We start from the raw sequence: 72,089 nt of genomic DNA on the forward strand, positions 1-72,089 counted from the left end.
CATAGGCAAAATCCTGCACCAATGTCCACGGAGCCCAAGAACTGACTTCACGCAGTTTTCGGCCATGCACAGAAGTGTCTACATACAGGGACTGGCCTGTTGTGACCATATCCTGTCACCTCAATGCCCACTGTGCTATAAATGTAGCCTTGTGTAGCAGGCTCTAGGCTCAAGGCATGGTCTTTGGATATACCCAACACCCTTCCCTACAACCCAGGGCTCACGGTGCATGCCTTTCAATCTGTACTAAATGCAAGATAAGGCTGTTAGACATGCCCAGTCCGCCTCTTTCCAGACCCCATCATGATGTTTTGGAATGCACAGGAGGTTTTTGCCATACGACAAGTCTTGCTGATGGGCCCTGTGGCCACTCCATACGGCAAAATAGCCCATTTTACATGCTCTCAGTGATGTCATTAATAAAGATGTGAATTTTGATACTATCTGTGACATGATCAATGAGGTTACAAGTGTATTTTGAAACGTTTTTGTGTGCGGTTTTCTGTAACTGGAGAAATTCAGTGGGTTTTCGTTTTAATTTTTAACCATAGTGTCCCATAAGAGATGATTTTGTCTAATAAACTATAGATTTTGCCTTTTTATCTGTGATTTTTGAACTTTCTTAATGTTGTATTGCTTCCTTTGTGATTGGTATTTCTCCTCTTTCCAAATCGAGAAGTCACTATGCTCGGACAAATGTAAGAAGCTACCCACCCAAAGCATGCTGTATATGGTAAAGGCTCTGAATAACTGGTCCTGTAGGTACAGGAGCTAGGAGTAGGCCACAAAGTCGACTGTACTGACTTTAAGGCCACCCACATAGAGCCTCGGGGAAACAAATGTAATTTCGACTTGGAATTGTATTCAACTAGATTCAAAAGTCATTGTTTAGTGTTACAGGATAAAACTTTGTGTTGTTTTACGTAGACCTTCTCCCATATTACGCATGCTAATCACTCCTCTCTCGCCGGATCGCAGGCTTCAGAGCCCGACCTGAGCACACTGTCTCCCAGATAAGCTACTTTAATTGCCTAAAGCAGCCTTCCTTTGCCCGAGCTGCACCACGCTTTCATATCAGCTCTTTACCACTTTGTGCCAAACACATTGGCTCAGAAAAGCCTCCGGGCGGCCTAAAGGCTGAAAGTAAATAACTGAAGTGACTCGTGCAGCAGCAGGGATTATTTAAGGCAGCCCGCACTGCCTGATCTCAGGAGGAGCCTTACTAGCATCGCCGCAGACCCCCCATATTTACCCCAACTATGCTTGAATGTATCAGCACGAGCTGCGGTTTATGAAAATGGCACTCCGACTACAATTAAAGGGTACAAAGTGTTAGTAATTGAGTTTATGTCTTATATGGCGCTTGTGAGGCCTAAAGTGCTTAAAACTTGAGAATTCTGAAATCATTCTTGCATGCTATGTATATTTTACGATGACCTCATAAGAAAGCTTGCTTTCAGGGGCACCCAAATGCTAATGAAGGTGTGTAGCACAGTCACACAGTTGAAAAAACTTTTACTAAAGACTACAATGGAAAAGTATTAATTAGGAAGTATGCTGTACTCCATATGTTAGCAAGTTTACTCTCCTGTAAAGCTGTAGAGGTTTTTACAGAACATACTCCAAGTATAGCGCTCTGATACACTTGTTTAGGCCTTCAATGTGCTGCATAATGTGCCTAAATAAAATTAGAATGAATAAAGATACACTCATTAGGGTGGTCCTTTAGACGCGAACCCGGGTCTCCCAGACCAAAGTCAACCGCTCTAACAACTGAGTCACGCCCCTTTTCGTGTAAGGTGAGAAATTGTACACCGAGTTTCACTCGGATTTACCGGCATGTACACAAACCCATTTAAGGATATTCTCTTTGAAAACAATAATGTTCTTAACAGGATCTGGTCACGGTTCATCACTCACGGAACTAACAGCTATTGCGTTATATTCAAAGGTGGTGACAGTCATCCAGGACACGGGGTGGGGGGCGCGTCCTGTAACCCAAAGTGCTGACCAGGGCGCTATGGTGCAGGCCCCTGTGGAAAAAGGGTATGGCAATGACCTTTTTCAAGATTGCCCGGCGCTAACCGCCTTTGTACCATTCAAATTACCAAGCAATGAGGCAGGCGCCGGAGACCAGAAGGCAGGAAACAGAAGTTTTATTCCGAAGGAGCAGAACACATCAGATCAGACAACAAGGTATCGTCTCGAGGTGCTCTAACAGCCTCTCTGAGGCCTGGCCTCTTATACACTGGTTTATGGCATGTGACCTTTCTTTATTACAATCAAGACATTGTGAAGTAAGGAAAAAGACATCCCCGTAATCCTCGTGTCAATCCCACCCCCATATACCTCCACAATAGAGGTCCTCAAGCTGCTGATAAGAGGAGGGGGTCATCACGCAGCTGAGTGTTCCGCCGAGTCTTAGGATGTGTGCGCCTGATCATATCCCAGGGGGTGGGGAGGCCCTGATCAATAGTGGGTCTTTTGAAGAGGAGTGACTTCATACAATAAGGGGCAGTAAATGGTATCTCCCGGCTTAGGCGATGGCCTCGGACCTGTGTGGACAGCCGGACTCGGGGGAAGGGGTCATCAAAGGAGTGGTATTCATGCCGCGGGGACAATCAAGCGTGGAGGGATGGTTTATCAATAGAGGGGTATTCATGGAAGGAGAGGAGGTGCTGGTCAGGCGCGGGCGTGACTCCCAAGGACAGGGTCATGCAGGAGGAGAAGGGTTATGCTCATGTGAGGGAGGGAGGGGGAGCCAGGGTGCGCGGAGGATGTTTGCAGGGTCAGAGGAGCGCGCTGGCGGTCGATCGTGGACAGGGAGACCATGATACCTAAAATGGCTGTCGTGCACGTTGTACGTGAGTGACAAGCTGGCGCAGATGATGTTCAGCTCGTAAACTAAAACTCCACAGTCCTCCCTTTTAACATGTCTCGCCAACTTGTCAGTTCGGATTTATCCCCATAAGGCCACGTATTTCTACTTCATAGAGGGGACTCATGTGCTCATTTCGGAAGTCCAAAGTCTTTGGGCACATACAGTTAGAAACAAAGCTGCACAAAGATGGCAGACATTGGATACCCAAACAACACCCACATAATATCACAACAGGTATCAGTATGAAGGAAAACAACTTCCAACCCCAGTCCTTCAAAGTGTCCCAAAACCAGCTCCCAAGCGACCATCCTTCTTGTTCTTGGTGAACCTCCGAGGAAAGTCTGTGGAGGTGCTCAATTGCTTTGTAGACTGAAGGCGAGTTATCTGGCACGTAGGTGCAACAGCTAGATCCGATGATGCGGCATGCTCCTCCTCGATCGGCTAGAACCACATCTAGAACAAGGCGGTTTTGAAGGGCCACAAGGCGGACCGCCTGGAGCTCAGCCGTGTTGTTAGCGAGGATGCCAGCCGTGATGTTGATCGTTGTTTCTACTGCCTGGGTCAGGTGTCGGATAGCGCGGCTGTTTGCCATTGGGCCCCATAGGGGAACGAGTCCCTTTGCTGCATCCAGGAACTGTGCTCCAGTGGAGTCGGCTTGTCCAATGTCATCTGCACGCCTCTGCCGGTGATGGTTAGCAGGGGCTACATACGTGGGAGGGAGAACAAAGGCGATGTAGCAGGCGCCCTTCCAGCCTTTTGGGAGCCAGGTGTAAGCTTTTGTGCCACAAACAAAGTACATATTTGGAGAAGCAACAAAGGAAGGGGGGTCAACTGAGTCCAATGTTCTGGTGACTCGGCAGGAACTGTGACCCACCAGCTGTGTGCCCTGGCCTTCGAGACACATGAGACCGGTGACATTGACAACAGACAGAGCCACAGTCAGAGTGGCGGTAGTTTGTTTTCGCAGATGAGAGAAGGTGGATCTAGCTGGATTGTGGAGCACCTGTACCTCGACACGTTCTTTGGCTGGAATGTCTTTAAGGAAGGTGGCGCCTGTGAGCGCAGGACACAGGGGAGCAGAGGTCTTTCCGGTTTTGTTCAGCCAGAACCCAGAGTAGAAGTGCGACACTGTCTGGCTGGAAGTGGCGTTGTCCTTGTGGCTCTCTTGCATGAGGATCAACCAGGCGAGGCAGGAGCCGTGAACTGAGAAAGGAGAAGGGATGAAGGGGATGGAGTGTCCAGTGGCATGCGGGAGCAACCCGCAGATCCAGCAGTTCGTAGCATTTGCAGCAAGGTTGTGTTGGTGCAACAGTTGCACGAAGGAATTGTTCCAGAATTCCCTGCGCCTTTCTCGGAGCTGAGGCGACAGGGAGATTAGGTGATGCTCTTTCATGGGGGTCGGTTGTGCAGTGGGCAGCAATGCCTCATGAGCCGGTGTGCTTTCCACCAGGATCCAGAAGGAGGTCATGTGGAGGAGGCAGAAGAGGAAGACAATAAAGAGGGCGATTGTCTTTGATTTGTGCAAATTGTCAGTCTTTGGGTTTCTAGAGTGGGTATTTCCTGTTGCTTCCATCATCTTCTTATCTGGCGCTTCCATCATCTTCTTATCTGGCGCTTCCATCATCTTCAAGGGGCTCGGTAGCGGGCAGAACCACAGACTTCGTTTAGCTTCTCTCCCGGTAACCCTTGGTTGTGTTTAGGTCACCGTTCTGAGATTCAACTTAGTCCGTGGCCTACTTAGCCGAAGCTCCCTCCTTTCGACGCAGGAAATACCCTTCTCTGGATGGCACAGTGGGATCAGAGAATTTTGCAAGTTCGAGTGCCTCAGTATCGGGATAACAGTTCAATGTCGGTCGGTCTTTGTTCAGGAGCTCTTCTTGGGTGTTGACGTTTTCTGTCGTGGCCAGGTTCGCAGAGACCTTCCGGCAGTGATGTGCGTGCAGCCAGTGCCTCTTCCCCTCCACTCGAAGCGCCGTCCGTGTGGTAATCAGCACTTGCCAGGGGCCCGTCCACCGGGGTTCCAGACTCTTGGTCCGTTGGAAGTTTCGTATTAGAACGAAATCTCCCGGTTGGATGTCGTGGCCGGGGCCCCTGGAAGCATCGGGGATGGCCTGCTGCACCTGTTGATGAATGACAGACAACGTTTTAGTTAACTTGCACAAATAATCAGACAGTAGGACGTCCGGGACGTCATGAATGGAGGTTGGTTTGGGAGCAGTCCAGAGGTTCATCGGTCGCCCGAATACAACCTCGTAGGGGGTCAAATGGTGTTTGGTGGGAGTAGAGCGCATCGATAGCAAGGCCAAAGGGAGAGCATCTGGCCATTTAAGTCCAGTGGTGGCCACTATTTTTGACAGTTTCAGCTTCAATGTGGCATTATGTCGCTCCACCAAGCTGGCGGATTGGGGGTGGAAGACTGCGTGAAATCTCTGTTTCACCCCCAATCCCTTTAGGATTAGTTGGATAACCTCAGCTATGAAGTGGGGGCCATTGTCGCTCCATAAAATTCGACAAAGGCCATAGCGAGGAAAGAATTCTTTCAGTAGTACTTTGGCAGTAGTCATGGCAGTGTTGTCACGGGTTGGATAGGCCTCTACCCATTTGCTGAAGGCACATACAATGACTAGTACATACTTCAAGCCCTGACACCTCTCCAGCTGGATGTAATCCATCTGGAGGATCTCAAAGGGGTGATTGGGGGTCCCGCCCCCTCCCCGGGGTACCACAGTTCCTTTCCAGGGGTTGTGTTGCAGACAGATAAGGCACTGCTGGACTAGGCGTCTGGCTGAGTCGGGGATTTTGTTGTTGTGCCAGACTTTGGAAATGAGTTCGATCATGGGGGCAGATCCTATGTGTGCGGGGGAGTGAGCCATCGTCAGTATGGGGATCAGGTATGAGTCAGGTAGCAACCATTTGTTTGCATCTTTTGTTCGCCAGCAGCCCTCATCATCCTTCAAACCCACCCCTGCCCACTTAGTCAGTTCGTGAGGGGTGCTGGCCGACTGGATGTCTCTAATCATTTCCCTTGCGTCAGTCCATTTCTCTGCTTGTGACCTGGTCACATACATGCGTGTCATCGTCCTATTCTCAGCTGTGGTTCGTGCAGTGATGTCGGCCAGTGCATTCCCTTGTCCGACTAAGTCTGTCACCTTCTTGTGTGCCTGGCATTTGATCACTGCTAGTCGTTTGGGGAGGAGAACTGCTTCAATCAGGGCAGAAACCAGATCTCCGTGAAGGATGGGGGTGCCGTGGGACGTCAAGAATCCCCTTTCCCTCCACAGGAGCCCAAAATGATGAACCACCCCGAAGGCATACTGGCTGTCTGTGTATACGTTCGCGGTGGTTCCTGTGGCTATGATGCATGCACGTGTGAGGGCTATCAGCTCTGCTGCCTGGGCAGACCGTTGTGTGATGCAGGCTGTCTCAACTACTGTCCGGGCTGTCGTTACTGCATAGGCAGCTGAAGTGGTGCCATCTGGGAGTTTGATGCATGAGCCGTCTACCCATAGTTCTACATCGGGGTCGGCGAAAGCAGTGTCTCGGAGGTCAACTCTACTCCTAGTCTGCTCGTCAGTGAGGGTCACACAGTCGTGTATGGGAGGAATGTCGGGGTCAATTTCAGGCAGGGGCAACAATGTGGCAGGATTCAAAGTTGTGCATCTCTTTAGTGTGATGTGGGGTGCGAGTAGCGTCAATTCGTACCCAGTCAGTCGTGCGCTAGTCAAATGTTGAGTCTTGGTTTGGTTCAGAAGGGTGTCGACAGCATGGGGTACTAACACGGTGAGGGAGTTTGAAAGTACGATTACCTCACTCTGACGGATAGAGACAGCAGCGGCAGCTACTGCTCGAAGGCAGGCAGGTAAAGCTCTGGCTACAGGATCAAGAGTGGCGGAGAAGTAGGCACAAGGGCGCTGCTTAGGACCAATGGACTGAGTCAGGACAGACAATGCACACCCCTCCCTTTCGTGAGTGAAGAGGGAGAAGGGTTTGGAGTAATCCGGGGTTCCTAGGACGGGTGCTAAACAGAGTGCATCCCGTAATTCCTTAAAGGATGCTTGACACTCAGGGGTCCAAGGGAGCGGGAAGGGGGCATCTTTGGTCAACAAGGCAAGTAGGGGTTTTACAATGAGGCTGAAATTAGGTAACCACTGTCTGCAAAAAGAGGTAAGGCCAACCAAAGAGCGGACTTGCTTTTGTGTTTTCGGGACGGGGGTGTCTAGGATGGTTTGGATTCGGTCGGGCGTGAGTTTCCTCCCGTCGTTGGACAGGAGATGGCCTAGGTATGTCACTTGTGGCTGGCAGAACTGTAATTTCTTTTTGGAAACTTTATGGCCATTTTCTGCGAGAAAGTGTAGGAGTTGAACAGTGGCTGTGATCGCAAGTGGGGTGGTGTCGGCCGCCAAAAGGATATCATCGACATATTGGATCAACACCACTCCATCCGGTAGCTGGACGGCTGTCTTTTGAGGGCCTGGCTGTAAATACTGGGACTTTCAGTGTACCCCTGGGGAGCTCTACAAAATCGGTACGAGCGGGATTTTAAGGTGAAGCCGAAGAGATAACGGCTGTCTGGATGGATGAGGATAGAGAAAAACGCATTCTTGAGGTCGATAACAGTGAAGGTGGTGGCAGTGGACGGGATGAGGGTCAGAATGGTGGTGATGTCTGAGACTACGGGGTATTGGGGTACAACCACTTTGTTAATTTCTCGCAGGTCGATGATGAAGCGGTGCGCTTTCTCATCTCCTTCACCTTGCTTCTTAACAATAGGTAGGATTGGGCTGTTGCAGACATTGCTAACCACTTCTTCAACCACTCCTGCACCTACCAGAGATTGAATGATCGCTACCAGTGCCTTCTCGCCCTCGGGCGATATCCGATACTGCGGGAGTTTCGGGAGCATAGCGTCCTGTCTTACAGTTATATGAATGGGGTCAATCATCATTCGTCCCACATCAGAGTCGTTTTTGGCCCATAGGTACGGAGGCAGGGTATCGAGCAAGGACAGGTCAGCATCAGTTATGGAGCACATGTGTCGTGCAGGGCAGGATTTGGGTATGTCTGGATTGTCGTACAGGATGACTCGGATTCCATCTGGGGAACACCTAATGGTAGCTCGAAAATGTTTCAGTAAGTCAATGCCCATAATGGCGTCAGGGGAGTTGGAGGAAAGCAGAAACGTTGTGTCAGTGGTGTTGCTTTCTAGGTCAAAGGTGATAGGCACGGACAGGGGGTTAGTGGAGGGCGTCCCATCGAAACCTATCGATGTAATGTGTGAGCCAGACAAGGGTGCCCTTGGAATCAGTCGTTTCGATAACACACTACGTGTCGCCCCAGTGTCTACCAAAAATGGAGACTCTGTACCCAGGACCTTAGCAGTGACGTAAGGACCTTGCTGGTCAACACAGAGCTCGACTGGATCCCTCCCTTGCCCCTGGCAGTCCTATGCAAAATCGGGGGCATTCTCACCATCGGATAGTTGATATTGGTTCTGTCGGGGGCGGTCAAATGTGTTCAATCTCCCTGATCTGTCATTGTTGGTGTCGTTTGTGTGCCCTCGTCCTTGTCCTCTATTTCTCGGATCACCCGCCACATCCCTGGGGTCCCTATTTCTGTTCATCTCTAGCAGAACCGGACACTGGGATTTCCAATGGCCGAATCCTTTGCAGAAGGCGCATTGGTCATCGCTAATGTCTCTACGTCCAGTGTGGGGTGTTGGGGTGTGATCTTTAGGAGGTGGATTTCTGGGGGTGGTCGATTGGTAGTTCCCCCGTTGGGGTTCCCGTCCTACCGCTATACCTTGTATCTGGGCTATCATCACCCTTTCTTTCAAATCTTTCTTCTTTTTCTCGGACGCCCTATCATTCTCATTCTTCTGGTGCTCGTAATACTGAGCCATCTGAAGGATAGCTGCGGGTTTGGAGGCCCCCCAACTACTCTCACTCGTCTGTAGTTTTTGGGAGACCTCTTGTGATAGGCCCTTTACATAATTTTGTACAAACAGGTGTTGTCCGGTTGCGGTGGTCATGTCTTGGCCACTGTAGTCGGAGAACACTGTCTCGAATCGGGAGAAGTATTCTGACACATCTTCCTGGGGTTTCTGACGACAGGCCGTGACTATCGACCAATCTACCTTTTTCTCTGGGATCAGTGTCTTTAATTTCTGAACTAATTTGTCTGGGAGCTCTAATATGTCCTTTACTGGTTTCCTTCCAGGCTCCCGCTGTCTATCTAGTTCACTGAGTTGGTTCCAGGTATGCCCAAACAGATCTGTGTGGTCAGCCTTCCGGATTTGCTTCCACACGTCAGCTGGCAGGCATAACCCGAAAAACAAGTCAATGTCCGCTAAAGTCATTATCGTCGAACCCAAGGCTGTGGCCAATTCGGTATAGAATGCTGTCGGGTTCTTTCTTAAATCGGGCAGAGTGTGTCTAAAAGTTAGGATATCTTGTCGGTCCCATGGTTGGTAAACCCAATTGTACACAACCCCCCCTTTTGCATCTGCGTGATTAATATCATCGTTTGTTCCCAGACCACGTGGCGGAATCCAGTAAGGGGCCGCTTCTCTGATGGGCATCATAGTATTGGCTACTTCTACTGAGGTTGCTTCAGGGACTGTAACCTTGTCTTCTAGTTTTTGTTCCGTGAGGTGGCGGAAGACCTCAAGCATCTGCCTGAAGAGCTCCGTTGCCTCACATTCAGTCCCATCTCCAACATCAACCTTCCTATATAGCGTTGTCAGGTTAGCGGGGCCCTTACTTTGATACCTATCCTCATATGCGTTCAGGGTGTGGTAGCTGAATCGCAAAATGAAATGCCGTCTATGGCTGTCTGCCTGCGAGTTATACATGTTCATTGTGTATTCTTCGCTCTCCCTTCGCTCTACTAGTGTCTTTGCTATTTTGTCAATCCCATCCCGCTCATCTTTGCTCAACCTATTTGGTCTGGCTGGTGGGTGCTTGCTAGCCTCGGGGTCATTTATTGGTGCTGCTAATGAGGCTGGTGCGGAGGCCGCGAGGGCTGGTGCACTAGCGCTAAGGTTGCTCTCGCTCGCACTCAGGGCTTGCAGGTGCTGTTGGCAGGGGGCATATGGAGGGGGCATGTAGATGATTGGGGGACCTAGCAGTAACTCATCGTTCGGCCGCTGTTTGGAGGGCAATTCAGGATAGAGCGCAGAGGGGGTCCTAACGGGACATTGACCTGTCGATCCTGATTCTTGGTTTTGTGTAGCTTCCTTTCTTGCTTTTATTTCTTCTTCTAGTTGCTTAGCGGCTAGGTGGGCTGCCTTTCGTAATTCTTTCCCTATTTTTGCTTCTTCTCTTTTTCTTCGCTGTTCCGTTTCTTTGCGCCACATGCCGATACTATCGAGCATAGTGGGCGTAGTCTTATTTTTCTGGAGCGCTATTTCTAATGCTTTTATTTTATGATCATCAAAGGAACCTATCAGTGGCCACTGACTTTTGTGGTCTGTTTTTGTGTATTTATGCCATAACCTAGTATAGGCAATAGCGACTAGTCCATGCTTGGTGAACATGTCCTTATTAGGGGTGCCTTCCAGTGGAGCTGGATGGTTCATCTCTAATAAGCGGTCCGGGCTGAACAGGCTACCAATCAGTGGGGAGAAGATAGGCATGACGGGTTACAACGGGGACAAAGGTCTGCACTACCTATCTTATCACGGCGGGCAAAGACTAGACAGAATATTTCTATTCTCCGTTGTTTGCCGGCGGTGAATACCTCAAAAGAACCAATACCGAACAATCAGTGTTCGGTCAATCAAACAATCAGTGGGGAGAATAAGTGGGTACGACGTGTTAAAGGTTTGCGTTACCCACTCTTTCTCTACCTGCAAAGAGAGACCTTGTTCTTCCCTGTTTGCAGACAGAGAATCTCCAGACAATAATCCACGAACAGCAGTTCGGGAAAACAGTGGGGGAGGAAGATAGGCACGACGGATTACAATGGGGACAAAAGTCTGCGTTACCTATCCTTCACTGTTTGCAAAGAGAGAGAGCCTGTTGTTTTCTCCGTTTGCAGACGGTGAATCTCCAGAGGGATCAACAAAGCGTAATACTAGTATTATCCAAATCAAACAATCATTTCTTAATTTGTCGTGTTTACACGACCTTACCCGGACCGCATGGACGGTTTCCTGTCTTCCGAATCCAGCGCCCGATCGTCCTCTATTCTTCGTGATGTTCGTGGCACTCCTGATGGTTACCAGTCAGGACCGTAGATCACTCGAGAGAGGTCTGTTCGGAACTAGTGAAGGTCGGATGATCGGCTGTCAGACGAGGGTCTATCGGACACGAGCTCTCCCGATCGTTGCAGTCGTTCACTCTGTCGTCTGGACCTCTCCCACTGGATCCACGTGTCGCTGATGGGCCCCACGCTTTGGGACGCCAATTGTGGAAAAAGGGTATGGCAATGACCTTTTTCAAGATTGCCCGGCGCTAACCGCCTTTGCACCATTCAAATTACCAAGCAATGAGGCAGGCGCCGGAGACCAGAAGGCAGGAAACAGAAGTTTTATTCCGACGGAGCAGAACACATCAGATCAGACAACAAGATGATGTTCAGCTCGTAAACTAAAATTCCACACCCCGGCCCGTAATATTAATCCCATCTACTAATTTTAATCTGCCACTTTCTATTTAAAAAACTACCGGACCATATTACTCCTGTGTTATTGCTCATTTCGTGTTTATACTTTACAATCTCGCAAACTTTTCATCTCTGCTATATAGACTTTGGTGATACGTTTTGAGATTGGAATCCTTGAGACTTCACTTTCAAATAACTGCAGTGGGAACAATTGTGCGCATTCGAATGTTTGCGGCAGCTAAAGAGCTTGTGTGTGCATGTGCCGCGTTGTGCCATAGCAATGGGACTTTAGCTATATAAACTAATAGATGATTTCGAATAAGCCCTGCATCGGTACTCGTGTTCCTGTTCGGAAAAAAGACCTGTCGGACTCCTCAGGGACAAACGTGAAAGGCAGGTAAAGGCACAACCAGGTATTACCCTCACGCGCGCTAAACGCACGTTCACATCTGGTGAGTGTTGTCGACTTAACAGCATTTTAGTTTAATACAACTTAGGAGGAAACTTATATGTTGATAATGGACAGTAATTACGCGCATTAAGACTACTATCCGACCCGTTTATCGTCTTTTCGTAATTCAAAGACGTGGAGCTAGCATCAAGTAACCCCCATAGTTTTTGCTGAGATGCTAACTATTATAAAGTACCACGTGCAACCATCCATCTCGATATATTTTGAGAGAAATAAACAGCGCGTTCACTCTCAACGCGAGCTCATCTCCAGTGAGGCTACTGCTCAGATTCCCTAGATGCCCTTCCCAAAAGAGGCCCGCACCGTTCCCGCTCTCCTCCCCTGGGCCCTGGGTCGGGAGCTAAAGCACCGGAGCGTGACCAATCCATTGTTTCCGTACAAACCCCTGGCAGCCGCAGGCGGCAGGAGATGGCCGCAATCTACTCCCTTGCCCCCCTCCCCGCCTCCCACGGCTGCCCGAGGCCACTATTCCTGCAGACTAATACTTACACAGAGATAAAAAAATAAAACCCCGCCCACCGGCTCTACCCCGACCCCAACTCCTGGCGACTCCAGACCTGTGCATCAGTGTTCGAGCCTCTGCGTTTCTCAATATCTTGGGAATCTGGGAAAATCACTTAAGCACAGAACTGCAGTAAAGACCTTCATGGTGGGTTCTTGAGAAGCGGGCCAGACACGCAGTTTTCAGTACATGTTCTCATGAATGTGACCAACAACAACAAACAGCATTTACGGACGGACAGTGGGAGGGGGCGGTAACGGGCACACGGACAGCGGGAGGGGAGGGCGGGAAGGCAAGAAATAAAACAAGAGCAGAGAGTCCCAATAATCGAAGCGGGAATGGGGGACGGGCACACGGAGGGGGGGACGGCGGGAGGGGGGACACGGAGGAAGGCAGGACCTGAAGGACTGGGTTCTTTAAGACCCAGCGGTGCCAGGGGACAACACCTGAAACCTTCGTGGGTAACCTGCTCCGGCGTACGAATGACAGAGACACGGGACACTTCCTTCGGCGTCAAAGATTCAAGGTTTATTTACTGCAGGGAAACACAGAAGTCACAGGAAGTACAACGAGTGTAGTTCGGGGAGACTGCTTCAAATTGGTTCTGTAGATCGCTCCTTTTATACATAATTCTCCCATAGGTTTACATGGTACACAAAGGTTTACGACCCGGTTCCCACAATTATCCCCGAGAGGGGTCGTTTTGGTCACTTTGATACATTCAAGGTCCGGAACATAAGTGCGGAAACATTTGGCGGTTCCCAACTGTAAAAACCCATCTTCCCACCATTAGTACATTCCAATCAGCAGTAAAACAAATCGAAGAAGGAACAAGAACAGGTGCAGAGGAAGATGGAGACAGTGGGGAGATTGGAAAGGGTGAAAAAAGGGGAGGTATCGGGAAACATGAGCTACAGGCATCAAAGGGACGTGCCTAATGAGATGCACGGCTGAGACAATAAACCGGCACGGCGAGATGAGCCTCGAGCGGGGCCATCTGCCTTACAGTATCATCCCCCTCGTCATAAAGACACTTTCAAAGGACATGTGTCTTCCGCAGATATCTGGGGAATCCCAGGGTCGCGAAGCGGACAACGTCCGTTCGCTGGCTACTTGAGGGCAAGAGACAAAATGGATGCCGTATCTAAGATGGAACCCGTGGGTACAGATGAAAAACCCACGTAACAAACGAACGGTTTAAGTTAGCACAGCGAAACTGCGCACACTTACTAAACTCGTCATTTGCGGTTCGTAGATACCAGACTCGACCATATTCGTGCGAGTCGAAAACACCACTTACAATTGTCACAGAACCTCAGACGCTCCTTTTGCCCTCACGTAGGCAAGCACTAGTCGGAATCATACTCGATATTCATCAGACCATCTAGATGTTGCTGTAACATAGCTCTGTCCAACCGAGCCCCCTTGGTAACAGATGGCTGTCTTATACACGTTGTAGCACAGAGGCCACATAAGGCAGGACCACACTGCACACAAAGGCAACACGTGAACAGGAACGCCACAACAACTCCGATGATCATCAGAATCTTCCAACCCCAAGTCGACATCAGGCCCCAAAACCACCCAAGTAGCGTCCAATCTCCTACATCCACGTGTATGGATTCAGAGATTTTATGCAACTTTGAGATGGCTTGATAGACAGTCAGAGCGTTATCCGGAATGAAAATACAGCAGCTCGAATGGATCACCTTACATACCCCACCTCGATCTGCTAAGATCACGTCTAAAACCATACGGTTTTGTAACGTCATAAGTCTATCCGCCTGAAGTTCTGTGGTGATATTACCAAGGGCACTGGCAGTAATATTAGCTGTCGATTCTACCACTCGAGTCAACTGTCTCAGGTTCCTACTATTAACCATAGGCCCCCAAAACGGGAGGAAACCCTTGAAAAAGTCTCCTGCCTCTTGACCGGCAGTATCCTCTTCGCTAATTACGCCTCTCACAACTCTTGTCTTGTTATAGTCTGCGTCTACAGTGAACGTCGGAGGCAACAAATTTGCGATAAAGCATGAGCCCGCAAAGTCGGAGGGCAACCATGCATACGCACGATCATGGCAGACAAAGTAGGTACCCTTGGCAGCCAGAAACACAGGGGACGAGACCATCGGCAGAATGTAATTTTCGGTGCAAGCACTCTCTCCAAGTCGGGCTTTCGATCTTCGACCACGACCCATTAGACAAAAATTACCAATGTGGGGTACGACCCATATCGGAGGTGAGCTTTTAAGCTGTTTATCACTCGTGAGCGCACTGTACTCAACCTTACTCAGGACCCTATAGGCTTGTACCTCTTCCTCTGGGATGAGCGACGGCTCATAGATATCTTTATCTAAGTCTTCTATCGCTATAGACAAAGGCTTATAATACGAGCCAAGGCCAGAGTAGGGAGAACGTGGCTCTCGACTGGGGTGAGAATCTAGTGCACTTCGAAACATGGTTTGGAATGCTCGAGCTGAACCCTGGGAACTATACGGTAAGACCAAATATGGAATTCCCTTATCCGTGGTATGTGGCATTAGTCCACACACCCAACAATTAGTAGTATTAACCACTAACTGGTGCTGGTGAAGGAGCTGAATAAAGGAATTATTACGGAATTCTGCATGTCTAGCCTGCTCGTGTTCGGGTAAGATATGGAAAGAATGAGGAGATGCAGTGGAGGTAAGTTTAGGGTCAGAAGTAGGAGTAGGTATGGCAGAAGGTAAGAAGTAAGACATCGTGTAATACACCCCACCCGCCAATAGTGCAGAAACAGTCAAAAGCAATACGAATATTTGAAACATAAAACATTTGGCACGACTAAGTTGTTGTAACTTGAACCTTTGCGCCTGAGCTTCTTCCAAGTCCATCAGCTTCGAAAACGCCATCCCCTATGACCGTCCGCAACGTTTCTTGACGCACTTCGTTCTGTGTAGCAGTAGTCAATCCCTAGGAGTTCCCAGGAACCGACGGTCTTTAACCTAGCGTCAAGACCTGCTAACCAGAAGGAAGTACACGCGCGGCCCTACGGCCTTTATTCACCATGTATACATAAAATGTCTCTCAGCTGTGGAAGCAAAAATATATGTGGAACAAAACTCAATATATATGTACAAAAATAATTACAATGATACGGGGGTTCAGACTGATCGTGTAGAACAGGATAATGCAATTTTCAAGGAACAGAACGGAATTCTTTATTTGTCCTTAGAGCTAGAACGCAAAAAGTATCGAGTTTTCCCAGGACGTGTATGTTCATCAAACAAAGGATCCGATGAGGGAACAGAGTCCTGTTGATCAGTCGAATGTTCTGGTCTCGAGTCTTTTGATGGCAAATGTTCAACAGTGTCTTTCTGCTGCACTGAGGATTCTCCGACAGGTTGTGCGTCGCTAAAAGGTACAAACGCCGGCAATCCTTCGGATTCAGATGAAGCAATGCCCCTCCTCACCCACGAGTCTGCAGGTAAAGGAATAGGAACCTTCTTCATATGGGTGGCATGCACCCAATTTTTCCGGCCCTCTAGACGAACAGCAGTCCTCGTGGCAAGGAGGACCTGGTAGGGTCCAGTAAACCGGGGTTCCAAGTTCTTCTTGCGGGCAAAATTTCTGGTTACCACCCAGTCTCCGGGCTGGAGCTGGTGGCCTGGACCCTCCGTCTGCGTCGGCAATGCTTCGTAAACCTGTTGGTGAATTAACCTCAGTTTAGCAGTCAGATCATAAAGATAGTCAATCAACATTGGGTATTCGAGACTGGAGAACACACCCGGTCTAGGGACCCCCCACACATTCGCAGGACGACCGAACACTATTTCATAGGGACTAAGCCCTACTCGGAAGTGTACGGTTGCCCTAGTTGACAATAAAGCTAAGGGTAAAGCATCAGGCCACGAAAGACCAGTCGTAGCCTGAATCTTCGCTAGCTTCAGTTTAAGGGTGCCATTGTACCCTTCAACCAAACCAGCTGACTGGGGATGATTGGCGCTATGGAATTTTTGATTAATTCCAAGGCCCTTACACACACTCTTCATCACACTCCCCACAAACTCACTTCCGTTATCAGACCATACAATCCGAGGCATTCCATACCGAGGGAAGTATTCCTTCAGTAGGATTTTCGCAGTCGACAGGACAGTATTGTCTTTGAGGGGATAGGCTTCAATCCATCGGGAGAACGCGCAAACCACAACTAAAACGTATTTCAGGTTATTGCATCGCTCCATATGGATGAAGTCTAATTGGATCACCTCAAAAGGACATGAAGGGGGAGCAAAACTACCAGGAGGAGTTGGGGTTCCCTTACCAGGATTGTACAACATACATACCATACAATTCTTAACCAATCGCTCAGCACATTTCGTGATACCATCATTCTTCCACACAGGGGACAGCATCTTACAAATACCTTTCACGCTAATATGTGCTAACCATGTGCCATTGTCACAACAGCCAGCACATACGCATCCGGTAACATCCATCTCTTATGTTCCGACAAATCAACCCAACAACCATTCGCATCCAACTTTCCCGTACTTTCTTTCCACTTCGTCTTTTCAGTCTCGGTGGCCTCATTCTGAATTGCTTTCACACTCTCGATAGTGTCCTCACACATACTCGATTCTGTAGGCCACCTAACCGAACTCGTTACATACATTCGAGTGCTAAGATTCCGTGCAGTCTCCTTAGCAATCTCATCCGCAAAGGCATTACCACGACCAACGTCATCCGTCACCTTACGATGCGCACTACATTTAACAATCGCTACCTGCTTAGGCAACGTAAGTGCATCCAAAAGTTCATTCACAAGTTGTCCATGCTGAATCTTCGTACCATGCGATGTCATAAAACCTCTCTCTCTCCACAACCGTCCAAAATTATGAGCGACGCCAAACGCATATTGGCTGTCGGTAAACACATTCACACGTTTCCCTTTCGCTAACACACACGCTCTAGTTAGAGCGATCAGCTCTGCAGCCTGGGCAGAGTTCTGATTCAATCTCGCAGTTTCCACAACAGTATTCAAAGTCACAACAGCATACGCAGTAGTCACATCACCATTCGGCAATTTAAAACATGAACCATCCACATACAACGTTCCGTCTGGATCTTCCAAAGGAGTGTTTTTAAGGTCCACTCGACCTTTTGTTTCCTCTTCGGTCCTCAAATAGCAGTCATGAGCTGCTATTTCATCTGACTCTGTGCTAAGTGGTAACAAAGTCGCCGGGTTCAGAACATTACAACGTTTTATCTGAATATGACTTGCCAACAGCGTCAACTCGTACCCAGACAACCTCGCACTCGTCAAGTGCTGAGTTTTCGTACGATTCAAAAGAGTGTCGACTGCATGCGGAACCATCACCGTAAGCATATTATCCATGACCAACCCTGCTGATTGTCGGATGGACACCGCAGCTGCCGCTGTTGCTCTCAAACAACTCGGCAATGCTCTAGCTACCGGGTCCAAGGTCGAGGAAAAATATGCACATGGACGTTGCTTACCACCAAAAGGTTGCGTCAAGACACTCAAAGCACAACCTTCCCTCTCGTGAACATATAGTGTAAACGGCTTGCTATAGTCAGGAGTACCTAACACAGGAGCCGAACACAATGAGTCACGTAATTCAGAAAAACTTTTCTGACATTCCTCCGTCCATGGTAAAGGAGTTGAAACATCCTTACACGTAAGAGCCACCAATGGTTTCGCTAACAATGAAAAATTTGGAATCCATTGCCTGCAATACGACGTGATACCTAGAAAGGCACGCACATCTCGTTGGGTTGTTGGCACAGCCATTCGCGCAATCACTGCAATTCTCTCTGGGGTCAACCGTCTTCCCTCCTTTGACAATAAGTGACCTAGATAGGTTACTTCTTGACAACAATATTGGAGTTTAGAAGGTGACACCTTGTGATGTAAGTCACAGAGATGACGCAGCAACGACACCGTAGCAATTTTGCAAATGTCCTGAGTATCTGCGGCTACCAATAAGTCATCAACATATTGGATTAAGGCCGCACCAGCCGGCAACGTGAACGCATCCAATTGACCCTTCAAGGCTTGACTGTAAATTGATGGACTCTCACAGTAGCCCTGAGGAGCGCGTTTAAACCGGAAGCTGCGTCCACCAAGAGAGAAACCGAAAAGGTCTCTGCTCTCTTCTGCGATCGGTATGCTGAAGAACGCATTCTTCAAATCAATCACCGAAAACCAAGATGCAGAAGCTGGAATCAGAGTCAGTAGCGCCGTGATGTCAGGCACAACGGGGAACTGAGGAATCACAATTTTATTTACCTCCCGTAAATCGATAACAAAACGATAAACAGGTATTTTTGTGGGATCAGTACGTTTTAGAATGGGCAGTACAGGGCTGTTGCACACGTTTCCCCGCGTCTCTTCAATAACATCTTTCTCGATCAAATCATAGATGATCGCTAACAGTGCTCGTTCACCATCAAGAGAGATACGATACTGGGGAATACGTGGCAACCGCACATTAGATTTCAGCTGAACAACATAAGGGGAGATGTCAAGCAGGCCCACGTCGTTGGGACCAGTCGCCCACAAAGATGAAGGAAGAGAACTCAATTCCGGTGGAAGCTTATCGAGAGACAAGTACATAGGAGAGACAACCCTCTCTCCTAACGTAAGCTTTACACCCGCAGGAGAACAATACAAAGTCGCATACAAACGTTTTAGCAAATCCAGGCCCAAAAGATTTTCACCACAACCCGTAGTCAAAATCAACGGAGCTTGGAGCTCACGAGGCCCAATTGTAAGGGGCAAAGGGCGTGAAACTGGATTGCTAACAGGGGCGCCAGAGAATCCAACGGAAACATTAGTTAAGCCAGACAAAGGTGCGCCAGGGAGTTTCGAATGCATGATGGAACTTTTCGCTGCACCAGTGTCCAACAGAAAAGGCTCAACGACGCCCGATGTAGCAACTGCGACGTAAGGCCCTCTCTGATCAACCGGAACTGATACCACTCCCTCTCCTTGTCTATGGCTGTCCTAGTAATTGCTGTTGTCAGGTCCCTGATCGACGTAATAATCGTCTACATTGTACTGCGCAGATCGTCCTTGCGATGATCCACGTTGATCGAAACAATTATCGGAATTTGACGAGTTATCTGAACGGGACAATGGGTTGGGGACTTGCACAGCGATTAATCTGATTCTGATCAAAGTGAACTCTGTGGCGTGCAAACGGGTTTCTGTACCTCCCAGCGTACGTATGAACTAATACACAGCTCCTCCCATTGGGAAAGAGACACCCTGTTGCACAGCTTTAAATTTTGACAAAAAAGTCTTTTCCATTAATCATTGTAATTAATTCCTCCTCATATTGGGGTTCCAAAAAATATTTAATGTTTCATCTGAAATTCCACAAAATTAAAGTTCCAATTGTATGTTCAACAACATCATAATCCAGTATGCATCCTTCCCCAATGCATTTCGGGCTGATTTGAAAGCCCTTCCTCAGGGGACAACTGGACTGTTTTAACGAGCTGCCGCGCGGTATTTGGTGATGTAGGTGAAAACACGCATAGTAGTCTCAAGCTCGGGAACCCGAGCTTGAGACTACTATGCGTGTTTTCACCTGGAATTTCAGATGAAACATTAAATATTTTTTGGAACCCCAATATGAGGAGGAATTAATTACAATGATTAATGGAAAAGACTTTTTTGTCAAAATTTAAAGCTGTGCAACAGAGTTATCTGAACGGTCATTTTGAACACCACGACCTCTACCACGTGATGTCTGCTGAGAGCCACCACGACCTCCTCTAGATGAGTTACCACCATTACGATCGTTTAGAACAGGACAGTTAAATTTTAGATGACCCTCCTGTCTACAATAAGCACATTGATTGTACCCCAACGAAGATCTTTGGGAAGAGGAGTCATTTCGAGATTGTGATCGATTAGATTGCGACTGCGGTCTATTTTGCTGCGAAGTATTCTGATTCGAGCGCGGAGGATACGCTTGCTGTAACAACACTTTAGTTTTAAGTTCTTTCGTCTTTTTATCAGCGCGGTCGTTCTCCTCTTTGTCTCTGTTCTCATAATACTGTGCCGTAGCCAATATTTGAGCCGAGGTAGAAACGGCCCACGCACTCTCAGAGTGCGTGGGCCGCTCTACTCAAGAAACCAACAGCGGACCCCACCGACCTCAAGAATTACCGCCCCATCTCGCTCCTCCCGTTTCCAGCCAAAGTCATCGAGAAGACCGTCAACAAGCAGATGGCCGCCTTCCTCGAGACGAACGGATCCCTCGACCCCTCACAGTCCGGCTTCCGAGCCAACCACAGCACCGAGACCGCCCTCATCGCCGCCACCGATGACATCCGAGCCCTGATGGACAATGGAGAAACAGCGGCCCTCATCCTCCTAGACCTCTCCGCGGCATTCGACACGGTCTGCCACCGCACCCTAGTACGGCGCCTCAGCAACATCGGAATCCAGGACAAGGTGCTGGAATGGATCATCTCCTTCCTCGACGGAAGAACACAGAGAGTCCGCCTACCACCGTACAAGTCAGAGGCCTCCGAAGTCATCTGCGGCGTCCCCCAAGGATCATCTCTGAGCCCCACCCTCTTCAACGTCTACATGAGCCCCCTCGCGGCCATCGTACGCAAACACAACCTCAGCATAATCTCCTACGCCGACGACACCCAGCTGATCCTCTCCCTGACCAACGACCCCGCCGCCGCCAGAGCCAACCTGCACGAAGGGATGAAAGAGGTAGCCGAGTGGATGACGACCAGCCGCCTGAAACTGAACTCGGACAAGACGGAGGTCCTCATCCTGGGCTCCTCACCCTCCGCCTGGGACGACTCCTGGTGGCCTCCCGCGCTGGGCACCGCACCCAAACCGACAGACCATGCACGCAACCTGGGCTTCATCCTGGACCCCTCCCTCTCCATGACCAGGCAAGTCAACAACGTCTCCTCGGCGTGCTTCAACATCCTACGCATGCTACGGAAGATCTTCTGGTGGATCCCCACCGAGACCAGGAAGACCGTCACCCAGGCCCTCGTCACCAGCCGACTGGACTACGGCAACGCCCTCTACGCCGGTACCACCGCCAAGCTCCAGAAGAGACTCCAGCGGATCCAGAACGCCTCAGCCAGACTCATCCTCGACATCCCACGAACCAGCCACATCTCCGGACATCTGAGAGACCTTCACTGGCTCCCCGTCAACAAAAGAATCACCTTCCGCCTCCTCACCCACGCACACAAAGCCCTACACGACCAAAGCCCAAGCTACCTCAACAGCTGAGTCAACTTCTACGCTCCCAAACGCCACCTCCGATCAGCCAACCACGCCCTCGCCGCCGTCCCCCGCATCCGAAGAGCCACTACAGGAGGAAGGTCCTTCTCCTACCTGGCCGCCAAGACCTGGAACTCCCTCCCTCCCGACCTGCGCCTGACCCAAGACCACCTCTCCTTCAGGAAGAAGCTGAAGACCTGGCTGTTCGAGCAGTAGCGGCAACCCCCCCCCCCCCCCCCCCCCCCCAGCGCCTTGAGACCCTACGGGTATGTAGCGCGATTGATTGATTGATTGATAGAATTTTTTAATTTATTGCTCAAATCGGGCAATAAGTTAGAGACAAATTTGTCCACGAACAACCGTTGACCACCCTCAGTGCCCATATCCTGACCACTATGATCGATGAATGCCTCCTCAAATCTCGTAAAGAAGTCAGAGACACTCTCGTCCTTTTTCTGTTTACAAGCTGACAGTTTGTCCCAGTTCACCCTCATAGCTGGCATAAGAGTTTTCATTAGCGTAATTATTCTTTGAGGGAGAGCAGTAATGAGCTGTTCAGGCTTAGCCCCGCCAACTTGTCGCGTATCGGCCGCAGGGAACGTGCTTCGCTATACAATATGGCGATGGGTTGGATGACGCACCCTCTTAGAAATCCTCCACGTGTTGTACTTGATACGTTTTGCCAATTCAATGAACCGACACAAAGATACGTGTTCGAAGAAATGTGCAAGGTTCTGCGTGATCAGATATCGGCCGATGCACCTGACGAGGTGTTGACCGCTTTGTCTGATCTACAGCTTCAGTTCTCGAATGGACTGATAGTGGATACTAACGTTCGACGTGCTGTTGAACGGTTGTTATCTTTTCGTCCCGCTCCTATACCTCAAGCTTTGTTTGTTGAGGATGTTGAGAGGCAGTTAGATGCGTCCGGTCAGTTTCCTATGCGGGAAGTTCCACCAGTGTGGATGCCAGGCGATCCTAATACTAATCCCATTATTCTACCATATTTCCAGAGAGTATGGATACATCTCCCATGGAAATGCTCTGAAGTGTTACAGGTGAAGCAATCTTTGCCTGACCCTCGCAAAAATCCTGCAGGGTATTATAAAGAATTATCGCAGCTTGTAGACGCTACGGTAATGAATCTTGCCGATATCGATATGTTGTTCGGCAATGTCGTACCTCAACCGGTATGGGCCAAGATTCGGCACGAAGATCACGCAAACGACTTAGGTGGCGATTGGGCTACTCTTACTGCGGCCGAAGTGAACTGACTCCCAGTCAGTGACAGTGACTCCCAGTATGGCATGGTGATTATTTGGTTTTAAATACTCCACACTTAAATAATGATTTTATGAATGCTCCTCAAAATATCTTAAAGAAAAATATTTTAATTGGATCAAGCAAAACTCATCCTGGTTTAGCTGAGTACCTGTGATCTGAACCAGAAGCAACATTTTGCTATATACTCTTAAACATAAGGCTAGGTGGGTTTAGATTTGATAAAGAATAAAGCTATTTGGAAAACAGCAAGCGCATATATTTGTTCCTGCAGCTTGAAAATCTCAGATAAGTTGGCCCACTTGTTATTGGTATGCCAGTTATATTTGAAGGCTTGAGAATGACCCTCGTCAGCGAGTTCCTGTGTAGTCTGGAAACATCCTATTGGGATTGATACCAGTTAGATTTGTAAGGGCAATGTTAAAAATTATGTGGTCTGATTTTTTTAGTAATGCGATTATTATTTTTTAAGTTTATTGTCTTTAATATGGTGGTAAATGTAACTGTTTTAATGGACCATTTGTCTTACAAACAATATCCGTTATGATGATGATGACTATTATTGTTATTATTATTATATAAAAACGGCTTTAGTTAATTTTGAAATATTAGTTGTGCAATTCCTGAGCTGTGTAAGTAGCTCAGGTTAATGTACTAAATATATCAGTTCAGTTCATTAAGACTTTATTACGATTTTTCATCATAAAAAACAAATTTCCAAAGATAAAACAGATTTAATTCATTTCTAAAATACACCATCATACTCTAAATTTAAAACTTAAACCATACCACAACAACAAAAATTAATGAGTTAATATATATATAAATACATGTTAAAAAGTTCCTAAAAAAACGATTACATATTTTTCTCAGCAAAAAGGGCTTAATCTTCATCAGTTAATTTACAAAAGTTAATCAACTTATAAACCACAGAATACATTGATATTCAAACTCCATTCGCTGCCAAAAGGTCCCATATTTCATCATTGACCAGCTACTTTGCCCCCCCCCCATTTTATTGCGTAAGGCCCACGCCCAGCTCAAGAACTTTGCTACACCAATTACGACAAGGTTTGTAGTGTCTGATTTCAGTATTCTCTTAGCAACCATTGCCGATCTTGTGTTCAAGGTCAAACATACTGGTTTCAACCAAGTACTCCTCGGCTGGTGATAAACAGGGCATACAAATAAAAAATGGTCAATGCTTTCACTAAGATCTTGACAAAATACACACTTATCGCAACTTGCAGAATTCCATTTGCTTGTGAACCACGGTAGGGGTAATGTACCTATCCTAAACTGTTTAGTACAATTTACGGTCATGAGGCTTCATAATGAGATCCCAGTATCCTTCCAAGAGAGGTTCATCTTTTAATTCGAGAAAAGCCCTTGACAGTGACTGGCTGATGTGGGAGGAGAATCTCTAGGTTTTAACCATCTCCCAGTAAGCTACTCTAAAGGACCTTTTTGGGGGAAATTCTGCAATATCTGGGTGTTCCCATAGATTCTTCATCCCCATATCAGCCAGCAAAGACCTTATTGCAGACAACCATGGGATCTTATGTGATCGACTCAACCCCCTCACTTCCAATAAAGCCTTAGCGTACAGTGAAAGTTCCGGGGTGGTCCATAGACGCCTCCAGAAAGCAAGTGATCTGTAGCGTGCTACGTCTACAAGTGCGTGACAGCCAAGGTCAAGAAACAGTGGTAAAAGGAGGGACGATTGCGGCAAACCAATTAACAATCTCATAAACTTATTTTGAGCTGTAGAAAGTGGGCATAAATTACTAAAACCCCAAATTTCAGCACCATATAATATGGCTGGACTAATTTTGGTTGTGTATATCTTAACAATAGGGGCTATAGGTTTAGTTAGGGACGACCTATGCTCCTTATCCAGTGCACCGGCCAACTGGGTATGCTTTAGCGCTAGCATTTCATCTTGGGGCTCCCAACTTAATTTATCATTAAATGTAACGCCCAGGTTGGTAAAGACATCTGTCTGTACTGGGGTGAATGTATGACATTGTTCTGCTTTCTGCCCATCAACTGTTGTTTTTGCATTTGTCACCACGAGTGGGACAGGTATGCTCAGACGTGAGTCCTGTGCTCTCCACGCCACTGGAGTCAAGCTATCCTGGCTGATGACGGCTGATAGCCAAAAACCGGTCCTAGGATGCTTGATTCCGGTCAAAGTAAGACATGGCTTGGCAGTTCGGGCTGGACTGTTCCCATGAGGCACAGGGTCAAGGCTGATTTGCATATGGCCATGTCTGAACTGGGATGGTGTGGTGAGCAAAAAAACGATGGATTTAGGCCCAGATCTCTGTACTGGGGTGAATGTATGACATTGTTCTGCTTTCTGTCCATCAACTGTTGTTTTTGCATTTACCCTACAGCATGGCACTTGTAAGATACGCTTTTGCCTTCACTCAATCCTGAGATAATGTAAGCTACAATTAGCTTACATTATTAACTTTCCTTTCACACTTTAAGCGAGATTTACCATGACTTTGTCAAAGTGCAAAATTACCCAAAGTGACACACATCAACGCATGGCACTGATTTTGTATTTTCTTTCCAGCACAAAATGTGTTGTAATGCTAGAAAATTGAATAAAAGTAATGCTGCTTTCACTACTCAAATTCCAGGTGGCATCTCAAGGTTGGTGCATGGGTGCATACTGTTGTTTGATACAATGCCCTGTCTTCTAACATTCTGAGACAGGTATTTGCCCCACTAATAGATGCCTACTTAAGGAAGGTGCAAAATTGGAGAAATGTCTCTTTTCTCCACTCTTGTCTTACTTTGCATGTGTGCTGTACTGTACACCACCAACACAAAGTGGGGAATTAGGTAAACAATGTCTGGGCAAATACAATATTTTGTATACTCTTGCAATACAAATAAAATGTTAGACTCACCCAGACACTTTTGTACTGTGGTGCAAAATGATTTGTGTGCACTAGGCAACAAGAAAGTGAGCCCGCACAGGGGATGACAGTAGCAGCGTCATATCTTAGGAGATATGGCACTGATTTGCTCTCTTCTTTTTTAGGTCGGGCCTAGGCAGCGCGTGCGCTTCCGAGGCTGTTATGCTTCTGGGAGCGCACCTGGGGGGCCCGAAAGGCTGAGTGACTGCTAACGTGCTTGTTCCGCTTCCATGCACGCATTACGCAGCTCTATAACATTGAGCTATCGGAGGTTCGTCAGTCTAGCTCTTCTCCTGCCAAAGACAATCCAGGAAGCAAGTACGGGTTGAACTTCCGGGTGAAAGCACATTTAAATCTGTGGTGTTGATTGGCTGCCCCGGGACACCAAAGGTGGCCACCTACGAGGGCCGCCACCCTTAGTGCCATAGGATGGTACAGACCCCGAGCGGTCTAGTTGTTGGGGGGATTAGAGGTCCCCCCGTGATGTCACTTCCTGTATCTTGGGGAGGGGGGAGTGACTATATAGCCCAGGGGGCGAGGGTCAAGCGCCCTCTTTGTTCGTTGGCCGCGGCTCGCGCTTACCCTCGCCCTCCCCTGCCTGGACCCTGAGCGGGTGACTGCCCGTTGCTGTTTTCGGGGTATGGATGAGTGGTGGCAGGGTGGGGGTTGTGGGGCGGAGGGTGGTTGTCTCAGTTGGTCGGGGATTGCTTTTGGGATGGGGCGGGATGCTGCGGGAAGGTGGCGCAAGAAGGGGGATGGGCTCTCCTTTTTCTGCGGGCTGCACGCGCTGGTCCCGGACCTAGTTTTGCTTCCGTGGCCTGCCGCCATTTTTCTACATAAGGTTAGGAGGGACGGTGTGGGTTTGTTGCAGGGTTAAGGGTTGTTGGTTGTTCATAAGGAAGGCCGGGCGAGGGGGGGCCCGTTCTGCGGGGCCGCGCTGCTTCTCCTGTTGCGGGGGGGAGGGTAGTGCTGAGGGAGGCGAGGTAGGCGGCTGGGGTAGCTGTAGTTTGTGGTCCGTGTGGGGTGAAGGGGACGGGGTTTCCTGGGGGCCATGCGAGCGGATATGTACTCACGCTATGCCTTCTCTTTCATGAGTTCTCCTTTAAGGCAAGGCGGGTCTCTCAGCATCCTCTCTCGGCTTGCGGGCTGACCGGGGGGCGGCGGCGGTTTATTCCTTGGGCTTCACTGAACCAGCGTGCACCCCTCCTGTGCTGCGCTCTCTAGTGGGGCCGCCCTGCTGCGCTGCATGTCCTCGTGGTTTAGGTCCCACGCAGGACAGGATTTTGAGCCGTATTTTGCTTTTGTTGCGGGAGGAGGGTTCCTTCCTTTGGGCTGACCGCGCGAGGCCAGTCGAGGATCGGGCGCTCTGCGATATGGCCGCCATTTTTGCCGCTGAATCGCGCATGCGCAATTCTGCGCATACGCGGTCATCAGAGGGCATGCGCATGCGCTCCTCGGGACTAACACCCTCCTCCCCCCGCCCTCGCGCTCCTCGGGCTGGATGTTTCCTATTCACGCGGCTACTTAACTGGGGAGATCGCGTTATTTATTTATTTTATTTGTGCGTTTTTATATAGCGCAAACTTAACCGGAAGGTGTTAGAGCGCTTCACATTAGGAACGGACCTGATACATGAGTACTTTACAAGTGAACATAATACAAATGCAAACTTTACATTAAACGAAGCAATAATGAAAATCGTGAGCTACAAATTAATAGAGGTAGCAACCGGTGAAAGATTATCTTCGTCTTGAATGACCATAATTGGCTACGCAGAGTGCAGTGGGGGGGGGGGGACATAGGTAACTGATGTCTCTTTTTCTTACTGCAGGACAACAGCAAGGGGAGGTTGTTGGAGCACACAACTTGGATAGAATTAACATGGGTAAACAGGTGGTGCACTGTGACTGGGTGGACAGTGGTAGGTCAGTGGGCCGGCAATAACGTAAACAGTTGCGGTGTGAGATTTATTTGGATAGCTAATGCGGCACACACTCTGTACAGGTCAGGTAGCCTAGGTCTGCTATCCAGGGATAACGTAGTTCATGGGTGAGTCGAACCCACTTGATTCCTCTTACTGCGACGTGGCTCTACAAGGTTCAAGGAAGTTGAGTATTAGGTCAGGAGTAAAATAGGGAGCATATCAGAACAGAGAGCTGTCGCAAACATCGATGCTCCTGTGGAGTTTGTATATTTACATACCATTTTACGCATGCAGAGCTATTTTCATACAGTGGACAGTGCAGCCTACATCACTTACATCCCTAATCTCCTTTTCGCTTTCCCTGTCCTCCTTGTGTTTTGCACCCTAAACCAAGACCAACCCTTCCCCAGGGAGGTATACACCCGTTACAACGCAACTTTTACTCCGCACTACCATTACAACGCAGGCATTACAACGCATACCATTACAACGCATTGCGCTGGGGGGCGCTCTAGGATAAGAGGTAAGTTTAATTTACTATCCAACACCTTCCCTAGGGTCCACGGGGACTGGAGTTAGAATAGTAAATTATACTTACCACTATCCAGCACCTCAAAGCGCTATGCTTTGTAATGGTATGCGTTGTAAAAACCGCGTTGTAATGGTATGCGGAGTAAAAGTATGCGTTGTAACGACATACATCCCCCCAGGGAGGACTTAATCGAGCTGTTGGTATTGTGAGCATATGTAACAATTAGTTGCAGTTAAACAACCTAATTGAACAGGTCCTTTCCATCAGCCCGCACCCCCTCTCCTACGTCTGGTGTCTACCACAACACCTGTAGATGTCGGGAGCCTCTAATTATAAAGTTATTACATTTACATAGCGCTTACTGCCACTAGGTAGAGCTCCTTACACCAGGCAACACACTGCTGCTGTACCCAATGTTAATTTGATTACAGTGGCTATTGTTGCTCATTGTGATTAGTATGGTACAACGCTGTTGCTCTGTTTCTAGTGGTGTATATGAAATGAACAGGTATTAGGCATGACTTATGAATTTATGCATGTGGGGACATGTCATGTGTCAATTCTATGATTACAATGGCATAGGTAACACAACACCATGGGGCTTAAGCCTATGCAATTTTCGATAGCCCGTCCAGCCTCCCACAGGGCCCGTTTTGTTTAGGGGGAAGGGTCGGGGCTTGGTTGACGTTTTGCTTTATATCCATGTAGGCGATCGGTCAGAGGAGGACGTTGTGGCGCACTTCATGGAAGGTCACCGAAGTGACCCGTGTTGGGTATGGGATGCGTCCCAAGTGGTAAATTGATGGTGGTGCATGATCTTGTTATTGCAATTAATTTAGCGTGAAGGTTGTTCATGGGCTCTTTACACCGGGCAACACACTGCTGCTGTGCCCAATGTTAATATGATTCCAGTGGTCATTGTTGCTCATTGGGATTAGTATTACTTTAAGGAGAACATGGAATGCTTCACCGTGTTTTAGTTGGTGATATTAAATTGATAGGCATTAGGCATGCCTCAGGATTCTATGCATATGGGGAAGTGTCATGTCAATTATACGATTGCATGCCGAAGGTAACTCAACACCATGGGGGTTCTCGAGCCCGTCCAGCGGGCTTGGATGTCTTTTGCTTATATCCATGCAGGTATCGTTCAGAGGAGGACGTCGTGGATTCCTTCATGGCAGCCATCAAAGCGACCTGTGTTGTGGTTTGACACTGGTACAAAGTAGAAATTGATGGTGGGGCATGCCTTGTTGCAATTTACTTAATGTCAATGTTCTTCATGGCGTGTAAGGTACACACAAACACTGTCTAGGTGGTGTGTAGATAGCATATCTATGAATTACATCGTTAATAACTGATCTATTAGCATCATTGATCATTATGAGCGTATTCCTGGTGTTTTGAAAATAGTGTCTTTATCCATCATTCCTGGCATGATACGCTGGTGCAAGGGTAACCATGCTAGCAATGAATCAAAAGTTTAACAAGAACATTGCGGGCCTACCAGGGGGAATTGGGCCTTGCATGAGGATATCATTGCAGGAACTCTTAACAACTTGAAGCTGAACTCTGGGGGAGCGAGAATAGATTTAATCACTCAGTTTAACGTGGAGTGACTGACCCAAGCTTCAATCTAGAGGCCCGCTACAGAGTAGACTGTAGTTTTAGAGGTGAAAGGAACCTTGTTGCAGGTCTCTGCAGTTCTATGCGCCTGGCGTGGGAGCACAGACTTTGCCCGAAGGGGGTCAGAACGCTTCTCAAAGGGGACAGAACCGATACTCCCATAAGTGTTCTCGTATATATAGCTACGCGAAGTTACTAGAAGCAAGTTTCAACAAGAGCGGATAGTAGAAGATGTTTGTACTTGGCATTACAGGAGGAGAATGGATCTTGGGTACTAATTACATTAGCGTATATAGTACAAGTGAGGTACATTCAAGGCCGTCAGTCTAACGTAATAATCAAACGTTAATTAAGCATTGGGGCAACTCGTGCAAACCTCAGATCTAAACAGACTGTTAGAGGTAGCAAGCTGTGTGTTACCAGAGGTTGGTGACGGGCGCCTGCGACAACAGAGGACCTACTCAGAGGGATATTACTGCAAGAATGGGCAGCCTCTCTAGGCATCAGAACACTTGGGTAGACACCTTCAGAGCCAAGGAGGGAAGTGTTTTGTTTATGAATGGACTTCCTTCAATTATTAAGAGAGGACAACTTTAATTGTGTAAGGGTGCAGGTAATGCTGACTAATTAGTGCTCGTAACACCTACTGGCCTGGGTAGCTTGTGGGGGCATCAAGGGCCATGTCTCATTGCAGAGAATGCAAATCGTGGATCGGGAGGGTGACATTTTAATCAATGTTTTCTGTCTCTAATGCAGGAACCACGCACGAGAGCCGCCCCAACCACATGGGAGGCCACCTGAATTATCAACAGGTATAAGGATCATAGCACACTGGGGACAGTGTGTTAGGGTCTGGGATTCCCATGTTCTCCCCAGTTGTCATTACTATACGGGGTGTGGGACGCGTGCTGGTTTCATTCATGGAAGTAATACATGGATAGTAACTGGGAGCTGGGACTTATTAGGCAGCCCTGTGCAGAATTAGATTTTCTCTCTTACTTGAGTCTGGCCAAGTGTGTTTTACGGTGCAATAATTGGGGTGTTTGCGCTGCATGCAGTGGCATAACAGGGGCTAATCATGCATTTAATGCGAAAGAAAATGGGAAATGGGTTTTCAGCTCAACAACAGGTTGATTTGGGCATATAATGCATCTCATATGCATTAATGGATTGCTGTGCCGTTTGTTCTCTAATAATTTATTAGCAGTTGAACATCTGAGGCCCCATCCACTGAGGCATGGGTGGGGGCTCTGATACCTGTAGCACATTGAAAAAACCCATGTTGGGACTACTCCCTTGGTACAGGCTGATCAGTTCAGAATGGTGGAATTTTGTTTTCTTCCCCGATACCCAAAGTTATTGTTTAACAACTTTAGGCAATGACCAAACAGCAACAAAGTCTTATTTTCCTGTCGGGCCACAGCTCCTAGGTGACTGGATAAGTAACCTCATGGGTAGAATGGTAGACGACTTGGCGGGTCCTCATTGTGGGGTACATGGAGGACTTCTCTTAAAATCTCCGGTCTCACGGGGCCAGGCAGTTCTGACTGACTGTGTAATTTTGGGATACTCTGTTCCATTTGAGCTACACAGTCTCATTCAAGAGCAGGCACTTTTACTCCCAAGGTTTCGTGCATAGGTTACTGTATCACACATGCCCACTCCAAGCTAGGGAATGCCTGACAAAAGCAGCCTGATATCCTTGGTCTGCCTAGAATGCTTGTGGGTCTGATGGGCGTAATTCTGACATTGGGTCTCCCTCATCTTCAATGATGTACTAGCAAGAAAGTGTCTTTCTTAGTCCTTCAATGTCACTCATCATGCACTGTAATATGGAAATGTTACACATAGCAGTTTTACGCGTGTAGCTCTAAAGGGGGTGGCTAGTTCGTGGTTGGCTATGCAAGAAAGCTTTAACTGTGGCTTCTTCATCTTGGGCAACTAAGCAACATCGACTGTTGTAAGTGTAGTGCTCCTTTTGTAAATTACAGGGAGGCAATTGGCATAGCGGCTATATACCAGGCAATACTCAGCACATTACCTGAACAAGCTGGATAGCCCTGCAGATTAGTTGGGCCGGCATAAGCCTCACATTAACTGCTGTATCCTGGCCCACGCTGAGACAATCACTTAGTTGTACCACAGCATGGCCAGTTTCCTTTACTCTGGCCCATTGGCACCATGGGGATGCATTATCAGGTTGCACAGAATTTTGGGCCTGCATTAGCCACTCACAAACCTCCTCCAGTCTGATCCCACTAAGACCTCTCAGCTCTGCCTCCACTTTGGATCAGGCTGATACAGTATGCCTCTAACTTGTTAATTCATGGGACACATGTTGGCACATAGTTGGCCATGTAAGCGATTGGTTTGGCTGGTTTTACGTGAATGGTCCGGTAGTGGGCAGGCAATTTTAACAGCTAAAAATCAACAACAGGGGTTGACACGCAGTGGAGGGCCCGTGGCTAGGTGCTCGGGTAAGCTTTCACCTAGATAGTATCTACTTAGTTGTTTTCAGGTACTAAAGTAGGGATTCCTTTGGCAGTATGCACATGCCAGGAAGTAAGAGCGAGGAAGGATTAGTTCACTTACTTGCACAACTTGTATATACAGTTGTATAGGCGGCTTGTTACAAGCTTCATAGGGTCCATCGAAGGCCAGGCACAGGGGGACGTCTTGTAAAGTGTCAAACATGAGGAGATCCTCTACACAGTGTTTTAAGCCGACACCAGAACGCAGTTGGCAGGCATAGTTGAGAGATGATGGTTTGAAAGTTACGTGTCTGTCCAGTGAGGCTAAACATGCGAGGAGTTTGTTAGCCTACAGTAGGGTCAGCGTCATGGGAGTGAGCCGCCTGGCGTGACCTTGATGGTGAATATGTCCCCAGTAGGTCTAAGGAAGGGTGTAAGGCCACATGCTAGACAGGGGACACCATGCCAGTGGCAGTGGTGTTGTTTACCTGATAGGGACTTGTTGGTTGCTGGTCAGCCAGCGGTACAGATAAGGAACAGACTGGGGGATGGCACACTAGATGGACACCTGCAAAGCACAGTTGGCAGTTAGTTGTGAAGTTCAGGGACATCACTGTCACAGTTCCCTGTCCGGAGGGCGGCAGAAGTGAGAAGGATGTTTGGTTGCGTGCCAGCTTGGCGGTGCTGAGGAAGAGAGCAGACTTGTCCTTGCCTGAGCCGAGGGAGGCCGGTGATTGCAATTGTAGTGCAATAGGTCCTTGGCGCCAAGGAGAGGTAGATAGTGTCGCCCGACAACTTGGGAGTAGCCTGAAGCATAGGAGAACTTGTTTCATCAGGCTTGGGTTGCTACTTGCCAAATGCACTGTGTGCTTTGATGTAGACGGGGTTCATTTACCCGAAGTTGATATGACTATTTTTGGTTGATATAGCGGAAAGCCCTAGGAGCAGCAGGTTGTACTAATAGGAAGCTAGTAGGTGGGGGGACTCTGGGGCGGCAGCGGCCACACCCAGAGCCATGGCGGAGTTACAGGGCGATCCAATGCAGAAAGGTACAGAGGGATACCCTCTACAGGAGCACTGGTGGGTGCGAGAGCAGAATTATCCCCCAGGGAGATCCACGCTGTGATGGATCCTGGAGGACCGACGGCGCCCCGTTCGTCGTTCGGGTGGTTGTAGACCTGAGCAACCGGGGGTTGCCACAACGCTCCGCCCCCGAGGGGGAGGGGAGTGAACAAGGGGCGGAATAGAGGTCTGCCGAGGGGAGGGGTTAGACCTTCCCCAGAAACTGACAACGCCCCCGCGGTTAACACCCCGGGGGGTTATGGCTCATCAGGTGGGCGGGTCGCGAGAGGCGGCCTGCTCTGGATCGACCCGTAAGATAACCCAACATGGTGGCATAATGTATATGCTAATAAAACTGCAACAACTTTCTCCATCAAACTTGTGCTGTGTCGGTTATTAGTGGAGTGGTGTGTTGTATGAAGAAAGGTCTGGGGTTGGGCCGATATTGGCACTATCAACCCAGCGTTGCTTTGGATGGAGAATCCTCGCCAGTGTTGGGCCTGCCGTTCGTCAGCTAAGCGTCCACCCGCATACTACAGGCATCGGCGGACCGGCGGTGCATAGGAACATCCTGACATACTGCCCCCTTCCCAAGCGGTGAGTCCACAGTTCCTGGTGTTTACGCAGGAGCACTTGCACCTTTCAAGAACTCTTGGCACCAACACGCGCAGGAGCGCATTGTTGTGCAACTTTACTTTTGGTATCAGCGCAGGAGCGCGTTCATTACTCTTGGCAGCAACACATGCAGGGGCGCGTAGTGCAACTTTACTTTTGGTGTCAGCGCAGGAACGCTTTCATTCTTCTTGGCAGCAACACGCGCAAGAGCGCGTTGTTGTGCAACGTCACCCTTGATGTCAGCACAGGAGTGCTTTTATTACTCTTGGCAGCAACATGCGTAGGAGCGCGTTATTGTGCAACACTACTTAGGTGTAGGTGCAGGAGCGCTCAACACACTACGGGATCCTTCTCCACGCAGGAGAGTATGTTTATGTTACAGCTAGACAACCAACCCCTAAACCTACTTGCGCTGGAGTGCTTGCATTCTTTGGAAGCTACATGACCAGCAGTTTGGGACGGCTCTCCTCATACACACAGGAGCGTTTCCAGCTTCATTTCTTATTTTGTCCCATCTGTGTACATAGACTCTGAGATACGGCTTGAACCACGTCCAAGGTGAATACGGATGTACATTCGGTATTTGTTTTTTCTCTCTGTGCTAATGGATTTATGAGCGGAACCCAGGGGGGGGGGGGGTAAATAGTTAACCTACTGTTATGGTCTGTACTCCCCATTTTACCTCTCTCATCGAGTCTACTTAATGTACGTTGTAGAATCCTGATTATACCATCTTTGTTTCACACACGAGATGGGCTATTGAACGCACTATCATTTCACCATATATATTTGCCACACATGTCCATACACTTTATCGTTGTGGCCACACCTTAAGGGGTATTTCACAGGCGTATTTTCTACAAACACCGTTTAACTATGGTGCTGACCGGCCAGACAGTAGGAGTTTAGTCCTGTCTTCGTTTTTACAATTCGACCTTAATCATGTGGACTTCCACATATTCATCATGGCGGCCAAACTAGACACCCAATAAAGATGGATCATTAAAGTCAGGTCTGCCACTTACGGTGAGCCGGTCAATATTAACATCATGATCAATGTTTTTGCACTAATAATACCTTCATTCACATAGATATACCATTGCTCACTATACTACCACGGGAATGCAGAGCACACTTATACCCACAGTCCAGTGTTTAGTTCAAAGCGACTCTGATTAACATTATGTTAGGCGTTGCTTACAATACTAACACATGCTAATGCAGAGCACATTGACACTGGCAGCCCAGTGTTTATGTGAATGTAGCTCCGATTAATGTCATTTGAACAGATCTTAAACAGTTGATCCCACAGCATCAACACACGTGAATGCTGTGCACCCTGACACCCGATTGTGGGCTTACAGTCGTTACACCAGAATGTAATAGGGCATGTTATCAATACTAGCTGCAAGGCACATGCACTCCATTTATTTCTTCATATATCATTTCCTACACAGTTTCGGATAACTCCATAATTTCACAGTTTTGGTTTGCACTATTTCCTGGCTTCAGGTATTCACAGACAGCAGTTCGGGCACACTGGGTGCAAAACCGAGTGTGCTATCTTATTAAAACCACATGCTTAAAACGTAGCTCTTATTTTGCCTTTTCCATTTACCAACAGAGTAACACATCCCCTGAAAAGGGGCAACTGCTCTAAATACATGGGGATTGTTGAAAATACAATGCTTCACTGTTGTGGGGTCAAATTATAATAATTTACAATTTGTGAGATGGGTGATGCAAGGAGAGTTGGCCTTAAAGCAGTAATATAAAATTCCTAACAATAATAAAAACATAACAGCTAAAATAGCCATAACTCATTGCTTTATCGCGCTTTTCTACCCATCCTTTGTCTAATATGTCTTTTAAAGGTGAAGTGTGGGTTTATTTTCATATTGATAAATTGAAATGGGCCAACTTGAGCACTCTCTGGCACGCTGTACCACCCCATGCTTTAACCCCCGCACTGTTCCCATTTTATAATACATGCACGTTCTCCCATTGTATTCCTTAGAATAAACAAGCCAACATGTCTTTTCATTTGTAGTGGTCATTTGTTGGCCGCAGATTTTATTTGGAATACATGGATATACTTTGGCATCATTTGCATGCCATGGTCATAAATCATTGTTGGTGATTGTCATATTTGCGTCACAAATCATATGCATTTTTGTCATACATTATATCAGCCATAAATTATATGTAGATCACCAATTAGCAAATTGGACTGCCAGTTCGTTGGTTATCTCATTTGCAGTCTTGTCTTGTTTCTTGTCCCTTCTGGGTCATCTCTTTGTTCGGTTGGGTTTTGCGCCCTCTTTGCGCCGGGGGTAGCTTCCGTCCCGGAGTTATTCCACAACTTGCTACCTTGTTGGACTCTGTTGTGCCCTGCCATCCGGTGGGGGCTGGGCTACGAGCGCCGTCTCCGTTTGCTACCCTTCTTTTTGTAGGCCAACTCACCCAGCCGTGAGGCATCCCAAAGTGAGTGGTCCTACTCACTGCTCTTAGGCCAACTCTCCCAGCCATCAGGCATCCCAAGGAGAGTGCTCCTATTCCGGCACCCGCCCATCGGTGTGCCTCCGTACCAACCATTACCCGGGTAGCTCTTTGCTGTTGTCTTGCCTGATTCCCAGTACTGCGACATTGCTGATCCTTAGGATTGGGTGGGTGGGACAAACTTCTCCGTGCGCCGCTGCTGCTCCCCCGCTCCACAAAGTTAGGAGCTACCTGGGGGAGCGGCACTTATATCCCCCTCTCCCCATTTCTCTGCCTAGCTGGCAGGCTTTCCTATTGGGCGTTTGTACCCCGCTTGTCTCCCCATTGGCGGGGGGGTTGGCGCCATACTGGCGGCCGCTGCTGGTGGGGGGCGCGGGTGCCTCTCCTGTACTTTGAAACAGACACGGGGAACCATTTGGTGGTCCCACTCCAGCTGCACAGCCCTTTTATCCGTTGCCAATGAATCAAATAGATCAATATTATTTACTATTCTTCTTTTCATCCACTTTTTAACTCAATCGCTTTTCATCTTTTCCAGTGTTCATCAATTTATTGTACTCATTCCATGTTGAATTCAAAAAAGATTTCTTGAACAGGACATGTTTCCGCATGTCATGACTTTATTTAAAATTCACCCAATGCATTTCGGGATATTTCCCTTCGTGAGGGGTATCTATAAAAAAATTCATAAACACTCCATCAGCCTAGATATTACTAAACTAATTACAAGACAGAAACTTGGAAACCCCTTTAGTCACTATTTTAAAAAAACGTATCGTTCCAAAACACTGCATGTAGAACAACACGATATCTGTATAGACACCCATAATCTTCCATTAGTCACTCATGCATTAGAACATTAACTTCACTGAACCGACCCTCTTTTTGAAGGCAACACGTATCTCTAAATAAAGCCTTTGCTTTTTCACTAATTAGCTTAACCTTCGTATCACTCTAAAGCCTTCCTTTAACTGTGCATTTTCACTATGATTAGAAGCGCGCTTACCGTGACATGGTACTCTAAGTACTAAGTATACTCAGCTCTCTCAATTTCCGTTTTTCAGCATGTTCATTTTTCCTACGGTATCCCTGCAAATCTTTGCGCGTAATGTCTATAGAAACCAATTTTAAACTAACTCAGTCCTGTACAGCCCCTACCACTCCTTTTAGGTGATCCATCAAGTGTCCAGGTGTAAACAGTAAACTCTGAACCGGATTAGATCGGTATCACCCTGGCCCTCGAGTTTCAACATCACTAAAGATACTACATTTCCCATAATACTGAAAGAAAAAGTGGTCCACATTTGAAGATAATGACCTTTCATGCAACATTGCTTAATATCCTGAGTAATTTTGGGAGAGATCTCTGATAAATTAGCCTTTCTAAACTCATGGGGTCAGTAGCCTTGGCCAAGACTAGACGCATCACTAGGCACTCCATTATTCCCATGCAACTCAGCCACAGGTATCCTCACCTGATCTTCAGGCCTATATATTTTTCCACTTTGGGTGCCTGGATTTGTTAGTCACCTATTGGCCCCTTAGTCTGTGCTTACCCCAAAGATCCCTGAATATACTTTGTGTCTGTTGACTCTCAAGGAACCAGAGGTCTTCCTCTTTTGACTGTCAGGTGCATCTCTGCAAGCAATGTCTTTGGGGACTGCATATAGCTTTGTACTTGATGTCTTCTGTATTGTTGTTAGAGGCTTGATTTGAATCTGGTAAAGCTGCAGGAATTCACCCCAAGTGACTTTCTTTCTCTTTGGTTCTATACCCCGTTCTTACGTGTTGCTTGTTGTGTTCACCTCTCTCATTCTCCCAATCACCTTTTATCCCTCTTTCTAGTTCCACCTTTTTCTCTCCTACTCTACTTCTTTTCCTCTCCTTGGTGCCTCTCATTTTACCTATGCGCTCCACTCAGTATATCACGTTTCACCTCTCTCTTTCCCTATATTTCTCTTTGAATACAAATCCCCCTCGCTTTCCTACTCCTGTCTCTCCTGTGGGTTATTTCTTCGGTTATTTGTATATCTCACATGCCCTTATTCCTCCTGTCATTTTGTATCTCTCCTTAAAGTTTTATTGCATTTCTGTGTCTTGCAAACCTTCTATTTTTCTCCTGTCTTGTTCTCTCCTGTCAGCCTCTTTCACGTTCCTCTGCACTTTGAATTTCTTTGTACTATACCTAATGTTGTATTCGTATGTGTCCCCTCTATTGCTTTGCTGCAAACGGTAACAGAAGTCCTCCTGTGCCTGGAGGCAGCGTTTAAAACAAAGAAGAGTTAACAGTTGGAATGTCCTTTACCATTGTATCCCTTTGATGAAGGAATTTCCACTTTACCTCTGCCTCCTGGAATGCCAACAACCTCTAAACCGTTCAGGAGACTGAGGGACAGAATTAGAATATTTCATGTGAGGTAGTAACCCTCCTTTCTTTTTAGGGCTCACCTGCTGATGCGCTTCTGCGCATCGCTGGCGAAGCTCTATTATGGCTTATCCAGTGTTTAACCACCACTGGCGATTTCTTGAAGTGCATGTGCTTTTTAGGTCATTGCGCAAGCGCAAGCCCTAAAATCGCGTGCACAATGCCACCAGCCGCCTGCCTGCCTGCCTCGCATTACCATATCAAAGGCAGCCCTGCCTCCCTCCCACAGCTTCTCTAATTATTCACGGCCGGCCAGTTGGCCGGCCATACTTTCAGTTTCACCTCCCCCATGGCCGTGTCTCCTTAGCGTTTCACACGATTTGGGTTTTATAATATAAACTGCTTTTCACTTGTTCAGTTCTCTGTTCCTGTAAGTGTATGTCATTGTTACATTTAGTAGTGTATATAATTAATGGGATATGCACATTTTCTTGCCCTTTTTTGAAGTCCTTTAAATGTAATTACACTAAAGTTCCATACTGATGGTGAACCTCAAAAGCTAGTCATCTAACCTAGTTGAAAATAGGACTGTTTTGAAGAACTAACGCTTTGTGACCACACGGGAATACATCTGCTTAGCTGAAGTCAAAGCTAGAATCCAGGCATATAAATCATAGAATCTGTGGCAAAAAAACATTCACGCTCCGAAAATGTCTTAGATTTTGATAGAAAGGTAACGTGACCGAGAACACAGACATAAAATGATTTTGTAATGTGCCCCAATGTTCCCTTTTTTGCAGGCGAATATATTGGCGCCGAGCTCCGAGAATAGCCGTCAGCTGGCATTGGGGAGTCGTCTCTAATAAGCGTGGCCTAGTTTCCCCCCCCAGACAGACCAGAGCTGTCCATTATAGACACACATTCACGCCATGGCGAATAAAGCGCACAATGGCGGTTGGCAGAGCGTGTCCGGCTGCCCGGGATTAGGTACAGGGACCCCTCCTCAAGGCTCTCCGTGCTAGTTTGAAGTGGTTTTGTATTACAAAAAAAGACCCGTATCTTTGTAATAAATCACTGACCTGGAAAATGTAATTGAGCGTTCGAATCGGAGACTTTTTGAATCCGTGTAAAATGTGCACAGCTTCCCGCTTGATTGATTTAAAATGATAATGTAGCAGTGGTTCATTTGTTGGCGCAGATATCTATCACTCACTCTGTGTGTGTGTTTTATTGCTTTTTCATTTAAACACAGAAGATTCTCTGCAAAAAAATGTCTCTAGGGGAATTCTAATCGTAGAAATACTGTGTCACTGTAGGAACCAATGTATTGCAGTGTTTACCAGCCCGGGAGAGAGTTTCCATGGATACATACAGCATTAAGGATCCACGATCAGTCGGCGTTGCATCTTTGTGGAGCCTAACTTTGCTCCACTGCCCATGAGTGACAACAACATTGGATATGGACTTGCAGTATCACAACACACAAGGCTTGCCTAGTGTCACGCTCACTGGCTGTTGCCTTTTTGCAATTCCGTCAGTTTCCCCATGTTTGCTACTCATTTCTGATTGACAGTGCCTTGTAGTTTTCAAGGCTTCACTTAATTGTGTTGAGCTTTGTGATTTGCTCCCTTCACTTCCCAGCTGTTAGAATAGACCTATTGTGTACAGGCTGCACTCTCTAACTGGACTCAGTCTCTAGATTGCTGTAGTTAGCATACCTAGTTAAGCTTCAGGGTGCCTTCCGTCTTTTCTGCTCTACAACTTCCCTAAGGAGGGGTTCATCTACCACAAGCATAGCACCCGAACATCATAGTATTCGTGAGGTAGAGGCACATAGAAGCCTGCAGTTGAAAACTAGCACATAGTGGAAGTGAAGCATTTTAATGGGCACCGCTGAAATGCTTCCAGCGTCACTTATTTTCCTCAGGAAAACATCGAATCTTGTGGCAGTTAGGTAGTGTGCACCTAGCACTGAGAAATGCAAGCAGGTGGAAGCAATGTAACTTTACTCCCTTCATAGAACACTGTTTAGAGACTGCCTCCTCGGTAAGTAATGTCTTACAGTATATGTGCAGGACTCCCCTCCATCACCCTTTGACTACCACTATTCTCACTCCATTGAAATTCCCACGCTGTGGCCATCTACCGCCCACCAGGAAGATTATTGATAAAGCAAGCAGTGGTCCCTAGAGGGGGGAAGTGTGAACCTCTACTTCCTTGGAGAGAACAATTTTTACCATCAAGAGATTGGTTCCATTTCTCCGTTGGACAGTTTTATTTTAATTGTTTAACCAATAGAAACAAGCATTTGCAATGCAATAGGTCTCACATTTAAGTACGTTTGAGCTATTGGCACTGTAAATGACAATGCCTTTTATTATGATTTGGTTTTTAAAACATAAATAAAAGGCATTGCCATTTACAATTCCAATAGCTTGCACTCGTTGTTGCTTCTGTTTGGATTTATGAATGCTCATTGTTGGTGACCTGAAAACAAGTTTGTAGTATTTGAAACTTTTGTGTGGAATTGCAGTAAGCGGCATGGGCAACCTTCTTTGCAAAGAGAAGTTAACCCCTTCGAGGCTATTGACGAGCTGGGCTCGTCATCGCGCTTACCTGTCCTGCGCGGATGACAAGGCCAGCTCGTCACGTAACGCGGTAATTTCGAATTTGTCGCGCACAGCGGGAAAAGCCGCCGCAGCGATGCGGTTAAAAGTACAGAATATTCATCTTGAAGTGTCTCCGTTCTGATGACCACCTCATTGTTTCTGATTTGCAAAACTGTTCAGTTTCTCTACTCATCAGAGTTAGTCCCTTATGAAAATCTGTAAGATAGCAGTGTTAAGCATGGAATGACAAACTGGGCATTTATATTTACTGCTGATTACTGCCATCCCTATTTTACTAAGACATTTTTCTTTCCCAAGAACGCATTCTTTTTACGGCTCAGTATAATTAATAAAAAATAAACCCTTCAAGGACTATGAAGTTGCCTTTGCCCTACACAATGTCAGACCACCCATGCAGGAGTGTGCAGACAGATGTAAGCAACACTCTGGAACTCCACAGCAGCCTCACTCTGGAACTCCACAGCAGCCTCACTCTGGAACTCCACAGCAGCCTCACTCTGGAACTCCACAGCAGCCTCACTTGCGGCCTCCAAAGCAGCCTCACTTGCGGCCTCCACAGCAGCCTCACTCGCGGCCTCCACAGCAGCCTCACTCGCGGCCTCCACAGCAGCTTCACTCGCGGCCTCCACAGCAGCCTCACTCGCGGCCTCCACAGCAGCAACACTCTGCACCACCACAGCAACACTCAGCACCACCACAGCAACACTCAGCACCAACACAGCAACACTCAGCACCACCACAGCAACACTCAGCACCACCACAGCAACACTCAGCACCACCACAGCAACACACACCACCACCACAGCAACACTCAGCACCACCACAGCATCACTGAATGCCACAGCATCACTCGTCGCCACCACTACATCACTCCGTGCCATCACTCAGCAGCACCACCACATTATCACTCAGCGCCACCCCAGCATCACTCAGCGCCACCCCAGCAACACTCAGTACCGCCACAGCATCACTCAGCGCAACCACAGCATCTCTCAGCGCAACCACAGCAACTCTCAGCGCAACCACAGCATCTCTCAGCGCAACCACAGCATCACTCAGCGCAACCGCAGCATCACTCAGCGCAACACAGCATCACTCAGCACAACCACAGCATCACTCAACACCACCACAGCATCACTCAGCACCACCACAGCATCACTCGGCACCACCACAGCACCACCCCAGCATCACTCAGCACCAACCCAGCACCACCACAGCACCAGTCAGCACCACCCCAGCATCACTCAGCACCACCCCAGCATCACTCAGCACTACCCCAGCATCACTCAGCACCACCCCAGTATCACCACAGCATCACTCAGCACCACCCCAGCATCACTCAGCACCACCCCAGCATCACGACAGCACCACCACAGCATCACTCAGCGCAACCACAGCATCAACCACAGCATCACTCAGCGTAACCGCAGCATCAACCACAGCATCACTCAGCGCAACCATAGCATCACTCAGCGCAACCACAGCATCACTCAGCGCAACCACAGCATCACTCAGCGCAACCACAGCATCCCTCAGCGCAACCACAGCATCACTCAGCACAACCACAGCATCACTCAGCGTAACCACAGCATCACTCAGCGCAACCACAGCATCACTCAGCACAACCACAGCATCACTCTGCGCAACCACAGCATCACTCTGCGCAACCACAGCACCACTCAGCGCAACCACAGCATCCCTCTGCGCAACCACAGCATCACTCTGCGCAACCACAGCATCACTCTAGGCAACCACAGCATCACTCTGCGCAACCACAGCATCACTCAGCACCACCACAGCATCACTCAGCACAACCACAGCATCACTGGTTCAAATATGTTCTTTCAATGTTTCAAGCTGTTTTCAAGCTTTCAAGCTTTATTACAAATCACAAAAAGATGTTAATGTTTCACTTCTGTTCTTGGATTTTCGTCACAATAAAAAACACTGAACATAATCTTCACAAAAGTTATTTACAAAAATGTAAGCTATTGTCATTACAAATTAAACAAATTATTTAAGTATTAATTATTTAAAGAAATTAAAAGTCTTGTTATTTGTAATATCAATACATCTAAGTCACGTAAATACAAAACATGTTGCATTACAAATGCTATAGGTGTCACATTTGCGAAAGTTATAACTATTGCCATTGTAAATGACAAAGCTATTAATTTAACTATTTGAAAAAATAACACATAAATAAAAACTAATCATTTATAAGACCAATAGCTCAAACTTTCCTAATGCGAGCCCTATTGCATTTTCAATGCTTGTTTCTCATAGACAAAGAAATATGTGACATTCTCTTCTACCTTCCTCTCCATCATTTCATTCGTCATTCACTTTTTTTGTAGTCTTATATAGCGCAATCGCTACCCAGAGGTATTGGAGCACTTTACATTGACACATTCCTTTTGTTTAGGCATGCGGAGATTATGTAATTTGCCAAGAATCACAGGCTGTTAAGCCAATGCTGAGACTCAAATTTGGTTCCTAAGTTCTGAAGTCGGAAGCTCGGGCCATTAGGCCACATCCTCTACCACTTTCCTGTCTCCCTTTTCTCCACTTGAGCTTTCCATCTTTCTCTGTATCTTTAACAATGTCTGCCCTTCTCTCCACTATCTTCCATTACTTCTTTTCCCTACTCTTTTCCCCCACTCCCTCCGTCTGTGTGCATCTCTAGAACTCGTATCTCCTCTGCCTTTCCTTTCTTCCTCATTTGTTTTCCTTTTCCTCTTCCCATATTTTTGTCATTCTTCTGCACTCTTCTGTCTCACTTCTCCTTTTGTCTCTCTCCACATTGTTCTCCTCGCTCAATCAATTTTTTTACTGTCCTGCCATGTCTATTATCCCTTCCCTTGGTCATTTTGGCCCCAAATTAACATTTTTGACAGTAATATTTAGAAAATAATAATAATAATTGTTCTTGTGTTTTCAAAAAGATTTTTCTTTTTGCACTTTTTTGCATTATTTTTTGTTTTAGTTCAGTAATGAACCTGAGTCCCCTCCCAGTTTTTAAAATGACAATGTAGCAGCGGGCACATGTCTGTCTGCTGCTGGAGACAAAAGTAGAGCCCCTCAGATGCCCACCACAGCCCCCTCACTCCAACACCAGGTAACATTAGTGCTGGCTGTGGCCTCACTCGTGGTCCTGCTGGGAGACTCGGCCCAGGAGGAGACCCGCCACATGCTGCGCCTGCTAAGTTTGCCCATTATCCTCCTGCACAAGGCAGTGATCTAACCATTCTCTGTACTTGGTTATAATGAGCTTCGCTTTAAGGCTGCAGCAGCTTTTAAGATCAAGCGCCCGCAGCCTAGCCAGCCCAGGAACATTTTATTTTATATGCAGTTGAAAAAAAACGGCCCACCAGCTGGCCTTTGCCCAGGCCCCCGGGCAATGGCCGATTGCCCGCCCTGCCAATCCGACGCTGGAAGTAGGCATCTGGCTTCGTCCCTGATGCTACCACTAGCTCTGGCTCCAGGCCCGTGCTCCAGTCAGCATTTTTCTTAGCAGTCTGCCTGTTCACCTCCTCATCTGCCAGTGATAAGCCCTGCCTGCATTTGGTCACTGGTTCTTGGCAGGTAAGCGAGGCATGCAGTTTTGTTTTGGGTGTGGTGTGTTATTTTTTTTTGTCACTCACCTGTTTATTAGTGGAAGACTGATTCATTTTGCTTCACCGCTCAACTTTGCCAGTTGTAGCTAATATTTTGACATTGTTGTAGAGTGCAATCAACACAAATACACCGCTTTAATTCTCTGAAGTTGATACACAAACACAAAAAGCATGCTGCCTGCTATGGTTCACGATTGACATTGTCCACACAGGTGCCTGAATTGCCTTTCCCAATCCAGGCACACATAGACAGTGCAGCTGTACCCCTGTGCATTTGGGTACACATCAAAGAAAGACTCCTAACTTTTGCACTTTATGCACAGTCACTTCCAACCCTGTTTTCTGGAGTGTTCAGTAATGGAATCCCTTGACCTTGCATAACTTGTGAATGAACTCCTCTAAAGTGTCACAGCAATGGCGGGGACACAATTTTGGGCCAAAACATTGACACAGTAAGTATGTATATGTAAGAATAGGTTTACTTTATTTAACTCCACCTGTATATACCTTGACGTTGTATATATCTTCAAGGTACTTGAAGATTAGTCAATCTTTGATTACCTTCTAGATATTTTGATCCACTGTCATTTGACCACAATATTTTAGTGGCACAAAGTTTCTGTGGTCGATATTTTCACATAAAACCTTCTCATTGGTGAGTCTTCATCCAACAACACCTAATTGCTCATTTCAAACTCATCCTGAGTCCCACTGCTGCTTCCATCCTATAGAGCTGGACCTCGTTCCACGACAGATCGTGACAGCAAATGACCTTCTCGAGAGCATTATCTTAGGTCACAATGACCCCGGTGTCTTGAAGGTCGTCTCCCCTTTGTGTTCCAAGTGTGCTGCACACAAGCTGTCTTGCACCCCCATTGCCTTCAATTGCTGCCGATATTAAAGTGAACGGAGACCAAATTAACACATACACTCAAATAAACCCCGAAAGTTCACTATGCGACATGGAACTCTCTTTACCCCCTTCAGCCCTTGCTCGCCATCTTTCATATCAGACACACTTTTTTACCCTGCATCATCTGCCCATACCACGGGACACTCTTTGCCACAACCACTATCCACTACACCTCCCACAAACAATTGTGCTTCCACTACTGGCACTGCTGTAGTGTTACCCCATTCGTCTTTAGCTCTCTAGCATTCACTGACCCTGTCCACAACCGTTCACCCTTTCCTGTCAATTACATACGTCATTCACTTGGCAATGAGTTGTATGCTGAGGGAATGATTAACGCTTCCTGTTAACTGAACATCATTTCTCCTGTACTTGGTGATTTCTCCCTTGTATTATTAACTGGTCTCCTACTTCTCTGCTTCACCTCGAACTGCCAGGAGGCCAACAGATGGCCCCAAATACAGATGTGACAGATGCGAACTCCCGACCTCGACGTCTCCTGCAAAGACTGGTGAATTCACCAGGTAGTTGCCCCACCGGCAGGACCTGCAGGCTTTATGAGGGTTACTCCGCCACTGAATCATGCACAGAAGTGGCGAGTGTGTGTTTTTAAGAACAGCCAATGGAAATGAAAATCATCAGCAGAATCTCTTCACTCCATCCTGCCTGTAGGAAAAAAACACAGGAAATCGACAGAGGAAGTTGGCGAAGTATGAGTAAGGGAGGTGAGCTGGGCCTAAGCAATTTTCAACTGATGACTTAGAAGTTGTTTCTAGCAAAGCACTTCGCAACCAACTGAGAAAGAAAGATATTATGACAACATAGGGCTAGATGTAGGTGGCTAAATACCGGTCGGTAAAGCCGAAATTCGGTAAAATTTGACTTTACCGACCGGTATTTAACCCTGTGCGATGTATTTATTACTGAATTCCATCTTTAATAATGAATCAGTAAATCCAAGGGAAACAGTTACCAATTCCTTATTTATTGATCGGTGAACAACGAAACAAAAAATACTGAATCGGTAAATAAGGAATCGGTAAAAATTCGGAATTGCGATGTATCAAAATTCGGTAATACCGAATTTGTCCAAAATCGGTATTAACAAATCGTTAATTACCACTGATCCAGAGCAGGTGGTAATCAGGTGCAGTGCATAAAAACAGCCCCAAAATACAACAGTGTGAACACAATGGCAGCCCTCTACGTCATAGCAAGGTGGCTACGTTTGAGAGCAGCAGGAGTGAGGTTTTGGAGACAAGAAGAGCGTGTGTACAGACTGCGTGTCACACTGTTCCAATTGACTGAGCCAGAAATCCATGACAGGTACAGGCTTCACCCACACACCATCCTTGACCTGATACGGGACCTGGAACCATATCTTGAGCATCAGACACCAAGGGTGCACGTAATACCCACCCATGTACAGGTGCTCTGTTGCCTGCACCTCCTGGCATCAGGGAGTTACCAGGGTGTGATAGCCGCAGCAGGTGGTGTGTCACGGAGCTGCCTATCCCGTTTTTTCAACACCTTCCTGGACGCCATGATGGACAGAATGCATCATTACATAAGCTTCCCCAGCACACAGGCGGAGCTGCAGAAGACCAAGCTGGATTTCTACCAAAAGGCACAGTTCCCACACGTAATAAGCTACATCGATGGGACCCACATACGAAATAAGCATGGGCGAATTTTGCGGATCTCGCGTTCGCGAATTTTGCGGATTTGCGAACTCGCAATCCGCAAAATCCGCGAATTCCCGCGAATTTGCGGATTTTTTTTTTTTTTGTGTTCGCCCGTGTTTCTGCCAGTTCGCGAGGGTTTTTTCAATTTTGCAATTTGCGAACTTACCTGTCGGGTCGCAAGTTTTGCGAACTTGTTGTTTCTACGTGTCCAGCCTGTTTGGGACACTCTTCTTCATCACTGCCACTCTCTGTCACCACTGCCACTCTCTGACTACTCATGCCACCCTCTGGCCCACCCATGCCACCCTCTGTTTCATCACCACACCCTCTGGTTGTCCAGTGTACATTATTTTCGGCAAAGCAAAGCACACCTTCCCTGCCTCAAACGACCTGAATTAATTTGGGGCTGATTAATGTGTCACAGAATATTTTTTTAGCTGGCACCTGCTTCCTTAGTGCGCCCTGATTAGTGATCTTTTGCACTTGCTAAGTGCTTTCATTGTTGCAAAATTAGTTACAACACCTGCCCTGCCCCAACTGACAATAATGAATTAGGGGCTGATTAATGGATTTTAACTTCCAGCCTGGCTCCTGCTTGTCTCCCTTAGCTGTAATTCAGGACCTTTGTGGCATATGTGTAACTATTCTGAGGTTCAGAGCAGGGTCACATAATAGTTGCAACTGGCAACTGAACTCTGGAGGGGCCCCTCAGGAAGCACTACAGGAAATGGCTACTAATGATGAGCCTGAACTTTTGAACCTGGCAAGTAGTTTCAGTTTTGCTAAGATCGTATTTCTGCAATTTAGCACTTATTCGCGGGGCGCGAAGTTGTACTGGGAAGCCGCGAACTCACGCGAACAGTGCGAGCAGTGCGAGCAAAATCCGCTGCTCGCGGATTTGCGGATTTTGCGGGAGATTCGCGAATCTCGCGGATTGCGGATTTCCCGAAAATCCGCAAAATCCGCGAGCGGAACGGATTTTCCGCCCATACCTAATACGAATCTGCCCACCAGCAGCTACAGAATACATTTACCGCAACCGCAAATCCACTCACTCCATCAACGTGCAGGTGATATGTGATGCAAACTTCATCATCACTGACATTGTTACTAAATTCCCAGGGAGTACCCACAACTCCTACATATTCAGGAACAGTGGGATTTATACACTTCTGGCTGCTGGTGAATTCGGAGAAGGATGCCTACTAGGTAAATCAATGTGACATACCCTGATGTATACCTTAGATTCACCCATTGGTGACACAAAATAATGGCACTTTCTTTTACATTTAGGTGACAGCGTATATGCCCTCCGGTCTTTCCTACTAACCCCATATCTCAACCCATCTACCCCAAGGAAGAGGAGATACAATGTGGCACATAAGAGCACACGCAACGTTGTGGAGCGCACCTTTTGGACAGCTAAAAAGCAGGTTCCGTTGCCTCCACAAAAGTGAAGGTACACGTCAGTACCGCCCCATCATCTGCTGCAAAATAATAGCAACATGTGCAATGCTACATAACCTTGCCACAAAGAAAGGAACAGTGTCAAGGAACAGGGTTAACCCAAATAAGTCACTGGGACCTGGGTATACAGCATTAAGAGGAAAGGGGTCCCAGTTACGAAGGGGTTCGAGTAATCACAGTCAATTTATTGAATCAAATGAAACAAAATGCAACTATAATGTTTTATTCACATTATAGGAAAAAACAACATATATAATGTCAAGTAATCCGGTTGCATTAGTGCCCCTGGGGGTAAGGAGGACGTGAAGTCGTGAAGGAGGTGTAGGTGGGGGATAGTGACAATAAAAACACGTATATATCAAACGTTCGTACAGATTCAATGAAAGATATATAACAGAACGGTCACAGTTCAAACCAACATTTCAAAATGCACATGCCCCATTGTCCATAATATACATGAATAGTGGGTGAGGAGAGGCTGTGTCATAAACCGGGGAGTGTGTCGACGTTTCGACCCCAAGTAAGGCAGGAATCAATGAAGTCCTTGCATGAGGGTCTTCATCAGGACGAAGGAAGGGAGGGGATAACAACCTATTTAGAGGAGTAATTAAATCATATTATTATGATGATCATTAGAGAGTTGTCTTAATCAAAGGAAGAATTAGAGGGTGAACACACCGAGGGTTGAAGCATACCTGAATAAATCAGTGCTTCCTGGTCATTAGTCAGGATCGGTCCGATGAGAAGAACTCGATCCTGCGAAAGATGCCAACAATGTGTAAAAACTATATTGTGACAAAACATCGTAACGGAAAAGATTTAACCAAACTTACTTATTATATTAAATCCGGTATCCCGACTTGATAGGGAAAATGGATCCGGACACTGGGCAAACGGAGACCACTCTACATATCTACATAAAAGGGAAAGCATATTCAGCCTTGGCCGGGATGTACTCACTACAGGAAAGAAGTTAGTCAGTGGGGCAGCTTATCATTTAGCGTAGAGAAAATTCAGAGTGTCCCCGTTTCAATGGATTACGTCCGCATAAATCAGGAGTCGTAATCTAAGTAAGGGATAAAGAGGGAGGTTGAGAATACTGTGATGCTTAGAGTCATCAGTATTGAAACTATTTGTTAAAGACCGATGATCGGCGGGCTTACCGATGGATGATTAATCCAGCGTCTCTAGCGGGAGCCTCGAGGTGAATGCCGAGCTTCCTGAAGCGCTCGTGTTCATGGTAACAAGATTGTCACGTGAGCAATGAATAGGGAAGAAAGACTATATTGGTCTAGAATTACCAGAATGCAGGCCATCTGGATTTACTGATCAATGATTAAAATTCTAAACTGTTGGTATAGTATAGGTAAAGAGTCGGTCATAATTATACCATTTCATACTTGGTAAAAGCCAAATTGAGTGTCAAGTATACCACGCATTCTTTGTGGTTAGTCGGAGTTAAAAGGTAAACAGACTCGAGGTCTGTGTTCATTACAATGTACATATACTTGTTCCGAAGCAATTATAAGAAGGCAAATTCAGATTCACAGGGCGTACCTATCACATGATGGTAAAGGCCATGTTGTTGCAAAAGGAATTTTTAAACCATTGAAAATCATAGGACTAAGCAGTTATTGTCCATTCCTGAAATTACAATATCCAACACATATGTACTGCGTACCTATCACAGGATGGTAAAGGCAGTGTCAGTCGGTCAGATATGTCGTGAATGATAGAGGTTGACATATTACATTACCCACTGTAGGTAGATTCACAGGTGTACCTGTCGCAAGACGGTAAAGACCTGAAGTTAGTGAATATCAGTGTATGAATCAACAAAGTAGGGTAAACCTTTAATGCAAAGTTGTCAATTGAGAGAAGGAACTATCATGTTCATTTAAGCCCGATTGTATGGAGTCGAAGAAAAACATCCATTTTAGTTCACGGATATTAAGGATAGTGGTGATATTCCCACCCCGGGGTCCCAGAGTGGCTTTCTCAATTACAACCCATTTCAGACTCTCTGGTGGGTGTGATGCTGATCTAAAGTGGTCTACAAGGGGTGCTCCTGCCACTTCGCATCTGATTCTGCTCATGTGTTGCAAAATACGTTGTTTAATCTTTTGCTGGGTCTGGCCAATATACACGAGATTGCATGGGCATACGATGGCATAGATCACGGCTGAGGTATTGCAGTTGGTTAATGTTTTGAAGGCATGGAGAGGGGTGTCATCATGACACCCCTCTCCATGCCTTCAGAAAATCAAAAAGTGTCAAGGACTATGTTGTGGACTCTCTTCTTCCCGTTAAGGAGGAACCTACCATCAGATCACTCTGGAATCTTCAACCAGTCATAGGCCACTTCAAATGCGGCCATTGCAAAGCTTGCGACACCACTGTACAGACTAAAGAATTTCAGCATAACCAACACAGAATCCAACTGAAAACATTAACCAACTGCAATAGAAAGCCACTCTGGGACCCCAGGGTGGGAATATCACCACTATCCTTAATATCCGTGAACTAAAATGGATGTTTTTCTTCGACTCCATACAATCGGGCTTAAATGAACATGATAGTTCCTTCTCTCAATTGACAACTTTGCCTTAAAGGTTTACCCTACTTTGTTGATTCATACACTGATATTCACTAACTTCAGGTCTTTACCGTCTTGCGACAGGTACACCTGTGAATCTACCTACAGTGGGTAATGTAATATGTCAACCTCTATCATTCACGACATCTCTGACCGACTGACACTGCCTTTACCATCCTGTGATAGGTACGCAGTACATATGTGTTGGATATTGTAATTTCAGGAATGGACAATAACTGCTTAGTCCTATGCTTTTCAATGGTTTAAAAATTCCTTTTGCAACAACATGGCCTTTACCATCATGTGATAGGTACGCCCTGTGAATCTGAATTTGCCTTCTTATAATTGCTTCGGAACAAGTATATGTACATTGTAATGAACACAGACCTCGAGTCTGTTTACCTTTTAACTCCGACTAACCACAAAGAATGCGTGGTATACTTGACACTCAATTTGGCTTTTACCAAGTATGAAATGGTATAATTATGACCGACTCTTTACCTATACTATACCAACAGTTTAGAATTTTAATCATTGATCAGTAAATCCAGATGGCCTGCATTCTGGTAATTCTAGACCAATATAGTCTTTCTTCTCTATTCATTGCTCACGTGACAATCTTGTTACCATTACCACGAGCGTTTCAGGAAGCTCGGCATTCACCTCGAGGCTCCCGCTAGAGACGCTGGATTAATCATCCATCGGTAAGCCCGCCGATCATCGGTCTTTAACAAATAGTTTCAATACTGATGACTCTAAGCATCACAGTATTCTCAACCTCCCTCTTTATCCCTTACTTAGATTACGACTCCTGATTTATGCGGACGTAATCCATTGAAACGGGGACACTCTGAATTTTCTCTACGCTAAATGGTAAGCTGCCCCACTGACTGACTTCTTTCCTGTAGTGAGTACATCCCGGCCAAGGCTGAATATGCTTTCCCTTTTATGTAGATATGTAGAGTGGTCTCCGTTTGCCCAGTGTCCGGATCCATTTTCCCTATCAAGTCGGGATACCGGATTTAATATAATAAGTAAGTTTGGTTAAATCTTTTCCGTTACGATGTTTTGTCACAATATAGTTTTTAGACATTGTTGGCATCTTTCGCAGGATCGAGTTCTTCTCATCGGACCGATCCTGACTAATGACCAGGAAGCATTGATTTATTCAGGTATGCTTCAACCCTCGGTGTGTTCACCCCCTAATTCTTCCTTTGATTAAGACAACTCTCTAATGATCATCATAATAATATGATTTAATTACTCCTCTAAATAGGTTGTTATCCCCTCCCTTCCTTCGTCCTGATGAAGACCCTCATGCAAGGACTTCATTGATTCCTGCCTTACTTGGGGTCGAAACGTCGACACACTCCCCGGTTTATGACACAGCCTCTTCTCACCCACTATTCATGTATATTATGGACAATGAGGCATGTGCATTTTGAAATGTTGGTTTGAACTGTGACCGTTCTGTTATATATCTTTCATTGAATCTGTACGAACGTTTGATATATACGTGTTTTTATTGTCACTATCCCCCACCTACACCTCCTTCACGACTTCACGTCCTCCTTACCCCCAGGGGCACTAATGCAACCACATTACTTGACTTTATATATGTTGTTTTTTCCTATAATGTGAATAAAACATTATAGTTGCATTTTGTTTCATTTGATTCAATAAATTGACTGTGATTACTCGAACCCCTTCGTAACTGGGACCCCTTTCCTCTTAATACAAAGAAAGAACAGCAGTGGAACTAACTGACTCTGAGGACGAGGGCGAGGACAATCCACAGCCAAAGCCCAGCGCAGCTGGTGTGGCAGCAGCACCGGATGGGAGACACAGACGGCCTGAGAAAACTTGCAACTATTTCTGAGTGAGTAAGGAGACATAGCCAGTTACTGTATTTGTGTGATGGTGTTTAATAAGCACACCATCAAGATCAAAACCAGTGTCCATACAGACATGGGTTACATCACCCATCACATGAGTCCCAAATCCTAGTTGGCTCTATTTCCTGCGCCCACGCGCTGCACTGCCACGTTCCTTGGCCCCACTGTCTGAACTGACAGTATGTCCCTGGGCAGCGCTGTGTCGTTCACTGCGCCTCCTGCTCTCGGTGGGAGAGGGCGTAATGCTACTACGGCTAGGAGCCTCCTCACTGTCCCCCCCCCTCTGCCGTAGTGGCCACCTTCTTGGTCTGCAGCAGTTCCAGTGCTGAGGTCATTGTTACCATCCCCCTAGCCACATCCCTACTACAATGTGCCATCTCCTCTTGCATGGCTATTGACCGTCTGCACATGAGGAAGGTAGCAGTGGACAGCCGGTTCACCGCCTTGGTATATGCATCAAGTCTCTGCCTCTCCCTGCGCCTAGAAAGGCGGTCCACCTCCAACTTGCTGCAAAGCAGCCACACAGCCGACGCCACGTCACTCATGGCCTAAGACATGGTGTTGTTCATTGCACTGATTCCCTTTTCTATTCTGTGCATGTGCACATTTTATTTATTTTATTTATTTATTTAAAGAGTTTTATATAGCGCTGGCTAGACCCGGAGGTATCAGAGCGCTTTACATGAGAATCAACAATGTAACAGAAGATCTCCACCTTGATACACCCAGACCAGTCGGGCTTTATGCCACGCCGCATCACTGCGTTGAATCTTCGGCGCTTACACGGAGTGCTGGGTAGGGCCCGTGATTTGTTGCAACCTGCTGTGTTGGTGTCCCTGGACACCACCATGGCCTTTGATCGTGTTGAATGGTCGCACCTATTCGCGGTGTTGGAGAAGTTGGGTTTCGGGCCTGAGTTTATCGAATGGGTGCGCCTGCTATACACTGCCCCTTTGGCTCGCGTTGTTGTGAATAACTGTCAATCCGGTGATTTTGCATTAGAGAGAGGGACGCGACAGGGATGTCCTCTGTCGCCCCTTCTCTTTGCTTTGGCGCTGGAGCCGTTGGCGGCTTGGGTTAGATGGGATAGGTCTGTACGTGGGCTGCGGTGGTCCCCGGATTGGGAAGATAAGATCTCGCTTTATGCCGATGATGTGCTTCTCTATCTCACTTCGCCTAGATCCTCGTTGCTTGTCTTTCTCGACAATCTCAGAGTGTTTGGTGAGTAATCGGGCTTTGCTATTAATTGGGCGAAGTCCGTATTGTTAGTATTGTCGGGAGACCCGCCGGTGATTCCACAAACCTGCCCCCTCCAAATTGCTACCACGGGCTTTGTGTATATTGCCTTGGACGCCAGGACGAGATACGCAGAGAACTTGTTGCCGCCGCTGGTTAGACTACGCACTGATATTGAGCGTTGAAGGGCGTTGCCTCTGTCTCTCCTGGGCAGAGCGGTGTTATTTAAAATTTTGGCGCTTCCTCGGTTTTTATATGCTCTCCAAAATGCTATGGATCTCGTGCCCGCTAAATACTTTAAGGAGATAGAGGCGCTTCAGAGGCTGCTTCTATGGGATGGTAGACCCCGCATCGCTTATGCTAAACTCACCCTTGCCTGGTATGATGGAGGTATAGGGCTTCCCGATCTGAAGAAATATTATTGGGCCTCCCAGTTGGCGGCTATTAATCAAATAGTCTATGGCTTGCCAGGAGACCCTGGATACACCATGGATCGTAGTCAGTCGCCCGGGGGAGACTTCCTTCGGGTTTTGTATAATCGGCCGGGACGGTTTTCGTTCACGGGTCCCACCTCACATTCGGTGAAGGTCTGGCATGCGGCTAACAGGAGTTTGGGATGGGAAGGGAGATTGACTCTTGCGACCCCTCTTTTTAGCTCCGCCAAATTGGGCAATCTGTGGACCACCAAAGGATTTGGCAAGTGGGAGTTGATTGGTATTGGCCAGATTAAGGATGTCTGGGGGAAAGGGGAAGTACTGTTCTTTGAGGCTCTCCAGCAGAGACATCACCTTCATAGCAATGAGCGGTTTTGTTACCTACAGGTCAGACATGCCCTTCTCTCCCATGTGTTACCGGGGGACACCCTCCCCGAGGCCTCCCCTCTTGAAGATCGTGTATTGGATGGGCATATACCAGAGAAAACTATTTCATTGATTTATCGAAAGTTGATTAATCACATGGAAGACCCTTTGGGATCTCTCAGGGTGGCGTGGGTTGCTGATGGTTTGGAGATAGACGATGAGGATTGGGTTGAGGCTGTGTCCTCCCCTAAAGTAGTGGCGATACAGATGAGGTTGCGTCTGGTGCAATTATAGATTTTACATAGATCGTATGTTACGGGTCCGGATCTGGTGAGGATGGGATGGAGTACGAATGGCGAATGCAAGAGAGGCTGTGGAGAGGTTGCAATGTTTTTGCACATACTGTGGCACTGCGATAGTGTTCAGAGTTATTGGTGCGCCACTCATGATACACTGAACGAGGTCCTGGGCTGTGAGGTACGTTTGGAAGCGCGCAGATGTCTTTTGAATATCTGGGAACCCACGGATCTTAATCAATATTTAAAGCAATGGGTTACACTGGCCTGTATGATTGCGAAGCGCAATATAGCACAGCTCTGGGAAGCAACTCAATCGCCACAGCACACCAAATGGGTCCAGGATCTGGACTGGTGTATGTTCAGAGAGCGTGCTCTGTATGTTGCGAGGGGCAGCCCTGACAAGTGGATAAAGGTCTAGGGGCCATGAAAGGCTTACCGTGGCGACATTTGTGCTCCCCCAGCCGGGCAGTCTGATCTGGACACTCAGGACTCCCCTTGATTCTAATTTCTATACCATTCTGTGTATTATATTCTGGTTGCGAGACTTCCTCTGCTCCGAGCACTGCAGAAATAATGTCGATGTTTCCCCAATGCAATTGTTAATTTGTTTTATTGTTTGTTATATATTAATAAAAAGAAATATTTAAAAAAAAATGTAACAGAAAAAGTTAACAAATACACAATAAATCCCATAAAATAGGCAATACAATTAGGAGAGGAGAGAAAGGAGAGAGAGAAGTAGTGGAGGGGGCAGGGGAGGTGAGAAAGGGAGGATAAGGGAAGAGACAATACGTAGAGACGAAAAGAAGTCTGTCTAAAGACCGACTGGGTAGGTGATGACCAAGGAGGGAATCCACAGCCCATCTCACCTATAGCTAAACCAGGTAGCTCCATCGGGCATCAGACACAAAAGTTCAGTCTCAATACATTGAGAGAGGGAGGATGCAGGAGGAGACGGCAGGAGGGACGAAAGGAAGTGCAACAATGTGGTTTAACAGTATACCAGAAAAAGATCAACAATTACACATTACATCAAACAATCAGCAATACATTAGGAGAGGAGAGAAAGGAGAGAGAAAAGAAGTGGGGGGTAGGTGAGGTGAGAACGTGAGGATAAGGAAAGAGACAACCGTAGAGACGAGAGGAAGTCTGTCTAAAGACCGACTGGGTAGGTGACGACCAAGGAGGGAATCCACGATCCATCTCCCCTATAGCTAAACCAGGTATCTCCATCGGGCATCAGACAAAGTAGTTCGGTCTCAAGTGTTGAGGGAAGAGGTTCGCAGAAAAACAGGATGGGAGGGAGAAACGGAAGAAAGACGAAGGAAAGTCTGCCCAAAGACCGGCTGGGTAGGTGACGGTCTAGGGGGAAGTCCCAAAACCCATCTCCTCTATAGCTATCAGGTAGCTCCACCGGGCTTTGGCCAAATAGCTAGGTCTCAATGGGAAACATTTAAATAACATGGAGGGCAAAAAAAATGGAGCGTAGAGGGGAGGGAACAGGGAAGGTGAGAAAGGGAGGATAGGGGAGGAGATGAAATGAAATCTGTCTAAAGGCCGACTGGGTAGGTGATTACCAAGGAGGGAATCCACGGCCCATCTCCCCTATAGCTAAACCAGGTAGCTCCATCGGGCATCAGACAAAATAGTTCAGTCTCAATACATTGAGAGAGGAGAGAAGTAGAGATATAAATAGAGGGAGGAAGCGGGAAGAGACAACAGGAGAGACAAAAGGAAGTCTGGCTAAAGACCAACTGGGTAGGTGACGTCCAAGGAGGGAATCACCGACCTGTCTCCCCTATAGCTAAACCAGGTAGCTCCATCGGGCATCAGACAAAATAGCTAGCTCTAAAATTACGCTGGAAATTAACAGGTAAACAGGGTGGGGACTAGGGCAAGGACAGGTGAGGGCAAAGGTTAGTAGCAGGAAAGAGGAGAGGAGTAGAGCAGGGAGGGGTAGGGGGTAGGTAGTTCGGTAAACGTTCCAATGGATCTGCTGCGAGGCATTCAAAAAGCAGGTCCGTTTCTTCACAGGCGCCACAATAGAGTTCTCCTTTCTCCCTATGCATTGAACGCATCGCTCTCCATTGCAGGCGCTGGACCTTCAGCATGTTCCCTTCCAGCCCAGCAAACACACTGTCACCTTGCTCCGAGATTTAAGGGCTGCTGGCCTTGCCCTGTGGCTCGTGGAGGATGTGTGGGCGCGCTCTGATGGTGTCTCAGACCTTTCCATTTTGCCGTCCTCAGCCACTGGTGACTTTTGGCCCCCTGTGCCCTCCTCCTCCTGCTGGAGGGTGGCCACGGCATGGCTCCTGCCTGACTATGGTGGTGGTGGGGGTGTTGATTGTGGCAGTGAGGATGGAGTTGGTGGTGATGGCGGCGTTGTCTGGAGCTGTGGTGATGGTGGGGATGGAGAAGTTGGTGGTGGTGGTGCGGTGGTTGTGTGCCCTGCAGGCGACTGCTCCTCCTCATGTTGTCTCCCCTCTGGGCTGGGTGCCTTCCCTCTGCTGCACTGCAAGATGTCTCGCCTGTAATGACAGAATGTAGATATACTCACTTATCTGGCAGCATTTGCATTGCATTAAAGATTATGCCTGCCAATCACACTGACTGTCCTCTGCTTGCTAATTGCTGTCACATGCTTTTGGGTTTACTAGACTGACTGTTCTGAACATGTGTTTCCTGAGACTACATCTCCCACAAGGCATTGCAGGGTGTGTGTAAAACATGGATTGTAGTGTGAGTCCCTATGCCTCTCTGGGGATTGGGGATTGGGGTTGGGGAGGGGGAAGCACAGTATGCTGGTCATGCATCTTACCTTGTTTTATGGCAGCTCTGGCAGAACTGTCTACGTCTCCTACGCCACTCACACTCTCCGGCTGGAGGGTGGACTCTACCATGAATTCCAGTGCTGTTGGGGCAGGTGCTCTGCTTCTCCCTCCACTAGTTTTGCGTGCCTGCCTCTGCCTCTCCGCCATCCTTGCCTTCGCCTTCTTCCTCAGGTCATACCACCTTTTCTTAATGTCCTCAATGGAGCGCTGGGTGACCCCAATGGCATTTATTTTGCTCTGGATCCCAAGCCAGATCTGTCTCTTCTGAGACTCTGGCACATGGAGGGACTGCTTGCCAAAAAGCTTTTCATGGTCCTTGCTGACGTCTTCGATGAGGACCTCCAGCTCATTTTCAATAAACTTCATCTTCCTTTTTCTTTCTGCTCCCTCCTTCTCTCTCTCCTGGTTTACCATTTCCCAAGGTTTGTTGTTTTTTGGGGTGAAAATGAGAGGCTGTGCTGCTCCTGGCTCCTCTGCTCACCTACCTGCCTCACAGTCAGCTCCAGGTTCAGTGCAGTTGCCTGGGTGTGGCCACTTCCTGTTTGGGAGGTAATTGGGATGCACAGGATTGACTGATTCATCAAATTTCGAATTTTTAAATTACCGAATAGGTATTTACCGATTCGGTATTTGATTCGGTATTTAGAAATCGGCATTGGGGTTTCAGAATTTTTTTTTTAACCGATACCTTCCGAATCGGTATTTTTTACCAATTATTACCGATTCGGTAATTTTTACCGAATCTTTACGTACATCGGAGATACCGATTCCTTAATACCGAATCGGTAAAATTCGGTATTAAGGAATCAGTATTTCACGTTTACCTACATCTGGCCCATGGTGTTGTAAGCCAGTCACAAACATGCAGCAAATGTAGAGGTCACACCGTGCTGACGGCCTTTTATACTTTAAAGCGGCTCTCGCCAAGGCAGCATGGCAGACCCCTGTATACTTTTTTAGGACACTAGCCCCAATGTGAGGCTGGTCTCAGAGAAAATCAAAACTAATGTCCCTGGTGTGAAGGTGTTTTATTCCAGTGTGTGAGGAGACATTTGTGCCATGTGACTGAAACATTGATCACCTGGATTACAGTGGTGGACTCAGAAAGTAAAATAAGCACAGGGACACATGGCCGTCTTACACAGCCGGGGAACACAATGTTTGATGGCGGTGCTCCATGCACCTTTTTCCCAATGATATTATCAATGGTTACTCCCCCGTTGCAAACAAAGGTTACCCTAACCTCGAAATGAGGTTCAGGAACAAAGAAGTAGTCAGGAGCAACAGTTGCCAAAACGTGGGTTATCCTTTTACCACCCACCTCTCAATGAGGACCTAAGCTGACACTGGTGAGGAGAAGATGTGCTGTGTCTCTTAGAAAAACAAGCATCTAGCTTATAGCCACTTCTGATTTGGGCAGATTCCCTGCTGGAGGAGCCTGCTTCCTGTAGCGTAGGCACTAAGTGCCTATGTAGGTCTCAGAACTAGAAGGAAGCGCTGGCCACAGACAGCACTGGCAAAAATAGAGGAATTGGTTTGGTAAGACCAGTCTTGAAGTACAATACAATAATTGTATTTGGCAAAGCTGCCAATTTGAAAAGGTTGCTATCAAGCCAAAATTGAGCTGTTGCCCCAGGTTTCTTCTTTGGCCAGTCAGAGTTTTCCCACCACCCCCATGTCGGCCACTTCAATATTGTCAGTGGAATAGCCAATCTGCTTTATGGTTGGGGTTGACAACGCAGCTTTTGTCCCACCTTATGTAACTAAGTGTAAAAGAGCTTCAAAAAGCTCTACTGAGAAAGGAGATTTGGCTCCACCCACGTGTTAATCTTCCCCATTAAAATTAATTGTTTAGAACGTGTGTGCTTATGCTGAAAAAGAGTGCTTGTATAACACAGACTATGTTCCATATGTTAGGCATGAAAGCATAATGGTGACAAGCCCATAATCAAGGTGATCGGTCTGTCTCATAGAGTAATCTATTTAGAAAAGGGGGTGGTGATGAACAGAGTGTCTGAGTTAAACAGACCACTCTTACCCAGTCCAAAGATCAGGGCTTGATCCATCACCGTTATTTATCTCACTGCCCCATCCCAGCTCAGAACCTGGCTATATGCAAATCAGTCTGTCCCTGGCCCAGTGCATCATGGGAACAGGGCAGACTAAACTACCAAGCCAATTCTTCACCAGAAAGGAGACAAGCTACCGGGGACCGGTTTCTGGCATTTCAGCCTTCTTCGGCCCGGCTTGCTTGAATCCTGATGGAGCAGTGAGAAAGGGACTCATGTCTGAGTATACCCTGCCACACCTATAGTGGCCAAAAACGATTTAGAAAAGGGGGTGGTGATGAACAGAGTGTCTGAGTTAAACAGACCACTCTTACCCAGTCCAAAGATCAGGGCTTGATCCATCACCGTTATTTATCTCACTGCCCCATCCCAGCTCAGAACCTGGCTATATGCAAATCAGTCTGTCCCTGGCCCAGTGCATCATGGGAACAGGGCAGACTAAACTACCAAGCCAATTCTTCACCAGAAAGGAGACAAGCTACCGGGGACCGGTTTCTGGCATTTCAGCCTTCTTCGGCCCGGCTTGCTTGAATCCTGATGGAGCAGTGAGAAAGGGACTCATGTCTGAGTATACCCTGCCACACCTATAGTGGCCAAAAACGATTTAGAAAAGGGGGTGGTGATGAACAGAGTGTCTGAGTTAAACAGACCACTCTTACCCAGTCCAAAGATCAGGGCTTGATCCATCACCGTTATTTATCTCACTGCCCCATCCCAGCTCAGAAGCGTGGAAGGGTATTCTCAGATGTGAGACCCTTGCTCATTGCACCATCAGGATTCAAGCAAACCGGGCCGAAGACGGCTGTAATGCCAGAAACCGGTCCCCGGGAGCTTGTTTCCTTCCCAGTGTAAGAATTGGCTTTTGTAGTTTGGTTTGCCCTGTTCCCATCATGCACTGGGACAGGAACAGACTAATTTGCATACAGCCAGGTTCTGAAACTGGGATGGTGCAGTGAGCTAAAAAACGGTGTTGGATCTAGCCCTGATCTCTTGACTGGGTGAGAGCTTTCTGCTTAATTCAGAGACTCTGTCCCTCACCACCCCTTGTTGTAAATATTTTTGTCCACCCTAAGCGTGGAAGGGTATTCTCAGATGTGAGACCCTTGCTCATTGCACCATCAGGATTCAAGCAAACCGGGCCGAAGACGGCTGTAATGCCAGAAACCGGTCCCCGGGAGCTTGTTTCCTTCCCAGTGTAAGAATTGGCTTTTGTAGTTTGGTTTGCCCTGTTCCCATCATGCACTGGGACAGGAACAGACTAATTTGCATACAGCCAGGTTCTGAAACTGGGATGGTGCAGTGAGCTAAAAAACGGTGTTGGATCTAGCCCTGATCTCTTGACTGGGTGAAAGCTTTCTGCTTAATTCAGAGACTCTGTCCCTCACCACCCCTTGTTGTAAATATGTTTGTCCACCCTAAGCGTGGAAGGGTATTCTCAGATGTGAGACCCTTGCTCATTGCACCATCAGGATTCAAGCAAACCGGGCCGAAGACGGCTGTAATGCCAGAAACCGGTCCCCGGGAGCTTGTTTCCTTCCCAGTGTAAGAATTGGCTTTTGTAGTTTGGTTTGCCCTGTTCCCATCATGCACTGGGACAGGAACAGACTAATTTGCATACAGCCAGGTTCTGAAACTGGGATGGTGCAGTGAGCTAAAAAACGGTGTTGGATCTAGCCCTGATCTCTTGACTGGGTGAGAGCTTTCTGCTTAATTCAGAGACTCTGTCCCTCACCACCCCTTGTTGTAAATATTTTTGTCCACCCTAAGCGTGGAAGGGTATTCTCAGATGTGAGACCCTTGCTCATTGCACCATCAGGATTCAAGCAAACCGGGCCGAAGACGGCTGTAATGCCAGAAACCGGTCCCCGGGAGCTTGTTTCCTTCCCAGTGTAAGAATTGGCTTTTGTAGTTTGGTTTGCCCTGTTCCCATCATGCACTGGGACAGGAACAGACTAATTTGCATACAGCCAGGTTCTGAAACTGGGATGGTGCAGTGAGCTAAAAAACGGTGTTGGATCTAGCCCTGATCTCTTGACTGGGTGAGAGCTTTCTGCTTAATTCAGAGACTCTGTCCCTCACCACCCCTTGTTGTAAATATTTTTGTCCACCCTAAGCGTGGAAGGGTATTCTCAGATGTGAGACCCTTGCTCATTGCACCATCAGGATTCAAGCAAACCGGGCCGAAGACGGCTGTAATGCCAGAAACCGGTCCCCGGGAGCTTGTTTCCTTCCCAGTGTAAGAATTGGCTTTTGTAGTTTGGTTTGCCCTGTTCCCATCATGCACTGGGACAGGAACAGACTAATTTGCATACAGCCAGGTTCTGAAACTGGGATGGTGCAGTGAGCTAAAAAACGGTGTTGGATCTAGCCCTGATCTCTTGACTGGGTGAGAGCTTTCTGCTTAATTCAGAGACTCTGTCCCTCACCACCCCTTGTTGTAAATATTTTTGTCCACCCTAAGCGTGGAAGGGTATTCTCAGATGTGAGACCCTTGCTCATTGCACCATCAGGATTCAAGCAAACCGGGCCGAAGACGGCTGTAATGCCAGAAACCGGTCCCCGGGAGCTTGTTTCCTTCCCAGTGTAAGAATTGGCTTTTGTAGTTTGGTTTGCCCTGTTCCCATCATGCACTGGGACAGGAACAGACTAATTTGCATACAGCCAGGTTCTGAAACTGGGATGGTGCAGTGAGCTAAAAAACGGTGTTGGATCTAGCCCTGATCTCTGGACTGGGTGAGAGCTTTCTGCTTAATTCAGAGACTCTGTCCCTCACCACCCCTTGTTGTAAATATTTTTGTCCACCCTAAGCGTGGAAGGGTATTCTCAAATGTGAGACCCTTGCTCATTGCACCATCAGGATTCAAGCAAACCGGGCCGAAGACGGTTGTAATGCCAGAAACCGGTCCCCGGGAGCTTGTTTCCTTCCCAGTGTAAGAATTGGCTTTTGTAGTTTGGTTTGCCCTGTTCCCATCATGCACTGGGACAGGAACAAACTAATTTGCATACAGCCAGGTTCTGAAACTGGGATGGTGCAGTGAGCTAAGAAACGGTGTTGGATCTAGCCCTGATCTCTTGACTGGGTGAGAGCTTTCTGCTTAATTTAGAGACTCTGTCCCTCACCACCCCTTGTTGTAAATATTTTTGTCCACCCTAAGCGTGGAAGGGTATTCTCAGATGTGAGCCCTTGCTCATTGCACCATCAGGATTCAAGCAAACCGGGTCGAAGACGGCTGTAATGCCAGAAACCGGTCCCCGGGAGCTTGTTTCCTTCCCAGTGTAAGAATTGGCTTTTGTAGTTTGGTTTGCCCTGTTCCCATCATGCACTGGGACAGGAACAGACTAATTTGCATACAGCCAGGTTCTGAAACTGGGATGGTGCAGTGAGCTAAAAAACGGTGTTGGATCTAGCCCTGATCTCTTGACTGGGTGAGAGCTTTCTGCTTAATTCAGAGACTCTGTCCCTCACCACCCCTTGTTGTAAATATTTTTGTCCACCCTAAGCGTGGAAGGGTATTCTCAGATGTGAGACCCTTGCTCATTGCACCATCAGGATTCAAGCAAACCGGGCCGAAGACGGCTGTAATGCCAGAAACCGGTCCCCGGGAGCTTGTTTCCTTCCCAGTGTAAGAATTGGCTTTTGTAGTTTGGTTTGCCCTGTTCCCATCATGCACTGGGACAGGAACAGACTAATTTGCATACAGCCAGGTTCTGAAACTGGGATGGTGCAGTGAGCTAAAAAACGGTGTTGGATCTAGCCCTGATCTCTTGACTGGGTGAGAGCTTTCTGCTTAATTCAGAGACTCTGTCCCTCACCACCCCTTGTTGTAAATATTTTTGTCCACCCTAAGCGTGGAAGGGTATTCTCAGATGTGAGACCCTTGCTCATTGCACCATCAGGATTCAAGCAAACCGGGCCGAAGACGGCTGTAATGCCAGAAACCGGTCCCCGGGAGCTTGTTTCCTTCCCAGTGTAAGAATTGGCTTTTGTAGTTTGGTTTGCCCTGTTCCCATCATGCACTGGGACAGGAACAGACTAATTTGCATACAGCCAGGTTCTGAAACTGGGATGGTGCAGTGAGCTAAAAAACGGTGTTGGATCTAGCCCTGATCTCTTGACTGGGTGAGAGCTTTCTGTTTAATTCAGAGACTCTGTCCCTCACCACCCCTTGTTGTAAATATTTTTGTCCACCCTAAGCGTGGAAGGGTATTCTCAGATGTGAGACCCTTGCTCATTGCACCATCAGGATTCAAGCAAACCGGGCCGAAGACGGCTGTAATGCCAGAAACCGGTCCCCGGGAGCTTGTTTCCTTCCCAGTGTAAGAATTGGCTTTTGTAGTTTGGTTTGCCCTGTTCCCATCATGCACTGGGACAGGAACAGACTAATTTGCATACAGCCAGGTTCTGAAACTGGGATGGTGCAGTGAGCTAAAAAACGGTGTTGGATCTAGCCCTGATCTCTTGACTGGGTGAGAGCTTTCTGCTTAATTCAGAGACTCTGTCCCTCACCACCCCTTGTTGTAAATATTTTTGTCCACCCTAAGCGTGGAAGGGTATTCTCAGATGTGAGACCCTTGCTCATTGCACCATCAGGATTCAAGCAAACCGGGCCGAAGACGGCTGTAATGCCAGAAACCGGTCCCCGGGAGCTTGTTTCCTTCCCAGTGTAAGAATTGGCTTTTGTAGTTTGGTTTGCCCTGTTTCCATCATGCACTGGGACTGGAACAGACTAATTTGCATACAGCCAGGTTCTGAAACTGGGATGGTGCAGTGAGCTAAAAAACGGTGTTGGATCTAGCCCTGATCTCTTGACTGGGTGAGAGCTTTCTGCTTAATTCAGAGACTCTGTCCCTCACCACCCCTTGTTGTAAATATTTTTGTCCACCCTAAGCGTGGAAGGGTATTCTCAGATGTGAGACCCTTGCTCATTGCACCATCAGGATTCAAGCAAACCGGGCCGAAGACGGCTGTAATGCCAGAAACCGGTCCCCGGGAGCTTGTTTCCTTCCCAGTGTAAGAATTGGCTTTTGTAGTTTGGTTTGCCCTGTTCCCATCATGCACTGGGACAGGAACAGACTAATTTGCATACAGCCAGGTTCTGAAACTGGGATGGTGCAGTGAGCTAAAAAACGGTGTTGGATCTAGCCCTGATCTCTTGACTGGGTGAGAGCTTTCTGCTTAATTCAGAGACTCTGTCCCTCACCACCCCTTGTTGTAAATATTTTTGTCCACCCTAAGCGTGGAAGGGTATTCTCAGATGTGAGACCCTTGCTCATTGCACCATCAGGATTCAAGCAAACCGGGCCGAAGACGGCTGTAATGCCAGAAACCGGTCCCCGGGAGCTTGTTTCCTTCCCAGTGTAAGAATTGGCTTTTGTAGTTTGGTTTGCCCTGTTCCCATCATGCACTGGGACAGGAACAGACTAATTTGCATACAGCCAGGTTCTGAAACTGGGATGGTGCAGTGAGCTAAAAAACGGTGTTGGATCTAGCCCTGATCTCTTGACTGGGTGAGAGTTTTCTGCTTAATTCAGAGACTCTGTCCCTCACCACCCCTTGTTGTAAATATTTTTGTCCACCCTAAGCGTGGAAGGGTATTCTCAGATGTGAGACCCTTGCTCATTGCACCATCAGGATTCAAGCAAACCGGGCCGAAGACGGCTGTAATGCCAGAAACCGGTCCCCGGGAGCTTGTTTCCTTCCCAGTGTAAGAATTGGCTTTTGTAGTTTGGTTTGCCCTGTTCCCATCATGCACTGGGACAGGAACAGACTAATTTGCATACAGCCAGGTTCTGAAACTGGGATGGTGCAGTGAGCTAAAAAATGGTGTTGGATCTAGCTCTGATCTCTTGACTGGGTGAGAGCTTTCTGCTTAATTCAGAGACTCTGTCCCTCACCACCCCTTGTTGTAAATATTTTTGTCCACCCTAAGCGTGGAAGGGTATTCTCAGATGTGAGACCCTTGCTCATTGCACCATCAGGGTTCAAGCAAACCGGGCCGAAGACGGCTGTAATGCCAGAAACCGGTCCCCGGGAGCTTGTTTCCTTCCCAGTGTAAGAATTGGCTTTTGTAGTTTGGTTTGCCCTGTTCCCATCATGCACTGGGACAGGAACAGACTAATTTGCATACAGCCAGGTTCTGAAACTGGGATGGTGCAGTGAGCTAAAAAACGGTGTTGGATCTAGCCCTGATCTCTTGACTGGGTGAGAGCTTTCTGCTTAATTCAGAGACTCTGTCCCTCACCACCCCTTGTTGTAAATATTTTTGTCCACCCTAAGCGTGGAAGGGTATTCTCAGATGTGAGACCCTTGCTCATTGCACCATCAGGATTCAAGCAAACCGGGCCGAAGACGGCTGTAATGCCAGAAACCGGTCCCCGGGAGCTTGTTTCCTTCCCAGTGTAAGAATTGGCTTTTGTAGTTTGGTTTGCCCTGTTCCCATCATGCACTGGGACAGGAACAGACTAATTTGCATACAGCCAGGTTCTGAAACTGGGATGGTGCAGTGAGCTAAAAAACGGTGTTGGATCTAGCCCTGATCTCTTGACTGGGTGAGAGCTTTCTGCTTAATTCAGAGACTCTGTCCCTCACCACCCCTTGTTGTAAATATTTTTGTCCACCCTAAGCGTGGAAGGGTATTCTCAGATGTGAGACCCTTGCTCATTGCACCATCAGGATTCAAGCAAACCGGGCCGAAGACGCCTGTAATGCCAGAAACCGGTCCCCGGGAGCTTGTTTCCTTCCCAGTGTAAGAATTGGCTTTTGTAGTTTGGTTTGCCCTGCTCCCATCATGCACTGGGACAGGAACAGACTAATTTGCATACAGCCAGGTTCTGAAACTGGGATGGTGCAGTGAGCTAAAAAACGGTGTTGGATCTAGCCCTGATCTCTTGACTGGGTGAGAGCTTTCTGCTTAATTCAGAGACTCTGTCCCTCACCACCCCTTGTTGTAAATATCATAGAGTAATCTAGCCACAGACTCCTTACCTTTGAATTTCCCAGGCGTCCGACTGGATCCGGGAGACTTTTCTTCGAGTAATACTCTTGCACATCAGTAGGTGGCATGAGTCAGCTATGCATGATGTCGTTAGCATCATCTCCGCAGTTATGAAGTGCGCATCACCTGTATAGGCAACCTCAGCGTTGATGTCAATTCTTTCTTTCCATGCCAGCCAGCACAGAATCTTGAAGAGAGCCACCCTCTGTCACTTTTTCTTTTTCTACGTTTTGGCGAATGTTTTTTGGTGTGTAGGTTTTCAACATGTCCAAAAGACTTTTGGATTGAAGTCGCGCGGTGCTTGCCCCTGTGCCATGTTAGTGACGGATCCCCATGCCAGCCAGCACAGAATCTTGAAGAGAGCCACCCTCTGTCACTTTTTCTTTTTCTACGTTTTGGCGAATGTTTTTTGGTGTGTAGGTTTTCAACATGTCCAAAAGACTTTTGGATTGAAGTCGCGCGGTGCTTGCCCCTGTGCCATGTTAGTGACGGATCCACACTTGGTTTGTCTTTGGTGCCTAGAGCCCGACCACAACTCGAAGTCGTCCTCCGACTGCCAGGCCAAGGCTCCGAAATCTTTGACGGAGCGGTCCCTAAAGCTGGTTGCTTTCCAGTGCTCTGCACCACGTCGTTCGCTCTGGAGGTCTTATTCACTGTTCCATTCGAGAGGAAGGTCCAGGCACCGCTCTGGAGCTCTAAGTCTTTAACCTCTCACTCGAAGTTCTTCGAGTTGGTTGGGTAAGAAGCACAAAAAAAATAAGAAGTTGAACCGTGCTTTGACTTCTCCCGTCCGTCAGTAGACGCGATGGAGGAGTCTCAGCATTCTATGCCTCTCTCATCTGAACCTGTGTAGAAAAGTAGGATCTACTTTCATGGTTACCCCCACTTTTGGCTTGGTGTCAGTATGTTTGCGACCTAGTCTGCTGGGATCCTGCAAATCAGGATCCCAGCAACTGTGCTTTCTCCCTTAAACTGACATTGTAAGTACTTTCATACCTCCACAATTGGCTACTGGTGTACCATTGTAAGTCCCAAGTATATGGTACTGAGGTACGAAGGGGTCCCCCATGGACAGAAGCATGTATTATGCCATCCATGAGAGTCCACCTAAACTGTGACTACAATCCTGTCATTGCAACCTGTGTGCGTTGGTGCTTGCACCTCTCACGATAGATATAAGTTTCCTTATACCTGAGGTCACTGCACTTAAAACCTATAAGTCACCACTATGGCAGGCTCTTCAGTCCTGAGAGCAGGGTGCTTGGTTATGAGTGTGAGTGTGCACCTGCATGAGTAGGACAACCCCACAAACGTCAGAGTTGATTCTCCAGGCTTTGTAAGTATGAACAGCCATTTTAATACAGGTAGTAGACGTCAGTCATTACGAGAAGTCTAACTATATTCTGGTTTCAACAAACCTAGTCATGCTTGGTATCAAACATGTTGGAATTATGATCCCATGTACTGGGGGGCTCCTTAGGGTACCCCCCTGTACTCCTGGTAACAGCCTTAGAGGCACTGCAAGCAAGCTAGTGCTGCTGCTGACCACAGACACAATTCTGCCCTCCTGCTGCTGAGCAAAGGTCAAGCAGGGGAACGTAGAACAATAGGTTTCCTGTCACAGGGAGGTGTGACCACCTCCCAGACAAGACTTAGTGTATTGGTCTGGGGTGGGGGCGCTTGCCAGCAGTACTAGACTGCTTTGAAGGGCACATTTGCTGCCCTCCTTGCATACTCCAGTTTGAAGCAGTTCATGGAGCCCTTCACTCCCGCTCTGGTGCAAAACTGGACACAGTACATGGTAGTATTCTCCCCTCTGTCTAGCCCCTCCTCTGGGAGGGACCCCGAGTCATCCTAACCCCCTCTTTATGGTATTTAAAGGCTCCTCTGTGGGTGGGTCCTTAGATTTGTTGTGGGACAAGACTCAACCCTGAAACTACGTCACTTTTGGACCGTCTGGATACTTGGACTTCGTTGTACATCGACTGAACCGAGACTGCACCTAGCAAGACTCCTGCTGCTCCTGGTCTCGCTGTTCTTCAAATCTTCTTCATCATCTGTGTCTGTGCTTCTGCCAGGTTCATCAACAGACCATGGGCATCAAGGACACCTAATGAAATCTCCCTTGGCGTGAAGTGGTCACTTCCCTGCAGACACCGTAACAAAGCTGGCTGGTCTGCTGCTCCTGTCATCCTACAGACTTCCTGAGGCTCCTCAACAGATGTGGTCATTCTGCAACTCCCTCGAGGGCTGGCCTATCCTCTCTGCAATTTTGAGGCCAGTATCCCTCGTCGGAACCGATGGGACCAAACTCCTATGCACAACCTCGACTTGCCGTAGCCAAAGCTTGTTGGCTGTGCACTCCAGACATCTTTGGGCTACAAGAAGCTCCAGTCTCCAGCATCTCTTCCCTCCAAGACCAGCATCCTCACTGCATCCCCTGCACAGTGGGCCTTCATCTTTTGTCAGCTGCTCAAGGTCCTCTTGCGGCTCCTGTGCCTTCAGCCTGTGGGTCCTCCTGAGGGTCTTCTATTGCTTCAGTGTGCTCAACCTGCTAGTTCGGGCCTGCTCTGACTCACCTGCTGTTGGTGAGTCCCTCGGACCTTGCTGGTCCCAATGTTGCTCCTATTTCGTCTTACACGCCAGTTGAGGCTACCAAGGCCTATTGGTGCTCCTACCAAACATTGACCACCTAGTCACCGTTATCCGAAATGGTACCACTCGTGCACAGCTCCTGGTCTTCCACAGCATCACCTGGTTCTCACAGCCTCAGCGAAAAGGTCACCTTCGACTCTCCAGAGCCTCCGGACATCGGTGGGTATCTTGTCTTTGTGCCTCCGAGTCACCTTCGAGTGGCATAGACTCTGTCCCCTCTGCTTGCAGGTTCTTCACTTCCAGAATCCACCCTTGGTTTCCACCGGACTCCACCTTGAACTTCTGCAGAGGCATCTTCTTCGAAGTCTTCCATTGTTGTCTACAGCAGGTTCCGACTTCACTTCACCCCTATGCACCTGGCTTACCTGGTGTAGGTAATCTGGTTCCCAGGGGCATCCACGGGTGTGGTGGCTCTTCAACTTTCTGTCTTCCAAAGGGTTTCTTCGGGGTCCTCTGGCAAGGGTAATTCTTCTTCAAAACGGCAACTGCATCTTCTCCCTTGACTTACATTAGGCACGCTGCTGTGTTTCCACTCTGCACACAGCCTCCGTGGGGTTCCTGGGTACTTACTGTGGGTGGTTCCTTGTTTCCACCACTCTCCTTGGTCATCTAGTCCAAGTTCCATTCTCCTTTGCAGTTCTTATTCCACTTTCTTAGTATATGGTTTGGTCTCCCCCAGAGACCACTGTATTTTGTGCTACGTACCTGATTGCTTTTGAAGTATTCTTGCGTATTGTGTTGATATCTCTGGGTATGGGATAAACTAATGTGAAAGTGATATTGTGCTGTAATAAATAGACTTATTTTTGCTAAACACTGTGTAATTTATTTTCATCTAATCTACTATACAGATTATACTGGTAAAACATGCTGTTTAACACTCATTCAAGATAAGCTTGAAGGCTGCTCTCTAAAGCTGCCGCTTTGAGAGCTTTATATTGTTATCAAAGACCACTAGAATCACCATAAGGGTTCCCTGAATTAGTGCAAGGTCCACCACTTGAATAAGTGTGCACCATATACTAAGCCAGCCTTCTACAACCTGTGCCTGGATCAACTCCGTACTTCCCAGCTTTCCTGGGAGCGGAGCGACCCCTGCGAAGCTCAAGGAGTTTTAGAACGCAGTGTGCCTCATATTTGGATGGCCTGACCCTACCAGCACACTTTTGGGTCCCGGAGGCTCAGAAGGAGCTCCACTGGGTTCTGCGCTGGAGGCTCCGGCGCCAATGCCCCCTATGGATCCTGTGATGGATCCTGACTGACGCCGGTTGTACCTTTGCGACCTTTCCTGGTGTCGGTCCCGCACGAAACTTCCGGCGCCACAGACACCCACCATCAGCGCCAGCCCAATTCTTGTCCC

The sequence above is a fragment of the Lissotriton vulgaris genome, chromosome 12, assembly GCF_964263255.1.
Source record: "Lissotriton vulgaris chromosome 12, aLisVul1.2, whole genome shotgun sequence".
Lineage (NCBI taxonomy): Eukaryota > Metazoa > Chordata > Amphibia > Caudata > Salamandridae > Lissotriton > Lissotriton vulgaris.